General features: G+C 40.1%; 1 pseudogene; it reads right to left on the reverse strand.

The window, feature by feature from the left end:
* Positions 1-9,096: 9,096 nt before the first annotated feature.
* LOC145819946 (rust resistance kinase Lr10 pseudogene) lies at positions 9,097-43,832 on the reverse strand (annotated as a pseudogene).
* Positions 43,833-72,089: the final 28,257 nt, after the last annotated feature.

Consider the following 72,089-nt stretch of genomic DNA (forward strand, 5'->3'; position numbering starts at 1 on the left):
TCCGTTCTCTTTTTTTTTCTCAAATGACCATGGCACTAATAGCGTGGCCTGAGACTGCTAAATACAAAAATAGTTCCTCTCCTAGAACTAGGTTTGATAGTATATGTGGGGTTGTCAAATACCTCTTCAAGTCAGCCAGGGTAACTTCACATGCATCTGTCCACAGGAAATCTGTGGCCTTTTTCAATAGCTGGAAGAAAGGCTTACACTTATATGAACTCTGGCTGATGAATATGTTCAGCGCGGCCTTTTTGTCGGTCAAAACTTGGACTTCATTTGTCGTTGTCGGGCTCTTCAAATCAAGGATGGCGTTGATCTGATCAGGACTGGCTTCAATTGCTCTCATGGTTACCAGGTACTCTAATAACTTTCCTGACCCTACTCCAAAAGCATACTTGGAAGCATTTAGATGAAGTCGATATGCCTTCAAGATATTAAAAACCTCCTTCAGATTGGCTAGATGATTTGAGGGGTCCTTACTCTTCACGACCATGTCATCGATGTAAACTTCTACGGCCTTTCCAATAAGATGCTTGAACATCTTGGTCACTAGCCTTTGGTACGTTGCCCCTACATTCTTCAATCTGAAGGGCATCACTCTATAGCAATAAAGGCCTTTTGGAGTGATGAATGTCGTCTTCTCTTTATCTGGTGCATACATGGCGATCTAGTGATAGCCCCTGTTTGCGTCAAGGAAACTCATTCTTCCATGCCCAGTGGTGGCATCCATAATTTCGTCGATCTTTGGAAGGGTAAAATAGTCCTTCGGGTAAGCCTTATTTAGGCTCGTGAAGTCCACGCAAAGCCTCCATTTGTCATTCTTCTTTTTGACACCACTATGTTAGACAGCCAAGTCGGGTAGTTCACTTCTAGGATTGCCTGTTCCTCTAGAAACTTCTCTACTTCTTCTTCAACTGCTTGTACATGGACCAAGATTGGTCGCCCAACTCTCTGGATCACCAGTTTGGCCGACCTGTCTACATTGAGCTTGTGGTAGGTGAGCTTAGGGCTGATCCCCAGCATCTCATACGGTGTCCAGGCTAACACTTCTATGTTTTCTCTCAATAATGCTTCTAATTTTCTTTATTCTTCCTCAGCTAAGCCCGAGCCGAGGAGGAAGAATCTGTAATGCCCCAAATTTGAGGGCATCATAATAAGGTTTAAAACTTAAAATCAATTTTCTTAATTAAGAACTTCTAATTATTGTTGCCACCAAGTTTACCATCATCCATTAATTAACAAAACATAAATTACAAGTTCTTAAATTACAACTCCAAATCAAACTTAAAGTTTGATCTTAGTACATTTATGACAGAAAAACACAAATATAAAAAATAAAATAAAAATAAAATAAAATAAAAAACTAGAGAAAACTAGATAACTCAGGAAAGAGATTCATCGGACTCGGGCACACTTCAAGCTAATCAAGGCTGAACGTCGCCTTCTAAGACCTCGGTGTTTTCTTAAGTTTCTTCGATATTTAGCATAAAAGGCCAGGGCAACGGAAATGTCCATGAGCGACGAGCTCAATAAGATACTGCAACCCGAAAATACCCACCCCGATAATAATATTCACAAATAATGAATACTGTGTAGTAACAGAGTAACAAGCAGCATTTAATAAATAAGCATAACATAAATGCTAGTAGTTGAAATGACAGAAATAGATAATAAGAATAATGGCAAGTGGAAGCAGTAATTTATCATAAGGAAAATGCCAAACTTTTCTTTTGAATTCTCATAAGTTTAGTTTATCAGGTAAGTTTAAGTAACTTTCCACGGAGCACCATTTCTGTTCAACCACTAAGCAATGGCCACAGCCAATTCTGACTCCCTCTTGGTCAAATATCCAAATGTTACTTGCTGTAACTACCAATAATGCCCACGCACCAGCATTACGTACCCGAGTCATGACATCACAGTTTGCCCCAAGGGAACGGTCTATGTTGTGATGCCCGCACCACCAACCATATATCTTCTATACCAATAAGAGCCAAAATACCTTCTCATGCTTTGTTAGGGTTCGCAACTCACTCGCCCAAGTGTGATGACCCAACCCGTAATATACTTAATTACGCATATGGTTATGTGTTTGATATGAATTTGTATGTTTAATTATGTGATTTATGTGATTCTGAATTTATATCTATGGAGTGTAAAAAAAATCTATTGCAATTGGGGCTTTGAACTGAGAATTTATAGCCTTAGAAGTGCCAAAAATCAAAAGTGACTTTACATTTGTGTTTAGCATGATTTTTAGAGCCTGCGGTGAAATTTGACAAAAATTCGATTCGTAATGAATTAATCAAGTTTAATTAGCATAAACTTTAGATTAAGCCAACCACATCATGTATAAGATTTTATGTATAACTGATTAAGGAGATTTGGATTCGAATTGGTTGTTACTCTAATGTAATTTGGGATATGAGAATTTTGGAGTCTGATTCGTATTTGATTTTGATAATGATTTATTTTAGAATTAGAAATTAAGGGTCCAAATGGCTTAAGGAAGTGAAATTAATAAGTTGAATCAATTGATTTTAAATACGGACCCATTTGAGAGTTTAATTAATATTTGGTTCAGTTTAGTAAAATCAAGATTTGATTAATTGGGTCCAAATTGGAGTTAATTATGTTATAAGGTTTGAGAAATTATGATTATTATGAATTAAATCTATTTATGAGGTATCTAATTTGAATATGAAATTTATTGATGAGGATTTTGGGTTTGATTTGAAATTGAAGGCCTTAGAGATGTTAGAAACCAAAATTGATTGAACATTTGTGATCAACATAACTTTTAGAGTTTAATATGAAATTTTGTAAAAATCTGAATCAGAATGAATTAATTTGATTTAATTAAATATTATACATGTATATATATAAGTTTTAGTTGAGTCTAAGACTCAACAAAAGAAAGGAAAAGAAAAATCTGGAGAGAAGAGAGAGAAGCAAGAGAGAAAGAAGAAAAAGCTCAAAATTAAAGAAGAAACATGGAGAAATTGAAGGAATTGAAGTAGAATCCAAGAGATTGGCTCAAGGTATATAGAAATCAACTTAACTTCTTGGAATAAACCTATTATTTGTTTGAATTCAAGACTCAATATGAAGATTAAACACGTAATTGAGTTAGGGTTTTGAAGTATAAGTTTAAATGGGCTCTCTTCATGGAATTGAACTTTGATTCTTTGGATTTGTTTGATTTAAGAGTCAATTTCCTTAAATTTGCTTGACTTGAGTTTGATTGTGAGAAATTGAGCCCTAATCTTTAGTTTTTGAATGGTTTGAGATCATAAAATCATATACAAAATGAAAATCTATGTGAAATTGGAAGAAGTTTTGAAAAAGAACTAAAACAAGGATTTTGATATTTCTCGCTTGAAGATTCATTGTATTTTTGATGATCTGATTTAGAGAACAATCATAATCTTATGTTTTCTATTAGTTTCATATGTTTTTGAGTGAATTGAGTTGAAACCTAGCTTGGAAAATGAGAGAACAAGTGATAAAACCAACATATATTTTCGGCAGCAGCTTTTTGCCCAATTCTGCACATGCGGAGGGGTTTCTCGCACGTGCGGCCAATAGAGCCAACAACATTTTGCATTCTGAAATAATTGCACGTGCCGTTGCACGTTTAATTCTAGTCTCGCACGTGTTATTCTGGTCCCACACGTTTAACACTCACTACAAGAAATTGCACTTTTGCCGACCAAAAAATTAGTCGGTAAAAGTTCATTTTTAGTCGGCAAAAATTTTCCACGACTAAATTTTTTGGTCGCCACTTTGGTCGCCAATGGAGGGTCGGGAAAAGTAATTAGCGACAAAAAAAAATTTAGTCAGGAAAAGATTCTATTTGCTGACTAAATTTTTGGTCGCTAAATATATTTACCATGACTAAACCATTTTGTAGCTAAAACACATTAGTCGCCAAAAGTTATATTTTCCCAACTAAATATGTTAGTAATTAATTGTAACATTTCCCGATCAAAGATGTTAATCGCCAAAAGTAACATTCCCCGACCAAACCTATTAGTCGCCAAAAGTAATGTTTACCCGACTAAAACTTTAGTCAGCAATAAACCATTTTGGCGACCAAACTCTTTGGTCGCCAAAATTAATAATTTTACCGACTAATTATTTAGTTGCCAAATGTACCCTTTCACCTACCAATATTTTGGTCGTCAAATGTGAGTGGTGATACACCAACTAACAACTTTAGTCAGCAAAAGTATTACTTATATTTCCCGATAAATCACTTGGTCGCCAAAAGAGGAAAAACAAAACCAATTTTTGGTCGCCAATTCAATTCTTTTTGTTTATCAAAATATAATAATCCATCAAATCCATTCAATATAACCTGTAATTTGCAAGAATCATTTAAACCAACAAAATAAATTGAATCATGAACATCCAACAAAATACATAAATCATCCAATCATTAATCTGTTTAATTAAAGTCATCAACTATTATAAATTTTCATCCACAAGTAATTCTATACTACATAATCGTCTACTTAAAAATATAATGTAATCTATATAATCATCCAATTCACATCCATCTAGCATAAAAATTTAAAACATAACAAGTACTTGTTATTATGTTTTAAACTTTTAGCCATTTGCATCCATCAAAAAATATAACTAGTAATCTACCCAAATATTTTCCATACACATCTATCCAAGAATATATAATTCTTCAAAAAATGTAACAAGTGCCAACTGGTCTTATACAATTCAGCTTCGTGCATGAGTTCATCCATCTGTACAAAAGAAAAAGAAAAATAATGTCAGGTAATTTTTTTTTTTATCAAAATTATAAGCACATCAAATGATTATAAAATTGGACAAAAAATGAAAAAGATCCATAAAAAGTAAAAGTATACCATTTTGTAAATAAAACAATAGCATTCATATGTATATATCCAATCAATATTACAATTCTATCAATATCAATGCACCACACTCAGAAAAATTCCAATAGTAATATATGTATGACCCGTAGATTAAATGGTATTAAAAAAAAAGAAGAAGAAAATAAGCTCCACATTGATCCAGTACTCACAAGCTTCAAAAAGCTTTATCTATACACTTGCTACAACCAACAAAAGATTCTCCATATTTAAAAGAAAACTTCCCATAGTGAATATAACAATTCTAACAATTCAAACATCATCTCCATCACAAATGAGACTTAGTTTATTAATATGATAGAATTTGTTTGTATAACATTAATAAAAAAAAAAACAATATATTAGAAAGCATGACTTACCCCACCCTAAGAAGAAGGTCAAGTGATGGAGGATCAATTCCTTTTTGATTGATAACAAGTTGTTATCATTACCGGAGCAGACCTAAATAGCAAGTATAGGTCATGTTTAAAGACACTATAAAGCATTAGTGCACAGATGAAAATCTTAAAAAACCATAAAGAATAATGCCGCATTTCGAATTCAGTACCTTGTCCTTTAGCTTAATGATTTTCCTTACTCTCTCATTGACTGAACGCCTTTCTGCTGCAACCATTGTCTCTCTCTGCTCTGCACTAAAGTAGAAAAATCCTGCATTTATTTCACTGAGAGAAAGAGATGTCAGTTTGATATACCCAAATAGACCATCCAACACATCAAGTAAACAATAGTTAAGTCTGTTTACTGATGAAAAATTTTCAATATCCATATCAACATCAATTTCAAAAAAAAAAAAATATCATTTTTTTTTTCAAATTTCAACCCCCTAACTTTTTCAAAATTGCATAAAATTTTGGATGGTAGGCAAGAATGCTTCCATCTAGATGACCAAAATCTTACAATTTATCACCATAACTTATAAATGGAGTCGAGATTACAAAATATCATGTGAACTAAACAACTTGTACATTATCTCATCTTTCTACCTTCATAAAATTTGCATCATAACAAGAAAATTTAAGATTCCTCATGGCTAAATGAGTTGATGCAATGAAATCATAAATTTACAAGATCCAAATAAACATTTATTCTTCAAGATATTTATGTACATACAGTGAATAAAACGGACAAACACATACATACAAAAATATTTACTCTTTCCGCTTTCCTAGCAACACATTTTATCAGTACTTACCTTTTCTCATACTCCAGTGATACATTACATGTCAAGATATAGCAATTCTCAGCTATTCGCTTCATGTCAGGATGTCTTGAACCATGATCCAGGACAAGACCCTCAACCTAGAAAACAGTATGCGCAACATGAGAAACTAAGGGCGACGAATATAAAAATCATATTAATATACAAATCATACAACAAAACTTGCCATTGGATGTAAACCAACAAAAAATAAAATTGACCTACCAAACAGGTGTCTACATCAAACTTATGGCGCATATGCATGATCTCAACCATAAACAGATCAATAGCTTCCTCAGGCTTCTGAATGCAAAGTACCTATCAAATCCAAGGTGTGGTGGAAAATTGCAAAAAAGATGAGATAAAGGTATCAAAATATTGTATATTAATAATGCAAAGTCTAGTCAGTGGGAACTGATAGCTACCGAAAATTAACAATGTGAATAAATAAACTGCACAAAAACTCTTCCAAAATGCTCCTTATATCAAAGAACAGTTTTTCTATCAACATGTGAAGTAACAGCACCAGGAGCACTTGCCGCATTTACAACTATGTTAGTCAGTGGATCTGCCAGTGCTTCATATAACTGAAAAAGAGAGTACAACATGGAATCACCGGGCAGATGTTGCACCATGTCTAGGTCCTCCTCTATGAAAGATATCATCGGGCCCTAGTGTCCTTCTATCCGGGGCTTCTTCTGTTGGACTTGGAAGACATGTTGCAGATGCCTTACCCTTTGTGTCTCTCCTCGAATCTCGTTTGCATTGACCTTCGTATGGATCACGTTGATAACCCAAGGTCCATCCACTTATAGCGCCAGGGGGGGTGCTGCTGTTGCCAACGCCTGGGCTAGCTTCGCCTATTCCTATCTTGTCTTTGCTTTGTCTATCAAGTCTTTTAGGTGTCCCTGCCTGACCAAGTCCTCTAGGTGTTTCTTTAGAGCCCGACACCCTTGAGTCATGTGTCCATTCTCATCATGGTAGGCACAATTCTTTCTAGGGTTCTTTTCCATGTACTCCTCTGAGGTCTTCTGCGGTGCCCTAAAGTAGGGCTGTTTCCTGATCTTCTCCAAGATCCTATAGATCGGGATCTTTAAAACTATGCTCATGGCCTACATAGCCCTCAATCCATGTTTCGGCTTGTCAATGCCGTTATTTCTTCGACTGCGCTTTGATGAGTTATTTCTCTTCTCTTGCTTCACTACACTCGCCTTCTTTGTTTTCTTGTCTTCCTCCGCCCTTGCATACTTCTTGATCCTTGAGGTCCTCCATGCTTTTCGGGAGGGTCTTTGCAAGGGATTGCCGAAGACGGCAATCATTCTCCAAGCTGTTCTTGAAAGACACGATTGCAAGTTCCTGGTGTCGGTATCTGGTTGTAAACCTCATAGTATCTCTTTGCGTAAGCTCTAAGGCTTTCACCATTGTCAATCTTCAGGGCCAACAGGGAGTCGACCCTGAGTGGCTACAATCTGCTCGTAACCAACCTGGCCACAAACATCTCGGCCAGTCCTTCCTAATTCTTAATGCATCCCTTTGGCAGTTTGAGGAACCAATCTAATGCTATTTCCCCAAATGTCAAGGGGAATACTTTGCATAATAACTGCTCATTTCCACTCCACAGAGACATTGCATTTAAATATAAACTAACATGGAAGTTTGGGTCTGACTTACCATTGTAGATCTGGAACCTCGGGATACTAAATCTCTTTGGTGCCTCGAACACATCCAACTCTACTGAGAAAGGCATTCTCGACTGAGCGGTGGATGTGACCTCGGCGCCCTATCTCTTCCTCTGCAGGTAGTTTTGCAAGTCTTCTTTCGTCTGCCTAAAAGCTTGACTATTGGTTGATTTTAGTCTCTTTGGCGCGCTACTTCCTGTGTTAGGATGTGATCTCTTGGACTTCTCCACATCTATTATGTCGTCAAAATAGTGGCCTTGCCCATTGACCTGCCGAGATCCTTTGATCTGGGCTCCCTTGGTCCTGAAGGTTCTATTAGACTTTTTCCACCATGATTCTGTCCGTCTAGCATTCTATGATCGCCGATGTGAGTTCCCAAGTCTCTTTTCGTGTTGCAGGATAGTTGGTACTGCAACCTGTCCTGTTTTCTCGGTGTCGACATTTACTGCTGGGGTCGGCGTTTCCAATAAGGGCAACGCTAGTTGCATTACCTTGCTCTACATCATGAAATTTACCATTGTTTGTAGGTCCGTCAGTTTGTTGGCTAGGTCCTTCACCTCGTTATCTCTTCTCAGGCACCTTTCTTTCCATATCTGGAAGTCACTCTCATTGTAATATTCTTCTCAATTGCCTCTTCTCAGGCCATTACGACCCTTCACGGCATTGTTCACTTCAGGATTTACTTCTTGCACTTCTTCGTCATTGTTTCCTCCTCCATCATTTGGTTCCACGTACTCCTCTTCCTGACTGTGTATGTCATCATTGACTCTCGCCTCCTGTCCGACATTGGCCATCTATTCTTTACTAAGTTCCCACAGACGATGCCAAATAGTGGGTGTTAATTTCCTACCTCACAACCAAACAGGGAACTTAGCTAGAGAGCACGCGCCATAATAGATTAAACCAAGCACCTGCTAACAAGAAGACTAGAATACCACGGTGGCTCGTCCACCCGGAGGCACTCCGACGATCAAGTCAATCACTTATATCTCAAAGATATCTAATCAAGTATTCAGTGCACAAGTAAAAACTTACCTTAGACCTACAGTTGTGCCTTACTTTTATAGCCAATAGTGCCCTTGTCTACTAGCAGTCTCACTTCATAAGACTCAAGCACAATGCTTATCTTAGACTCTTAGTTAGATATGGATGAACTCAAAAGCTTCATCTTTATCCGAACTAAGCACATCACATATCTAGGACTCTTGTTCCATATCTAAATATCTCAGGATTCCGGTATTACTACACCATACATTGGCAATACCATAATCACCTCGGCAATCTAGCTCGTCCGCATGGCACGACCCTAAAAATATGTCCCCACAGGAGGTATATGAAGAAATTTAATACTTCCTTGGAGCATCTCTATGCCTTTGTTCATGGCAGGATGGTTAATAGGTTTCATTTGTATGCACCATAAAGTTACTACTATCATCTTCTTTACCATCTCCTTCTCCTCCTTCATCGTCTCTCCCATTTCTACGTGCTTTCTATTTGTGAATTGGTCATAAACCCATGAAGGGAAATAAATTTGGCTTGAATTAGCTGATGCATTCCAATTCCTCCTCTTGCCTGCTATTTCCATCAACAACATTCCAAAACTATAAACGTCAGCTTTATATGACACACCTCCAATGTTTTTGTAGAATAACTTGGGGCCATGTAACCCATGGTTCCTCTTGCTGCAGTGAGAGGCACAATACTATCAACTGTTGGATACAATTTTGCTAGCCCAAAGTCCGAAACTTTTGGAGTGAAATTCTCATCAAGGAGAATGTTGTGAGGCTTTATATCAAAATGCAGGATTTGCATATCACGACCTCGATGCAAATATTCAATCCCCCGTGCCACTCCAAGAGAGATTTCCGGGGTTACTAGTGTACCTACTCAATTTACAGATAGCATAAGCTATATCAGGACGAGTACAATTCATTAGGTACATTAGGCTTCCAATAATTTGGGAGTATTTTAACTGAGACACTGCATCACCTTTATTTTTTGATAAAGATTAACGTCTACAGGTGTTCTAGCTAAATTCATATTATCCTTGATAAATTTATCAAGAATTTTCTCAATATAATGTGATTGAGATAATGCATATCCGTCAGATGTTTTAGTAATTTTCATTCCTAATATAACATCTGCGACCCCCATATCTTTCATATCAAATCTTTTGTTAAGCATTTGCTTAGTTGATTTGATCATGTTTTGACTGCTTTTAATGATAAGCATGTCATCCACATAAAGACAAACTATGACATGTCCTTGGTCAGTGTTTTTAACATAGACGCATTTGTCACATTCGTTTATCTTAAACTCATTAGTAAGCATTGCATGATCAAATTTTTCATGCCATTGCTTAGGTGCTTGATTTAATCCATAAAGGGATTTTACAAGTCAACAAACTTTCTTTTCTTGCCCTGATACTACAAACCCTTCGGGTTGCTCCATATAGATCTCTTCATTTAGATCACCGTTTAAGAAAGCTGTCTTAACATCCATTTAATGTATTTCTAAGTTAAACAACGCTGCTATAGAAATAAGCATGCGAATGGATGTTATTCTTGTCACAGGAGAATATGTGTCAAAATAGTCCAGACCTTCCTTTTGTCTGTAACCTTTAACTACAAGTCTTGCTTTATACTTGTCAATTGAACCATCTGCTTTCATTTTTCTCTTAATATCCATTTATATCCAAGAGGTTTAGTGTAACGCCCTCAAAAAAAAAAAAACATTAAACCCATGAATATAGACATGCATTGATATGTAAAAGTTCCACATTCTTCCATTTATCAGAGTTTCATTACAAAAAGTATTACATGTTAACGACAAAAGCAAATGCCCTAAAGGCTTACAGCTTTCCAAGTTAACACTTGGTTACAACAAAAGAGTACTAACTCATTTACACATTAAGCCCTTGGCTTGAATTTACATGTAATACATCAAAAATAAGACGACAAAAGTGTGTCCGCCTCTAGCCTCCCAAGCTACGTCCTTGGAGGTGGCATGCTACCTGTACCTGAAAATGATATTCCCATATAGGGTGAGCCACAGCCCAGTAGAAACATACTAAACAAAATATGAACAATGACTAAAAGATTAGCAGTTGATAGATGGTCAACACTGATACTTTCCCTTATCACACTTTACATTTTTTTTATGACATACAAGTCCATGTTACAATTCATTTTCCAATTCCTTTCAATTCTCAAATTACAACCATGGCTCAGAACCTGGCCAAACAATTCATATGAGACAGTAACTCATATCACACACTTCCCGTTTCACATTAGATAAGCATACTAGCTATATCACACAACAACAGATAAGCATACAAGCTATATCATCACTTCCACAGATATGCATACGAGCACTATCACAATTCCAATGACAAGCATATGAGCTCTGTCAATACATCACTAGATAAGCATATGAGCTCTATCTACGGAGTCCATCCCCTATCTCCTCCCAACAACATCCGGTTTAGAGGTCCATCCCCTATTTTCCCCTAAACCGTGGAGTACATCCCCTATCTCCTCCAACACAACACAATGCATATAAACAACAATTATACACATCATCACACAATACATAAATTTAATGTATTCTTTCAATCGTCAATCTCAATGACACATTCCAGTGATTAGTTATAGTTTGCCTAATCATCATGCATTGTCTACAACAATCACGACTATCCTCCACCGATAGCCCAAAGCAGTTATTTCTATACAGAAAATAAATGCAACAATGGATATATAATCAACATTTCAACTAGGTGAGTGATAAATAATCCAACTACACCCTTTAACCCCTTTCCTTTTCAATTTCCACATTCTCAATTCAATTCCTCATTCCCAACAATTTGTTATACAAATTAATCAATCAATGTAATTAGGTTATTTTCCATAATTAACATTCCAACCCTTAGGTCCCATTTTCTTCAATGATTCAACATTTGTTCCATTTCTCTATACCAAACGTGCATTTAGGTTTATTATAGATAAAACCCCAACTTTTGTAAAATAACACAAAAGCCCCAAACTTTCACAAAATTACCAAAACAACGCCAACATCTCAAAATACTAAAATTTAAAGACAAAATCCATAGAGAGGAGTAGGATATCCCTACCTCAAATCCGGAGCCCCAAGGGAGAAGATGACAAAACCCAACGTGCTCCAAATCCCGAAGTTTTCAGATTAAAATGTAGCCCTCGACGATCAACAACTTTTTTGTAAAAGCCAAAGATGAGCAAATCACTCCTACTAGATCAAAACCTAGAGAGAAGGTAGAGTTCTAGAGTGAGAGGCTCAACAATGGTGTTTTTGGGAAAGTAGGAGAGAGAAGAGAAAGTGAAAAAGTGATTTGAAAAGTCAAAACTCGGAACTTAAACCCAAACGCCCTGCTCGAGCGTCACTCACAGAATCCCGCTCGAGCGTTAACAATCCCGCTCGAGCGGCGGATACACACTCCCATAACTTTTACAGAACCAGGTCTCCGCTCGAGCGTCAAACCTCCCGCTCGAGCGTCACACACAACAACTCGCTCGAGCGTCAAAGTTCCCGCTCGAGCGTACAACTCTGCAGAGGAGATACTGGAAGATGGAAAACTACGCTCGAGCGTCAAGAACCCCGCTCGAGCGTCAAGAACCCCGCTCGAGCGGACAGACAATAACGAAGGGCCCGCTCGAGCGTCAAAATCCTCGCTCTAGCGTGAAGGCCAAAATCTGGGCAACTACTCTTGGTTTCTAAGTTCAACCAACCTATAACAAACTCGCCCAATACATCCTATAACCCAAATACAAAGTAAGAAAGGATGTACACCAGGTAATAACCAACTACTATCATCCACGGACACATGTCCGGATCACTGTACAACAAGGGTAAACCCGGGATCGCTATAACCTCCCCCCCTTAAAGAATTTCGTTCCCGAAATTAAGCACAAGTTTTCAAAAACAGGTTTTCCTCCATTTTAAACAATGTTACATTTTAACATTCAACAATTCGACCCATTACCGGTCATCCCATCCCTTCAACAAGAGGCATTTCACAATATGTAAATAACATATGTACTTTCAACATGCATCAACATTACGCATTTCCGTTCCAATTTCAACAATATATTCAACATATATATAATGTTACATTCAACTTCCATATGAGGCAAGTTCCAAAACATACTTCCAATAAACCAAAACATTTTCAATGTTTCACAACTTAAGACATATATAAAAGCTCTTAAGTTCAACAATAGTTCAAAATCTAAATACAAGATTACATATCAACAAACAAGTCCGGATATCTCTCACGGACTTCCAACTCACGTTCCCAAGTGGCTTCCTCCACTCCGTGATGTTTCCACAAGACTTTCACCAAAGGAATGGTCTTGCCACGCAGGACCTGATCCCGCCTATCCAAGACCCGAACCGGTCTCTCCTCATACGAGGCATCCTCATCTACCTCTAAATCGGTCCAATCCAATACATGTGATGGATCTGGCTCATACTTCCGAAGCATACTCACATGAAACACGTTATGCACTCCGGACAACTGCGGCTATAAGGCTAACCGATAAGCAACCTCGCTAACCCTCTCAAGGATCTCAAAAGGCCCAATGAACCGAGGGGATAACTTCCCACTCTTCCCAAACCTCATCAAACCTCGCCTAGGTGATACCTTCAGAAAGACATGATCACCTACCTCAAACGCCAAAGGCCTCCTCCTATGGTCAGCATAAGATTTCTGACGACTCTGGGCTGTAACAAGCCTCCTGCGGATAAGCTCAACTTTCTCCGTCGTCTCCCTAACCAACTCCGAACCCAACAAAGGTGCATCACCCACCTCGGCCCAACACACTGGAGACCTACATGGTCGGCCATACAAGGCCTCAAACGGTGCCATACCGATACTAGACTGAAAACTGTTGTTGTAGGCAAACTCTACCAAGGATAAGTGCCTCTCCCACGTCCCACTGAAGTCCAGGACACAACCCCGAAGCATATCCTCGAGGATCTGAATAGTACGCTCAGACTGCCCGTCAGTCTGAGGATGATAAGCCGTACTAAAGGTCAACTTAGTGCCCAAGGCACTCTGCAAACTCTGCCACAACCTGGCGGTAAAACGAGGATCTCTATCTGAGACGATCGTCACTGGGACCCCGTGCAATCTCACTATGTCCCGAATATACAAGTCGGCAAGATGATCTACCGAATCTCTCACGCGCATAGGAATAAAGTGCGCCAACTTAGTCAACCGGTCTACAACCACCCAAATAGCATCACTACCCCGCTGAGTCCTCGGAAGACCCACGACGAAGTCCATAGTGACATGCTCCCACTTCCACTCGGCAATAGGCAGAGGTTGCAACAAACCCGCTGGCCTCTGATGCTCGGCCTTCACTTGCTGGCAAGTAAGGCACCTCGATACAAAAACAGCCACATCTCTCTTCATACCCCGCCACCAAAACTGGCGACCCAAATCCCGATACATCTTAGTGCCTCCCGGATATACCGCAAGACGTGAATGGTGAAACTCTCGGAGTACTTCCTCTCGGCAAGACTCCGGTACAAACAAACGGTCTCGGTATCTCACACTCTGGTCGGGATACACCGTCAAACCTTTCTCAACCTTCCCACTAGAGATCTTCTCTCGGAGGGACTCTACCTCAAGGTCACCTCTCTGCGCCTCTAACACTCTAGTCACAAGTGTAGGCTGTGCAACAACAGAAAACAAGGCCGCAGCCTCAACAGATTCGCCCAGTAGCAAATCAAACTCACCAAGTGCTCCCAACATCTCCCATTCCCGGATGGCTATACAAGCTACATCACTAATGGACTTCCTACTAAGGGCATCGGCCACAACATTGGCCTTTCCCGGGTGATAGTGCAACTCAAAATCGTAGTCCTCAATGAACTCCATCCATCTCCTCTGCCTCAAATTCAAGTCTCTCTGTGTAAACAGATACTTCAAACTCTTGTGGTCCGAGAACACCTCGAACTTCTCACCATAAAGGTAGTGCCTCCAGATTTTCAAGGCAAAGATCACTGCCACTAACTCTAGGTCGTCTGTAGGGTAATTCTTCTCGTGAATTTTCAACTGACGTGAGCCATAAGCTACCACTTTCCCTTTTTGCATCAACACACAACCCAAACCCTCTCGCGAGGCATCACAATAAACCGCATAACCCAACCCTCTCTCTGGAATAATCAAAACCCGAGCGGCGGTCAATCTAACCTTCAATTCCTGGAATGACTTTTCACAAGTCTCACTCCATACAAACTTGACCCCTTTCCGCGTCAACCTAGTCAACGGCGAAGCTAGCCTGGAGAAATCCTTCACAAACCGACGGTAATACCCAGCTAATCCCAGAAAACTGTGGATCTCAAACACATTCTTCGGCTGTGCCCAATCTTGCACTGCCTCTACCTTGGATGCATCAACAGACACCCCTTCCCTGGATACCACGTGGCCTAAGAATTTCACCTCTCCTAGCCAAAACTCACACTTCCCAAACTTGGCATACAGCCTATGGGCTCTAAGTAACTCAAGCACCACTCTCAAGTGTGCCTCGTGCTCCTCCTCAGAAGGCGAATAAACAAGAATGTCGTCCACGAAAACGACCACAAATCGGTCCAAAAATTCTCGGAAGATCCGGTTCATCAAGTCCATAAAGACTGCCGGTGCGTTGGTAAGCCCAAATGGCATCACCAAAAACTCATAATGCCATACCGTGTACGGAACGCCGTCTTAGGAATATCCTCCTCCCTGACCCTCAACTGGTGGTAACCCGATCTCAGGTCTATCTTAGAGAAACAACGAGAACCCTTCAACTGGTCAAACAAATCATCTATACGGGGCATAGGGTACTTATTCTTGACCGTAGCCCGATTCAACTTCCGGTAGTCTATACACAATCTCAAGGCACCATCTTTCTTTTTAGCAAAGAGGGCCGGTGCTCCCCACGGTGAAACACTAGGGCGAACAAAACCCTTATCTAACAATTCTTGGAGCTGAACTTTCAACTCAACCAACTCTGCTGGAGCAAAACAGTAAGGTGCCATAGAAATCGGCGCCGTGCCGGGCACTAAATCAATAGAGAACTCTATCTCTCGGTGAGGTGGCAAACTAACAAGGTCTTCGGGAAAGACATCCGAATACTCACAAACCACCCTCGGCAATACAACATGGGTCTCATCACACTCACCACTCTCAAAGCTAGCAAGTAGACCACTAAGCTCACTTCGCCCTCGCGAATCATACCCCGGTGGCAAAACACTACCAACCCGGTCTCTCAAGAAATGGAACCACTCCCCGCTCAAGGTACATAACGTGACCCTCTGGCGGTAGCAGTCGATAACAGCCCGGTATGACGATAGCCAGTCCATACCCAAAATAACATCAAAGCCCTTCATGGGCATGACAACAAACGGAAAAGGAAGCCTATGGTCGGCGACCTCTATATCACAACCTCTAACACCTTGTTTCAAGATCAACTCACCCCCAAGAGGTGACACTACACAAATAGGAGATGCTAACTGTGCCAACTCCAATTCCAAAACAGATGCAAATGCAGCAGATACAAAAGAATGAGATGCACCCGTATCAATCAACACACTAGCAACCGAGTTGCAAAACAGAAAAGTACCTCTCATTACTGATGGAGCCGGTACTAAATCCTGCACGGTAACAGCATACACGCGCCCTGTAGGCCCCTGATCTACCTGCTCACCTCTAGGAGCATACGACTGCTGCACTGACTGGGACGACGAAGCCCCCGGATTGGCCCTCGAGGCCTGCACAGACTGAGCTGGCTGAAAACCCTGCGTCTCTCTAGAACCAGACGCTCCCGAAGTAGCACTCAACTGCGGGCAATACCTCTTCAGGTGCCCAGGCTGACCACACTGATAACAAGACAAAGGCTGGCCTCTGCCCTGACCCTGGCCCTGAGGTCTAGCTGATGAAGAAGCAGCTCGCTGACCCCCTCTCTTTTGCGGGCAAACTGAAGACTTGTGACCCAGCTGGCCACACGTAAAACAAGTCAAGCCTCCCTGACTACCTCTCCCAGAACCTGCACTCGGCACTGGAAAGGTCGATCTAGCCAAACCGCCCTGAGACTGCTGAGGGTTAGGACCCCTTTGTCTCCTACCATCACCCTGACCATCTTGGCCCCTCTTGGAGCCTCTCTGCCCCTCATCCTCCTCCTGCATCATGAGCTCCATATGAGCTGCAGCATTCACTAAATGTCTATACTCTCGGATGTAAGACCCACCAACCCTCAACTTGAGGCCCCGCCTCAACTTCCGCTCAAACTCATAGCAACGGCGTTCTTCGGACGCCACCAACTCAGGTGCAAACCTGGACAAACTAGTGAAAGTGGCCTCGAACTCTGCCACAGACATACCCTGCTGATTAAGCCGGCTAAACTGATCCCTCAGCTTCTCCCTAGCCACTGTAGATAAAAACCTCTCTTGGAAAGCATTTACGAACGCCTCCCATGTACCACCAACACGAGCCTTCTCGTACTTCCACCATTGACCCGCATCTCCCTTCAGCTGGAAGGATGCCAAGGTCACTTTCAATGCTCCGTCCTCGATGCCAAGCATCTCGAACGTCTTACTCATCTGCTCTAACCACTCGTCAGCCTTCAGTGGCTCCTTTGGATCCCCAACAAACTCCTCCGGGTTAGACCGGAAAAACTCTCTCTTCAAGAAAGAAGGCCCTACCTCAGCTGCCTGATTCCCAGCTCTGAGAATACCCAAAGCTCCCACTATCTCTCGTGCCAAGGCACTCATAGCCTGCTGGCCCGCTGGTTCGGCCACGTTGGCCTGACCAACACCCTCCTGCACTGCCGGAACCTCCTCCGGTAACGGTATTTCCTGCCTCGCAGGTCTACCACGCCTAGCACCTCTTCCTCGTCCTAACATCCTAATAAAGGTAATACAGAACGTTAGCACATTCATAAATGTGTCGAAGCTAAACACTCACGTCCTAGTGCACGGACAACAGTAATTCACTCCACGTAAGCACATAAACACATAGACACTTACGAATTTCATCTCCGGATAATGATAGTCCCGAGGCGTTACTAGAGTTCCAGTTAGAAACAGCATTGATCAAGTGCTTTTCCAACAAAACTCCCAGAAACCCAAGGATCCAATCAACATCCTAGAAACTACATTCCATACCCACATAGTCACATAAGCATGTTATCAATTAAGCACATAGCATATGACACTACATCTAAGTCTCTATCAAGCGAGACAAACCCATTGTGATCCTAATCACTTCCCACGTACCCAAAGTATTCGAACCCGGTACGCTCTGATACCAAGTTGTAACGCCCTCAAAAAAAAAACATTAAACCCATCAATATAGACATGCATTGATATGTAAAAGTTCCACATTCTTCCATTTATCAGAGTTTCATTACAAAAAGTATTACATGTTAACGACAAAAGCAAATGCCCTAAAGGCTTACAGCTTTCCAAGTTAACACTTGGTTACAACAAAAGAGTACTAACTCATTTACACATTAAGCCCTTGGCTTGAATTTACATGTAATACATCAAAAATAAGACGACAAAAGTGTGTCCGCCTCTAGCCTCCCAAGCTACGTCCTTGGAGGTGGCATGCTACCTGTACCTGAAAATGATATTCCCATATAGGGTGAGCCACAGCCCAGTAGAAACATACTAAACCAAATATGAACAATGACTAAAAGATTAGCAGTTGATAGATGGTCAACACTGATACTTTCCCTTATCACACTTTACATTTTTTTTATGACATACAAGTCCATGTTACAATTCATTTTCCAATTCCTTTCAATTCTCAAATTACAACCATGGCTCAGAACCTGGCCAAACAATTCATATGAGACAGTAACTCATATCACACACTTCCCGTTTCACATTAGATAAGCATACTAGCTATATCACACAACAACAGATAAGCATACAAGCTATATCATCACTTTCACAGATATGCATATGAGCACTATCACACTTCCAATGACAAGCATATGAGCTCTGTCAATACATCACTAGATAAGCATATGAGCTCTATCTACGGAGTCCATCCCCTATCTCCTCCCAACAACATCCGGTTTAGAGGTCCATCCCCTATTTTCCCTTAAACCGTGGAGTACATCCCCTATCTCCTCCAACACAACACAATGCATATAAACAACAATTATACACATCATCACACAATACATAAATTTAATGTATTCTTTCAATTGTCAATCTCAATGACACATTCCAGTGATTAGTTACAGTTTGCCTAATCATCATGCATTGTCTACAACAATCACGACTATCCTCCACCGATAGCCCAAAGTAGTTATTTCTATACAGAAAATAAATGCAACAATGGATATATAATCAACATTTCAACTAGGTGAGTGATAAATAATCCAACTACACCCTTTAACCCCTTTCCTTATCAATTTCCACATTCTCAATTCAATTCCTCATTCCCAACAATTTGTTATACAAATTAATCAATCAATGTAATTAGGTTATTTTCCATAATTAACATTCCAACCCTTAGGTCCCATTTTCTTCAATGATTCAACATTTGTTCCATTTCTCTATACCAAACGTACATTTAGGTTTATTATAGATAAAACCCCAACTTTTGTAAAATAACACAAAAGCCCCAAACTTTCACAAAATTACCAAACCAACCCAACATCTCAAAATACTAAAATTTAAAGACAAAATCCATAGAGAGGAGTAGGATATCCCTACCTCAAATTCGGAGCCCCAAGGGAGAAGATGACAAAACCCAACGTGCTCCAAATCCCGAAGTTTTCAGATTAAAATGTAGCCCTCGACGATCAACAACTTTTTTGTAAAAGCCAAAGATGAGCAAATCACTCCTACTAGATCAAAACCTAGAGAGAAGGTAGAGTTCTAGAGTGAGAGGCTCAACAATGGTGTTTTTGGGAAAGTAGGAGAGAGAAGAGAAAGTGAAAAATTGATTTGAAAAGTCAAAACTCGGAACTTAAACCCAATCGCCCCGCTCGAGCGTCACTCACAGAATCCCGCTCGAGCGTCAACAATCCCGCTCGAGCGGCGGATACACACTCCCAGAACTTTTACAGAACCAGGTCTCCGCTCGAGCGTCAAACCTCCCGCTCGAGCGTACAACTCTGCAGAGGAGATACTGGAAGATGGAAAACTACGCTCGAGCGTCAAGAACCTCGCTCGAGTGGACAGACAACAACGAAGGGCCCGCTCGAGAGTCAAAATCCCCGCTCGAGCGTGAAGGCCAAAATCTGGGCAACTACTCTTGGTTTCTAAGTTCAACCAACCTGTAACAAACTCGCCCAACACATCCTATAACCCAAATAGAAAGTAAGAAAGGATGTACACCAGGTAATAACCAACTACTATCATCCACGGACACATGTCCGGATCACTGTACAACAAGGGTAAACCCGGGATCGCTATATTTAGAACCTGGTGGAAGATCCACCAATTCCCAAGTATGATTTTGCATAATGGATTCAATTTCATTATTAACAGCCTCTTTCCACAAAGGTGCTTCAGGTCCTGTCATTGCTGCCTTAAAGTTTTGAGGTTCATTTTCTAATAGGTATGTCAGAAAATCTGGACCAAAGGATTTTGAAGTTCTCGCTTTCTTACTTCGTCTTGGTTCATCATCAGTTAAATCCTGTTGGTCGAGACTATTACTGGTCACTTGTGTTTGATTGTCATTAGTCTCTTGACTTTGTGTACAATCATAAATTCTTTTCTTTGAACTTAATTCATGTCCTTTCTTGTAAGGAAAGACATGTTCAAAAAACACAGCATTCCTTGACTCTATAATAGTGTTCATATTTATATCTGGTATTTCTGATTTATAAGTCAGAAACCGATATGCACTACTATTCTGAGCATAACCAATAAACACACAGTCTACTGTTTTTGGTCCAATCTTAATCTTTTTAGGAACAAGAACTTCAACTTTTGCCAAACACCCCCACACTTTTAAGTATTTGTAGGAAGGTGGTCGACCTTTCCACAATTCATAAAGAGTGCTGTTGGTTTTCTTGTGGGGTATTCTATTAAGAACATAATTAGCAGACAAAATTGCTTCCCCCCACAAGTTCTGTGGTAAGCCTGAACTTAGTAACATGGGTGCTGTAGTTTGGTGAATAATGCAATGTTGTGCACAAAATTCACCACCCCTATTACTTCTGATATAAATCAATGAATTTCAAAACAAATTCGAGAAAAACCAAAATAATTATGACTACTCAAGTCAGAATTAATGTTTTGATAAAATCATATCCTCATAAAAAATTTTGCCTAAGAATCAAACAATTCAAAAACCCATTTGATTGTATACATTCTTGCAACTCAATAACAAATAAATGTCACTGTCATAAAAATATTTGTGACAGAAGAAAATTAAATTATCTCCACTAATACAAGAGATACACCCCCACATTAATAAAATGGTTCATGGTTTAATAAATTCTACTACGCAAGTAAAATAATTATTAATGACATCTCATGTCACATAATTCAAAATAAACTAAAAATCAACATAAAAGATTCTTAAATTTACTTTCCAATTAAATGGAACGATATAACTACATACATTTTCATGTTTAAATTTCTCTGGTGTTTAAACACCCATTCAAAATTGATTGGAAAAACTCAAATTAATCAGCATATCAATTTAACATTCCATATCACAAGAAATTTTTGTTAAGAAATAACTTGAGTTGGCATCATACATGCTTATCAAACGCATTAACTAAAAATAATGAATTAACAAAATAAAATAATCATGCATGATCCCAAAATTTGCATCATGAAATAAAAAGATTCTCAACTCATATATAAAAGTCAATGCGTGTTGAATTTTAAACTCCAAAATGACAAAACATACCTTCATTTAATAAGTTTGATTTGTACATAAATAAACTAATTAAATATGCATTAAAAAGTCCTTGTGAATATATATATATATATATATTATTCCGACTCATATGCAGAAACTATTCACGACTACAGATCCACAAAAAAAAAATGATTCAAAAAACCAATAAAGAAACTAAACTTGCCACAAAGGTTTCTTTGTAATAAAAAAGAAATTTGTTTGTAAATTAATATTTTACTCCAGAAACAAATTCTCCTATGTATTACGATAAAGTCAAAAGAACTATGATTAATAAAATTAATTTTCTAGTTACTAAAACCAGAAAATAAATTATAACATAAAATAATTTTATTTTCCTTTTTATTTAAACTAGTAAAATAAAATACCGAAATAATATCTGATTACAAAAAATCAGATAAACAAACCACAAAATAATTTTCTAGTTACTAAAACCAGAAAATAAATTATAACACAATCATTTTATTTTTCTTGTTACTAAAACTAGAAAATATTGTAATTTTATTTTCCTTGTTACTGAAGCTAGAAAATAAAATACCACAAAACTATCTGATTACAAAAATCAGAAAAAACACAAAATAATTTTCTAGTTACCAAAACCAAAAAATAAATTAAAACACAAAATAATTTTATTTTCTTTGTTACTAAAACTAGAAAATAATATAATGTTATTTTCCTTGTTACTAAAACTAGAAAAATAAAATACCAAAATAATTTTCTGTAACACCAAATAATATTCTGCAATTGTTAATGACACCAGTATATTACTACTAGTTGTCAAAGAAAAAAGACAGTATATTACTACTATCTGTCAAATAGCATAAATCACTATTTGTTTTTCCAACCAGAATATTACTTTGAAAACACAGAAAATTAAATACAATGAAGATACCAAAAACAAAATAAGTATCTGTCTTAAGATTTTTGGACAATCTTCACTGTATTTCAAAGACTTAATTCTATTGTGTACAAAACAACAACTAGAATTTAAAGAAATAAAGAAAATGAGAGAATTTGTTTGATTACAAAAATCAAACTCGAAATAATAAATAAATAAATAAATAAAAACAGATTTTATTTTGTTACAAAAACAAAATTAAAATCTGATTTAAATAAATAACAATAACACAAAAATTAATTAAATAACTTACTTGATTTAATTTCTTCGAATTATAATATGATCAAGTCCAGTGTTTGACACTGTGTCCTTAAGACAGATTCGTCCTCTCCACGGTGCTTTCAGAATGTGGACGTCTATCTCCGAAGATAAAATGATCTACTACAAACAATAGCAGCACTACAAATTGTTTGCCTTACGAACACACTAAGTGTTTATACTCTCTCTGACAAAAAAATAATGCAGCAAAATGAAGAGGATGTTTGCAGAATTATGAAGGACGAAAATTAGAGTTACAAAATCCAAATGAGGGCTGTCCTATTTATAGATGTAATAGTGGCTGTAGGTTTTGAATTGAACAGGTATGAAACCTGTTGGTTTTGAATTCAAACAGATTTGAATCTGTTGGATTACAGTAAATCTAAACCAATTTAATTCTGGTTTAAAAACGGGAAGGGCCCTGTTTGGATGTACAATAAAACCAAACTAGTTTAATTTTGAATTCTGGATTTTATTTTACCAAAAATTGTAACGCCCTCAAAATAACAACATTAAACCCATCGGATAAGACATGCATTTACATATAAACTAACCACATTCTTTTATTCATTAGAGTTCCATTACATAAGTATTACATGTTAACATCAAAACAAAATGCCCTACGGGCTTACAGTTTTCCAAGTTAAAACTTGGTTACAACAAAAGAGTACTAACTCGTTTACATAATAAGCCCTTGGCTTGAAGTTACATGTAACACATCAAAAGTTAGGCGACAAAAGTATGTCCGCCTCTAGCCTCCAGCTATGTTCTTGGAGGTGGCATGCTTCCTGCACCTGAAAATGATATTCCCATATAGGGTGAGCCACAGCCCAGTAGAAATATACTAAACCAACCATGAACAATGACTAAAAGATTAGCAATTGATAGATGGCCAACACTGATACAATCACATAAATCATATATTTATGTCAAACGACTTACAAGTCCCAATTACTTTTTTATTTCCCCTTTTTCAACAGATAGGCATATAACCACTACCCACATGCTCAACAGATATGTATAACAACAATATCCACATTCTCAGATAAGCAAATAAGTTATATCCACATTCTATAACAGATATGTATAACAACAATATCCACAGATAAGCATAAAAGCTATATCCACACATAACAAAGATAAGCATATAAGCTTTATCTTCACTTCTTTAGACAAGCATATGAGCTGTATCTACGGAGTTCATCCCCTATCTTCTCCCAACACTATCCGGTTTAGAGGTACATCCCCTATCTTCCCCTAAACCGCGAAGTACATCCTCTATCTCCTCCTCTACACATAACGTATATAAACACATTGGTTCTATATACAATCACCCAATACATACAGTTAATGTATTCTATCAATCGTCAAGTTCCATGACACATTTCATTGATTAGTTTCAGTTTGCCTAATCATCATGCATTGTCTACAACAATCACGACTATCCTCCACCGATAGCCTAAGCAGTTATTTCTAAACAGAAAATAAATGCACAAATGGATATTCAATCAACATTTCATTTCCTCATTTCTCACCATTAATTATCCCAATCAATCAATAATGTAATTAGGTCGTTATCCATAATTACCATTTCATCCCTTAGGTCCCATTTTCATCAATGATTTAACATTCATTCAAGTTCTCTATGCCAAACATGCATCCAGGTTTATTATGAATAAAACCCCAACTTTTGTAAAATTACACAAAAGCCCCAAACTTTCACAAAATTACCAAACCAAGCCCAACATCTCAAAATACCAAAATTTAAAGACAAAATCCATAGAGAGGAGTAGGATATCCCTACCTTGAAGTTTTAGCCAAAAAGGAGATGAAGACTCGAAGATCAACGTGCTCCAAATCCAAACCTTTTCAGATTAAATCGAAGCTCTCATCACCCTCTATCTTTTTAACAAAGGCCCTAGGCTAGATTCACACTCTAGGGAGATCAAATCTTAGAGAGAGTGCAAGTGTAGAGAGAGAGAGGCTCGGATTTAGGGTTTGATCAAAAAAAGAAGTGAAAAACTGAAGCTCAAAACCGCTACTGTCCGCTGATATAAAACACTCTTGCTCGAGCGAAGACTTGGTCGCTCGAGCGACCAGACACAGAAAACTCTCGCTCGAGCCAAGAAATTCTTGGTCGAGCGAAGAAAAACCCAGACCGCTCGAGCGAAGGAAGCTCGCTCGAGCCAAGAAAGGCAACTCTCAGGTCCAGAACCAGATGCAACCGCTCGCTCGAGCGAGCCACTCTGGCTCGACCCACCAAACACGAACCCCACTCTCGCTCGAGCGACCAACTCCTCGCTCGAGCGAAGGTCCAAAATTCTGGGCAGCAACACTAGGCTCCCGAACACAACCAACCTGTAACAAACCTGCCTAACACATCCTATAACTCAAATATGAAGAAAAAGGAATGTAAACACGATAATAACCAACTACCAACATCCACGGACACATGTCCGGATCACTGTACAACAAGGGTAAACCCGGGATCGCTATAACCTCCCCCCCTTAAAGAATTTCGCCCCCGAAATTAAGCACAAGTTTTCAAAAATAGGTTTTCCTCCATTTTAAACAATGTTACACTTGAACATTCAACAATTCGACCCATTACCGGTCATCCCATCCCTTTAACAAGAGACATATCACAATATGTAAACAACATATGTATTTTCAACATGCATCAACATTATACACTATCTTTCCAATTTCAACAATATATTCAACATATACAATGTTACATTCAACTCCCATATGAGGCAAGTTCCCAAAACATACTTCCAATAAACCAAACATTTTCAATGTTTCACAACTTAAGACATATATAAAAGCTCTTAAGTTCAACAAAATGCAAAATGTAAATACAAGATCACATATCAACAAGCAAGTCCGGATATTTCTCACGGACTCCCAACTCACGTTCCCAAGTGGCTTCCTCCACTCCGTGATGTTTCCACAAGACTTTCACCAAAGGAATGGTCTTGCCACGCAGGACCTGATCCCGCCTATCCAAGACCCGAACCGGTCTCTCCTCATACGAGGCATCCTCATCTACCTCTAAATCGGTCCAATCCAACACATGTGATGGATCTGGCTCATACTTCCGAAGCATACTCACATGAAACACGTCATGCACTCCGGACAACTGTGGCGGTAAGGCTAACCGAGAAGCAACCTCACCAATCCTCTCAAGGATCTCAAAAGGACCAATAAACCGAGGGGATAACTTCCCACTCTTCCCAAACCTCATCAGACCTCGCCTAGGTGATATCTTCAGAAAGACATGATCACCTACCTCAAACGCCAAAGGCCTCCTCCTACGGTCAGCATAAGATTTCTGCCGACTCTGGGCTGTAACAAGCCTCCTACGGATAAGCTCAACTTTCTCCGTCGTCTCCCTAACCAACTCCGGACCCAACAAAGGTGTATCACCCACCTCGGCCCAACAAACTGGAGACCTACACGGTCGGCCATACAAGGCCTCAAACGGTGCCATACCGATGCTAGACTGAAAACTGTTGTTATAGGCAAACTCTACCAAAGGTAAGTGCCTCTCCCACGTCCCACTGAAGTCAAGGACACAACCCCGAAGCATATCCTCGAGGATCTGAATAGTACGTTCGGACTGCCCGTCAGTCTGAGGATGATAGGCCGTACTAAAGGTCAACTTAGTGCCCAAGGCACTCTGCAAACTCTGCCACAACCTAGCAGTAAAACGAGGATCTCTATCTGAGACAATCGTCACTGGGACCCCGTGCAATCTCACTACGTCCCGAACATACAAGTCGGCAAGATGATCTACCGAATCTCTCACGCGCATAGGAATAAAGTGCGCCGACTTAGTCAACCGGTCTACAACCACCCAAATAGCATCACTACCCCGCTGAGTCCTCGGAAGACCTACAACGAAGTCCATAGTGACATGCTCCCACTTCCACTCGGCAATAGGCAAGGGTTGCAACAAACCCGCTGGCCTCTGATGCTCGGCCTTCACTTGCTGGCAAGTAAGGCACCTCGATACAAAAACAGCCACATCTCTCTTCATACCTCGCCACCAAAATTGGCGACCCAAATCCTGATACATCTTAGTACCTCCCGGATGCACCGCAAGGCGCGAATGATGAAACTCTCGGAGTACTTCCTCTCGGCAAGACTCCGGTACAAACAAACGGTTTCGGTATCTCACACTCAGGTCGGGATACACCGTCAAACCCTTCTCAACCTTCCCACTGGAGATCTTCTCTCGGAGGGATTCTACCTCAAGGTCACCTCTCTGTGCCTCTAACACTCTAATCACAAGTGTAGGTTGCGCAACAACAGAAAACAAGGCCGCAGCCTCAACAGATTCGCCCAGTAGCAAATCAAACTCGCCAAGTGTTCCCAACATCTCCCATTCCCGGATGGCTATACAAGCTACGTCACTAATGGATTTCCTACTAAGGGCATCGGCCACAACATTGGCCTTTCCCGGATGATAATGCAACTCAAAATCATAATCCTCGATGAACTCCATCCATCTCCTCTGCCTCAGATTCAAGTCTCTCTGTGTAAACAGATACTTCAAACTCTTGTGGTCCGAGAACACCTCGAACTTCTCACCATAAAGGTAGTGCCTCCAGATTTTCAAGGCAAAGATCACAGCCGCTAACTCTAGGTCGTGTGTGGGGTAATTCTTCTCGTGTATTTTCAACTGACGTGAGCCATAAGCTACCGCTTTCCCCTCTTGCATCAACACACAACCCAAACCCTCTCGTGAGGCATCACAATAAACCGCATATCCCAACCCTCTCTCCGGAATAATCAACACCGGAGCGGTGGTCAATCTAACTTTCAACTCTTGGAACGACTTTTCACAAGTCTCACTCCACACAAACTTGACTCCCTTCCGAGTCAGTCTAGTCAACGGTGACGCTAACCTGGAGAAATCTTTCACAAACCGACGGTAATACCCAGCTAATCCCAGAAAACTGCGGATCTCAAACACACTCTTAGGCTGTGCCCAATCTTGCACTGCCTCAACCTTGGATGTATCAACAGACACCCCTTCCCCGGATACCACGTGGCCTAAGAATATGACTTCCCTCAGCCAGAACTCACACTTCCCAAACTTGGCATACAGCCTATGGGCTTTAAGCAACTCAAGCACCACTCTCAAGTGTTCCTCGTGCTCCTCCTCAGAAGGCGAATAGATAAGGATGTCGTCCACGAAGACAACCACAAATCGGTCTAAGAACTCCCGAAAAATCCGGTTCATCAAGTCCATAAAGACTGCCGGTGCATTGGTAAGCCCAAATGGCATCACCAGAAACTCGTAATGGCCATACCGCGTACGGAATGCCGTCTTCGGAATATCCTCTTCCCTGACCCTCAACTGGTGGTAACCCGATCTCAAGTCTATTTTAGAGAAACAACGGGAACCGTTCAACTGGTCAAACAAATCATCTATACGGGGCATAGGATACTTATTCTTAACCGTAGCCCGATTCAACTTCCAGTAGTCAATACACAATCTCAAGGCGCCATCTTTCTTTTTAACAAAGAGGGCCGGTGCTCCCCATGGTGAAACACTAGGGCGAACAAAGCCCTTATCTAGCAATTCCTGGAGCTGAACTTTCAACTCAACCAACTCTGCTGGAGCAAAACGGTAAGGTGCCATAGAAATCGGCGCCGCGCCGGGCACTAAATCAATAGAGAACTCTATCTCTCGGTGAGGTGGTAAACTAACAAGATCTTCGGGAAAGACATCCGAATACTCACAAACCACCCTCGGCAACACAAGCTGGGTCTCACCACTCTCACCACTCTCAAAGCTGGCAAGTAGACTACTAAGCTCACTTTGCCCTCGCGAATCATACCCCGGTGGCAAAACACTACCAACCCGGTCTCCCAAGAAATGGAACCACTCCCCGCTCAAGGTACATAACGTGACCCTCTGGCGGTAGCAATCAATAACAGCCCGGTATGACGATAGCCAGTCCATACCCAAAATAACATCAAAGCCCTTCATGGGCATGACAACAAACGGAAATGGAAGCCTATAGTCGGCGACCTCTATATCACATCCTTTAGCACCCTGTTTCAGGATCAACTCACCACCCAAAGGCGATACCACACAAATAGGAGATGCTAACTGTGCTAACTCCAATTCCAAAACAGATGCAAATGCAGCAGATACAAAAGAATGAGATGCACCCGTGTCTATCAACACACTAGCAACTGAGTTGCAAAACAGAAAAGTACCTCTCACTACTGATGGAGCCGGTACTAAATCCTGCGTGGTAACAGCATACACGCGCCCCGTAGGCCCCTGGTCTACCTGCTCACCTCTCGGAGCAAAAGACTGCTGCACAGACTGGGATGACGAAACTCCCGGATTGGCCCTCGAGGCCTGCACAGACTGAGCTGGCTGAAAACCCTGCGTCTGCCTAGAACCAGACGCTCCCGAAGTGGCACTCAACTGTGGGCAAAACCTCTTCAGGTGCCCAGGCTGTCCACACTGATAACAAGTCAAGGGCTGCCCCCTGCCCAAACTCTGACTCTGCGGTCTAGCTGAAGAAGAAGCAGCTTTCTGACCCCCACCCTTCTGTGGGCAAACTGAAACCTTGTGACCCAACTGGCCACACTTGTAACAAGTGAATTCCCCCTGACCACCTCTCCCCGAGCCTACACTCGGCACTGGAAAGGTCGATCTAGAGACTGCACCCTGAGACTGCTGAGGGTTATAACCCTTCTGTCTCCTGCCATCACTCTGACTATCCTGGCTCCTCTTGGAGCCCCTCTGTTCTTCCTCCTCCTCCTGCATCATAATCTCCATATGAGCAGCAGCATCAACTAGGTGTCTATACTCTCGGATGTAAGACCCACCAACTCTCAACTTGAGGCCCCGCCTCAACTTCCGCTCAAACTCATAGCAATGGCGTTCCTCAGACGCCACCAGTTCCGGTGCAAACCTGGACAGACTGGTAAAAGTAGCCTCAAACTCGGCCACTGACAAGCCCTGCTGTTTAAGCCGGCTAAACTGATCCCTTAGCTTCTCCCTAGCTGCTGCAGACAAAAACCTCTCCTGAAAAGCATTCAGAAACGCCTCCCAAGCACCGCCCACACGAGCCTTCTCGTACTTCCACCATTGACCCGCATCTCCCTTCAGCTGGAAGGATGCCAAGGTCACTTTCAGTGCTCCGTCCTCAATGCCAAGCATCTCGAACGTCTTACTCATTTGTTCTAACCACTCATCAGCCTTCAGTGGCTCCTTCGGATCCCCGACAAACTCATCCGGATTAGACCGGAAAAACTCCCTCTTCAAGAAAGAAGGCCCTGTCTCAGCTGCCTGATTCCCAGCTCTAAGAATACCCAAAGCTCCTGCTATCTCTCTGGCCAAGGCACCCATAGCCTGCTGACCTACTGGCTCAGCCACATTGGCCTGCCCAACTCCCTCCTGCACTGCCGGAATCTCACCCGGTAATGGTACTTCCTGCCTCGCAGGTCTACCACGCCTAGCTCCTCTTCCTCGTCCTGACATCCTAATAAAGGCAACACAGAACGTTAGCACATTCATAAATGTGCCGAAACTAAACACTCACGTCCTAATGCATGGACAACTGTAATTCACTCCACATAAGCACATAAACACATAAGCACTTACGAATTTCATTTCCGGATAATGATAGTCCCGAGGCGTTACTAGAGTTCCGGTTAGAAACAGCATTGATCAAGTGCTTTTCCAACAAGACTCCCAGAAACCCAAGGATCCAATCAACATCCTAGAAATTAAATCCCATACCCACATAGTCACATAAGCATGTTATCACTTAAGCACATAGCATATGATACTACATCTAAGTCTCTATCAAGCGAGACAAACCCATTGTGATACTAATCACTTCCCACGTACCCAAAGTATTTGAACCCGATACGCTCTGATACCAAGTTGTAACGCCCTCAAAATAACAACATTAAACCCATCGGATAAGACATGCATTTACATATAAACTAACCACATTCTTTTATTCATTAGAGTTCCATTACATAAGTATTACATGTTAACATCAAAACAAAATGCCCTACGGGCTTACAGCTTTCCAAGTTAAAACTTGGTTACAACAAAAGAGTACTAACTCGTTTACACATTAAGCCCTTGGCTTGAAGTTACATGTAACACATCAAAAGTTAGGCGACAAAAGTATGTCCGCCTCTAGCCTCCAGCTATGTCCTTGGAGGTGGCATGCTTCCTGCACCTGAAAATGATATTCCCATATAGGGTGAGCCACAGCCCAGTAGAAATATACTAAACCAACCATGAACAATGACTAAAAGATTAGCAATTGATAGATGGCCAACACTGATACAATCACATAAATCATATATTTATGTCAAACGACTTACAAGTCCCAATTACTTTTTTATTTCCCCTTTTTCAACAGATAGGCATATAAGCACTACCCACATGCTCAACAGATATGTATAACAACAATATCCACATTCTCAGATAAGCAAATAAGCTATATCCAAATTCTACAACAGATATGTATAACAACAATATCCACAGATAAGCATAAAAGCTATATCCACACATCACAAAGATAAGCATATAAGCTCTATCTTCACTTCTTTAGACAAGCATATGAGCTGTATCTACGGAGTTCATCCCCTATCTTCTCCCAACACTATCTGGTTTAGAGGTACATCCCCTATCTTCCCCTAAACCGCGGAGTACATCCCCTATCTCCTCCTCTACACATAACGTATATAAACACATTGGTTCTATATACAATCACCCAATACATACAGTTAATGTATTCTATCAATCGTCAAGTTCCATGACACATTTCATTGATTAGTTTCAGTTTGCCTAATCATCATGCATTGTCTACAACAATCACGACTATCCTCCACCGATAGCCCAAGCAGTTATTTCTAAACAGAAAATAAATGCACAAATGGATATTCAATCAACATTTCATTTCCTCATTTCTCACCATTAATTATCCCAATTAATCAATAATGTAATTAGGTCGTTATCCATAATTACCATTTCAACCCTTAGGTCCCATTTTCATCAATGATTTAACATTCATTCAATTTCTCTATGCCAAACATGCATCCAGGTTTATTATGAATAAAACCCCAACTTTTGTAAAATTACACAAAAGCCCCAAACTTTCACAAAATTACCAAACCAAGCCCAACATCTCAAAATACCAAAATTTAAAGACAAAATCCATAGAGAGGAGTAGGATATCCCTACCTTGAAGTTTTAGCCAAAAAGGAGATGAAGACTCGAAGATCAACGTGCTCCAAATCCAAACTTTTTCAGATTAAATCGAAGCTCTCATCACCCTCTATCTTTTTAACAAAGGCCCTAGGCTAGATTCACACTCTAGGGAGATCAAATCTTAGAGAGAGTGCAAGTGTAGAGAGAGAGAGGCTCGGATTTAGGGTTTGATCAAAAAAAGAAGTGAAAAACTGAAGCTCAAAACCGCTACTGTCCGCTGATATAAAACACTCTCGCTCGAGCGAAGACTTGGTCGCTCGAGCGACCAGATACAGAAAACTCTCGCTCGAGCCAAGAAATTCTCGGTCGAGCGAAGAAAAACCCAGACCGCTCGAGCGAAGGAAGCTCGCTCGAGCCAAGAAAGGCAACTCTCAGGTCCAGAACCAGGTGCAACCGCTCGCTCGAGCGAGCCACTCTGGCTCGACCCACCAAACACGAACCCCACTCTCGCTCGAGCGACCAACTCCTCGCTCGAGCGAAGGTCCAAAATTCTGGGCAGCAACACTAGGCTCCCGAACACAACCAACCTGTAACAAACCTGCCTAACACATCCTATAACTCAAATATGAAGAAAAAGGAATGTAAACACGATAATAACCAACTACCAACATCCGCGGACATATGTCCGGATCACTGTAGAACAAGGGTAAACCCGGGATCGCTATAAAAATAAAATTAAATTCAAATGTTTTTGGCCCAAAAAGATTAGTATTGGGCCAAACAAGCCCAACCTCACACCACGCGCCCAAGCCTAACCCGCCCGACCGGACGGACGGCGGCGGCGCGTATGTGGTGATTTTTGAGTCCAATGAGTCTAGCCCATTTTGCCCATAACCTCTCCCTCTAAAACACTTGGGTACCCCTTGGGGCACACCCCAAGTACCAAACCCAAGCCTTATAAACCCATTCAAAACTTCCCACCAAATCAATGTGGGACAAGCCATTTTACAACCTTAAGGAATTTCCACCAAAACTCCATTTCCATGGAGCACACTTTGGTTTCAATTTCCCATTCACTCGGTAATGGTTTTGAGCAACCAAATATACCACGTGAATCACAATGCGGCATAGAACGCGTTACCACTTTGACCCATGAAAATCGACGCACGGGGCCCACCTAAAAAATAGACCAAACTTAGGAAAAAATTCTGGTTTTATCCAGAATTTTATAACCATTTCCAACACATGGCACACATCAAGTCTTGCTAGGATTGTCCTATGAAGGTAGACAAAGAACCGTCATCACCTAATTTGCAAGAAATTATGTTCAAATTTTCTTTTCTAATGCTGCATTTCATTTTATACTATTTTCTTTTGTATCAAGGGCCATTTCCTTTGAATTATATAACTTTTCATAGTGTTCACTAAATAGAATAAATACAAAATATAACAGGTCGTACCTATGATAACCAGCAAGAGGAAGATTTGAGCTATAAGAAAAATGAACATAGATTCAGCATTGTGACTAAGAAGAAAAAATAAAGTGATAAGAAGAGCAAATAAGCCTAGCAAAGCATACAATAAGTTCCATAAATCATTCTATCTAGTGATTGAAGGCATCTTAGAAAGCAATGAGAAATGCAATAGTTTTCCAATCACTTTGAACATCTTATATTGGAACCATTGACCTGACAATGTGACCAACCTAAAGTTTTTGTTTTTTCATACAAATATTTGAGTAGGATTTCTAACAAAACATAGGCTTATTGCATCCAACAGCAAAGAAAGCACATTCCAAGAGGAAGTATGCCAATATTTAGAGTAGAACTTGGCAAGATATCAATTCAAGACCCCTTGCAAAATGTTTTCTCCACCACTTAAGGGCCTACTTGGTACAAATTTGCTAAGTGAAAAGTGAATTTTTTTTTTTAGTCAGGAAAAGTTTGTTGTTAGTTGTTAGTTATTAGATTAGTACCTATGGAAGTTAATCTTCCCATTGTTGTAAAGTGCCAAGTGCATGCCTCCTAATTCAACTCTCCCTTAGGGAGAGTTAAGCCCATGACCTCCCCCCTTGGGATTAAACTCTTATGAGAGTCATGGTGGCCAACTTGTTAAAAATTGATAATAAAAAATCAGAAACTAAAAACATCTATCCTCTTTCTTCCAGCTAATTAGTTTTTTCAATTTATTTGAGCTATTTATACCTCATAAGCCATGGGTAAAAGCTATACGAAATACTTTGACAAATTTTTAAATTAAAAAAAAAAATTATAAGCATCACCAATTCGAGGTATTTAAAAAATAAAAAATAAAATTGGTGGAACCGATAAACTAATCCAATCTGATCCAAACTGTTAGTTTGGTTTGATTGTTATTAGTTTTAATACAGACTCCAGTTTTGAAAATGGTTAAACCTTTGAAATTGGTTCAATTCTTAGTTCTAAGGTTTTGGTTACAATTCTAAATCAAATTGAATCATGTTATATATATTTTTTATTATATAATACTTTTGTATGTAAAAGTAAGAATATAGAAGTTATAGCGATTCTGGTTTTGACTCGTTATCTATTGCATTCTAGACTCGGGTTGGTATGGTTTAGAATGATTATTCATATCTTGTTTCCCCCATATTTTGGTTTTCGGGTTGTAGTTGTGCGTTTGGAACAGGTTGGTTGCTTGTTTTTCCAAACTTTTGTTGCCCAGATTTTGGCTCCTCCGCTCGAGCGGGCATTCTTGCGCTCGAGCGGGCTTCACAAATTTTACTCCTCTGCTCAAGTGGCCATTCTTGCACTCAAGTGGGATTTGTCAACTTTCAGCATTTTTGCAGTTCTGCAAATACTAGGAAAATGCATTGGACGCTTGAGCGTCCAGTCTCACGCATGAGCGGGGTCCTTCGTCTACAAAACTTATGAAAATACATATCCTACGCTCGAGCGGAACCTTGTGTTTGACGCTCGAGCGTCACTTTCCATGCTCAAGTGAATTGCGTGTATAACAGTCCGTGAAAATGACATTTTGAATCACTTTTTCTACTCTCTCTCTCTCTCTTTAAAACTTTCCAAAAACCTAGATATACACATTCTTTCTAAGATTTCATCTAGATCCGTTGGGATTTCCACCCTAGTGCCTTTGAGAAAAAGGTAGAATGCATCAAGATCTTCATTTTGATCCGATTAAAAGTGGGTTTCATCGTTCTTGGAGTCTCACTCTTGCTTGGCTCATCTTCTTCCTTTGAGGTAGGGATTTTTCTAAACTCTCATATGGTTTTTAGCTTAGTTAATTGTTATTGTGTAACAATGGTGGAATTTGGGAGTAGTTTATCAAATCTAGGGTTTTGGAGTGAAGTGAAAAAGAGGGGTTTTTGGTGAATATGGAATAAATAAGTTTGGAGGCTGAAAATATGTTCATGTTGTGTTGGATTTTGGTACTTGGGGGTTGATATTTGGGAAAAGGGAGTTTTTGCCCTAATTGAATCAAATTGCTATTTTGTATAAATAATTGAAATTTACATTGAAAATGTGAAATTGGATGATTTTCGATATAAATGGTGGAATTGAATATGTATTACTTCACACCTTTGGATGTGTGGAATAAACTATTAGTTTGAGATTGAATATCTGTTTAGATATAATTGTATTGGGCTATCGGTGGAAGATAGCTTTGATGGTTGTAGAAATGGCATGTGGATTAGGCGAATTAAAACTAATCTTTTGATGATTGTCATTGAATATGGCCATGTCTATATACATTGTACATGCATGATTATTTGGGAGTGAAAAGAGGATGTACTCTATTGTTTGATTTTGTGTTTATATACATTGCATATGTATGAATGATTGTTTGGGAGGAGAAAAATGATGAACTCCATTATAATTAAGTTGGCCGGAGTGTCCAGGGTGAAAGTCCCAAAATTATACATGGGTGCCTAGCCCGCGGATGAAATATCCGTAAAATGGCAATTGTGGTGCTTGTATAGCCTACGTTTACAAGGGTAATAGCGATCCCGGTTTTCTTTTTTTTTTCTTGTTATATACAGACTTAGGTTCCGTGGAGCTGGTTGTTGAGAGTATGTTGTTTGCACCCTTTAATCCTTATTTTGAGTATTGGGTTGTGTTGGGAAGATTTGGAGCATGTTGGTTGAGCTTAGGAACCAAGTCTAGTTGCCCAGATTTTGGCTTGTCCGCTCGAGCGGGGGTTTGGACGCTCGAGCGGGGAATACACCCATCCAATATGTCTTGTGTAGTGTTGGCCGCTTGAGCGGGGGATTGGACGCTCGAGCGGGAAGTCGTGAGTGACGCTCGAGCGGGGAGTTGGGCGCTCAAGCGGGGACCTGTCTGCAAAAACTTCTGGGAGTGTGCATTCGCCGCTCGAGCGGGAGTTTGGCCGCTCGAACGGGAGTCTGTGAGTGGCGCTCGAGCGGGGGTTTCCACGCTCGAGCGGGGCGACTGGTATAAAAATCCGAGGCCCAACTTTCTGGATCATTTTTCATCTCCTTTTTTATTTTAAAACCCTAGAACCGTCTTCTCCCTCTCCCTACACACCTTCTCTCTTAGGTTTGATCTACTTAGAGTGTATTTCTACCCTAAGTCCTTTGTTAAAAAGATAGAGTGGGTCGAGGGCTTCCGTTTAATCTGAACAATCTTGGGTTTGGAGCACTTTGGTTTTCGTCATCTTCTCCATTCGAGTTCTTCGCTTCAAGGAAGGGATTTCCTACTCCATTCTATAAGTTTTGTTCTAAGTTTTGGTATATTGATATGTTGGGGTTACTTTGATAATTTTGGGAAAAACCCTTGTATTAATTAATTAATATGTATAATTAACTTAAGGGAATTGGGGAAATTGGTTAAATTCATGGAATTGGGGAATTCATTGATTAAATGGTGTAGTTGGTTAATTTAAATCACTCACCTATTGAATTGTTGATATATTTATTTTCAAGTTTAGAAATAACTGTTTTGGGCTATCGGTGGAGGATAGTCGTAATTGTTGTAGACACTACATGTGGATTAGGGATAACTGAAACTAATCATTGTTTAAGTCATCAATTTTGACTGTTGAATTAATACAGACATTATGTGTATTGATTGTGTGTTGTATATGTTGTGTGTTTACATACATTGTTTTGTGTGGGAGGAGATAGGGAATGTACTCCACGGTTTAGGGGAAGATAGGGGATGGACCTCTAAACCGGATTTTGTTTGGGAGGAGATAGGGGATGGACTCCATTAGCATCACTTTTATGTGTGCTTATCTATATTGAAGTGTTTTATTGATACAGCACTAAAATGTGTATCAAACTGGAAGTATGAAGTGTTTTGATTTGAGCCTGAGTCTCAATTGTTTGTTGACATTGGAGGAATGTGAATATGATATATATATATATATATAGTTCACTGTTGTAAGTTTGGCCAGGTTCTGAGCCATATTGATAATGTTGGAAAGTAAAACGTGTTTTAGACATTAGTGTCATAAGACTGTATAATGATGTAATTGATTATCTTGGTTGACCATCTATTGAATGCTGTAGCTTTATTCAATGCTTATATTTGGTTTAGTATTTTTCTACTGGGCTGTGGCTCACCTTATATGGGAACATCATTTTCAGGTTCAGGTGATAATCTACCTCCAAGGACTTAGCTTGGAAGGACTTGGAAGACTATTTTCAGTTATTTGTTTTTATTTGTTAGTACATGTAAACACTCAAGCCTAGGGCTTAATTTGTATTTGAGTTAGAACTCATACTTTTGTGTCCAAGTGTTGGTTTGGAAAGATGTAAGCCTGTAGGGCATTTAAATTGATGTTACATGTAATGCTTTGAGTTAGTAAGACTCTAATGAATGTTATAATGAATTGTTTCCTTTTTAACATTGCATGTTGATGATATATCTATATTTAATGGGTTTATTTTTTAGGGCGTTACAACTTGGTATCAGAGCGTACCGGGTTTGAATACTTTGGGTACGTGGGAAGTGATTAGTATCACATTGGGTTCGTCTCATTTGATAGAGACTTAGTGTAATGTTATATGCTTATGTGATAACATGTTTATGTGATTATGTGGGTATGGCATGTAGTTTCTTGGATGTTGAGTGGACCCTTGAGTTTCTAGTAGTCTTGTTGGAAAGGCACTTGATCATTGCTGCTTCCAACCGGAACTATAGTAACGCATTGGGACTATCATTATCCAGGAATGAAATTCGTAAGTGCTTATGTGATTATGTGCTTACGTAGAATGAATTATTGTTGTCCCATGCATTAGGACGTGAGTGTTTAGCTTCGGCACATTTATTAATGTGCTAACATCTTTGTTTCCTTTATTAGGATGTCAGGACAAGGACGAGGACGCGGTAGGCGTGGTAGGCCGGTTAGGCAGGAGGTGCCTGTGCCAGAGGAGATTCCAGCAGTCCAGGAGGGAATTGGCCAGGCCAATGTGGCCGAGCCAGTAGGCCAGCAGGCTATGGGCGCTTTAGCCCGAGAGATAGCAGGGGCATTCAGGGAGTCAGTAGGCATTCTCAGAGCTGAGAATCAAGCTCGGGATGTTGCTGCAGATGCAGGACCTTCCTTTCTGAAGAGGGAGTTCTTCCGGTCTAATCCGGATGAATTTGTGGGTGATCCTAAAGAGCCGCTTAAGGCAGATGAATGGCTCGAACAGACAACGAAGACGTTTGAGATGCTTGGCATCGAAGACGAGGGGTTGAAAGTGACCTTGGCATCTTTCCAGTTGAAGGGGGATGCGGGTCAGTGGTGGAAGTTTACTAAGGGTCGTATAGGAGGTACATGGGAGGCTTTTGTTAATGTTTTCCAGGAAAAGTTCTTATCTCCAGCAGTTAGGGAGAAGCTGAGAGACCAGTTCTGCCAGCTTAAACAGGCGAGCTCTTCAGTAGCTGAGTTTGAGGCTGCATTTACTAGTTTGTCCAGGTTTGCACCTGAGTTGGTGGCGTCTGAGGAACGCCGTTGTATCGAGTTTGAGAAGAAGTTGAGGCGTGGCCTCAAGCTGAGAGTTGGGGAAGCTATGATTCAAGATTATGGGCATATGGTTGATGCTGCAGCCCACATGGAAATCATGATGCAGGAGGAGGAGGAAGGACAGAAGGGCTCCAAGAGGAGTCAGGATGGTCAGAGTGATGGTAGGAGACAGAAAGGTTTTAATCCTCAGCAGTCTCAGGGTAGCTTTTCTAGATCGACTTTTCCTGTGCCAAGTGCTAGTTCGGGGAAAGGCAGTCAGGGAGACATTACCTGTTTCAAGTGTGGCCAGCTGGGCCACAAGTCTCCAGTTTGTCCTCAAAGGGGAGGAGTGCAGAGAGCAGCATCATCTGCGGCTCGATCTCAGAGCCAGAGCCAGGGTAGAGGCTAGCCACTCTCGTGTTATCAGTGTGGTCAGCCGGGGCATATGAAGAGGTATTGCCCGCAGTTGGGTAGCACACCTGGTGCATCTGGTTTGAGGCCGATTCAGGGTCAGCAGCCAGCTCAGTCGGGTCAGGCCTCGAGGGCCAATCAGGGGGCTTCATCGTCTCAATCGGTGCAGCAATCTTATGCTCCTAGGGGTGAGCAGGTTGATCAGAGGTCGTCTGGGCGCGTGTATGCTGTTACCGCGCAGGATCTTGTGCCGGCACCATCAGTTGTGAGAGGTACCTTCTTGTTTTGCAACTCGGTTGCTAATGTTTTGATTGATACGGGTGCATCTCATTCCTTTGTGTCTGCTGCATTTGCATCTATTTTGGAGTTGGAGTTAGCACAGTTAGCATCTCCTATTTGTGTAGTGTCACCTCTTGGGGGTGAATTAATTTTGAAACAAGGTGTTAGGGGTTGTGATATAGAGGTTGATTATCATAGAATCCCATTTTCCTTTGTAGTTATGCCTATTAGGGGTTTTGATGTTATTTTGGGTATGGACTGGTTATCGTCATACCGGGCAGTTATTGATTGCTACCGCCAGAGGGTCACTTGTTGTACCGTGAGCGGAGAGTATTTTCATTTTCTGGGGGACCGGGTTGGTAATGTGTTGCCACCGGGGTATGTTCCGCGAGGACGAAGTGAGCTTAGTGGTCTACTTGCTAACCTTTCGATTAGTGAGGATGATGAGAATCAGATTGTGTTGCCAAGGGTAGTTTGTGAGTACTCGGACGTCTTTCCCGAGGATCTTGTTGGTTTGCCACCGCATCGAGAGATTGAATTCTCTATTGACCTAGTGCCCGGCACGGCGCCGATTTCTATGGCACCTTATCGTTTTGCCCCAGCCGAGTTAGTTGAGTTGAAGATTCAGCTCCAGGAGTTACTAGACAAGGGATATATATGTCCTAGTGTTTCGCCGTGGGGAGCACCGACCCTCTTTGTTAAAAAGAAAGGTGGTGCTTTGAGACTTTGTATAGATTACCGGAAATTGAATCGGGCTACGGTTAAGAATAAGTACCCTATGCCTCGTATAGATGATCTGTTCGATCAGTTGAAAGGTTCCCGTTGTTTCTCGAAGATAGACTTGAGATCGGGTTATCATCAGTTAAGAGTTAGGGAGGAGGATATTCCGAAGAACGCATTCCGTACGCGGTATGGCCACTATGAGTTTTTGGTGATGCCATTTGGGCTCACCAATGCACCGGCAGTATTTATGGATTTGATGAATCGGATATTCCGGGAATTTTTAGATCGTTTTGTAGTCGTCTTCGTGGACGACATCCTTATCTATTCACCTTCAGAGGAAGAGCACGAGGAACACTTGAGAGTGGTGCTTGAGTTACTTAGAGCCCATAAGCTTTATGCTAAGTTTAGGAAGTGTGAGTTCTGGCTAGAGGAGGTCAAGTTCTTAGGCCATGTAGTTTCTGGGGAAGGAGTGTCGGTTGATACATCCAAGACTGAGGCAGTGCAAGATTGGACACAGCCTAAGAGTGTGTTTGAGATCCGCAGTTTTCTAGGGTTAGCTGGGTATTATCGTCGGTTTGTGAAAGATTTCTCCAGATTAGCTTCGCCTTTGACTAGATTGACTCGGAAGAGAGTCAAATTTGTATGGAGTGAGACTTGTGAAAAGTCGTTCCAGGAGTTGAAAGTTAGACTGACCACCGCTCCAGTATTGATTATTCCAGAAAGAGGGTTGGGTTATGCAGTCTATTGTGACGCCTCACGAGAGGGTTTGGGTTGTGTGTTAATGCAAGAAGGGAAAGTAGTTGCCTATGGCTCACGTCAGTTGAAAATTCACGAGCAGAATTACCCTACGCATGATCTAGAGTTAGCAGCTGTGATATTTGCCTTGAAGATTTGGAGGCATTATCTTTATGGTGAGAGATTCGAGGTATTCTCGGATCATAAGAGTCTGAAATATTTGTTTACACAGAAAGACTTGAACTTGAGGCAGAGGAGGTGGATGGAGTTCATAGAGGATTATGACTTTGAGTTGCATTATCATCCGGGAAAGGCCAATGTGGTGGCCGATGCCCTTAGCAGGAAACCTGTTGGTGACATAGCTAGTATAGCCATCCGAGAATGGGAGATGTTGGATGCACTTGGGGAGTTTAATTTACTTCTGGGCGAATCCGTTGAGGCTGCGGCCTTGTTTTCTGTTGTTGTACAGCCTACACTCGTGACTCGAGTGTTAGAGGCTCAGAGGAGTGACCTTGAGGTAGAAACCCTCCGTGAGAAGATTTCCGGTGGGAAGGTTGAGAAGGGTTTGACGGTGTATCCCGACCTGAGTGTGAGATACCGAGACCGTCTGTTCGTGCCAGAGTCTTGTCGAGAGGAGGTACTCCGAGAGTTTCATCATTCACGCCTTGCGGTGCATCCAGGAGGCACTAAGATGTATCAGGATTTGGGTTGCCAGCTCTGGTGGCGGGGTATGAAGAGGGATGTGGCAGTTTTCGTATCTAAGTGCCTTATTTGTCAGCAAGTGAAGGCTGAACATCAGAGGCCATCGGGTTTGTTACAACCCTTGCCTATTGCCGAGTGGAAGTGGGAGCATGTCACTATGGACTTCGTTGTAGGTCTTCCGAGGACTCAGCGGGGTAGTGATGCTATTTGGGTGGTTGTAGACCGGTTGACTAAGTCGGCACACTTCATTCCTATGCGCGTGAGAGATTCGATAGATCATCTTGCCGACTTGTATATTCGGGACATAGTGAGATTGCACGGGGTCCCAGTGACGATCGTCTCAGATAGAGACCCTCGTTTTACTGCTAGGTTATGGCAGAGTTTGCAGAGTGCCTTGGGCACTAAATTGACCTTTAGTACGGCTTATCATCCTCAGACTGACGGGCAGTCCGAGCGTACTATCCAAATCCTTGAAGATATGCTTCGGGGTTGTGTTCTTGACTTTAGTGGGTCATGGGAGAGACACTTGCCTTTGGTGGAGTTTGCCTACAACAATAGTTTCCAGTCTAGTATCGGTATGGCACCGTTTGAGGCCTTGTACGGCCGATCGTGTAGGTCTCCAGTCTGCTGGGCCGAGGTGGGCGATGCACCTTTGTTGGGTCCGGAATTGGTAAAGGAAACGACAGAGAAAGTTGAGCTTATCCGTAGGAGGCTTGTTACAGCCCAGAGTCGTCAGAAATCATATGCCGACCGTAGGAGGAGACCTTTGGTGTTTGAGGTGGGTGATCATATCTTTCTGAAGATATCACCTAGGCGGGGATTGATGAGGTTTGGGAAGAGCGGGAAGTTGTCCCCTCGGTTCATTGGTCCTTTTGAGATCCTTGAGAGGATCGGCGAGGCTGCTTATCGTTTAGCTTTACCACCGCAGTTGTCTGGGGTACATGATGTGTTTCATGTGAGTATGCTTCGGAAGTATGAGCCAGATCCATCACATGTGTTGGATTGGACCGATTTAGTAGTTGACGAGGATGCCTCGTATGAGGAGAGACCGATTAGGGTCTTGGATAAGCGGGACCAAGTTTTGCGAGGCAAAACCATCCCTTTGGTAAAATTTCTTTGGAAGCATCACGGAGTGGAGGAAGCCACTTGGGAACGTGAGTTGGAAGTCCGCAAGAAATATCCGGATCTGTTTATAGATGCTTGAGCATATGTTGTTTATTTGTAATATTAGACCTTAAGTGTATTGAATATAACTTAGGTTGTGAAACATGGTTTATGTTTTTGATTGATAGAAGCATTTTGAAACTTGCCTTATAATGGAAGTTTAATGGAATATTGTGTATGTAGAAAATGTTGTTGAATTGAAAGGGAATGCATATTGATAATACAAATTGAAATATATGTGGTTTTATATATTGCGTGATGCCTTTTGATAAGAGATGGAATGACCGGTGTTGGGTCAGATTGTTTAAATATCGTAATGTCATATTGTTGGAAATTAAGGAAAACCTGTTTTGTTTGAAAACTTATGCTTAATTTCGGGGACGAAATTCTTTAAGGGGGGGAGGTTATAGCGATCCCGGTTTTCTTTTTTTTTTCTTGTTATATACAGACTTAGGTTCCGTGGAGCTGGTTGTTGAGAGTATGTTGTTTGCACCCTTTAATCCTTATTTTGAGTCTTGGGTTGTGTTGGGAAGATTTGGAGCAGGTAGCTTGTGAATACGCTGATGTTTTTCCTGAGGAAGTGCCAGGATTACTACCACATCATGATATAGATTTTGGTATCGAGTTACAAGCGGGTACTGCACCAATATCCCTGACGCCCCACCCTAGGGCTCCTACGAAACTTCGGGAATTGAAAATGCAACTGTAAGAATTACTGGAAAAATGATTTATTCGACCAAGTACCTCACCGTGGGGAGCACCAGTTCTATTTGCAAAGAAAAAGAACGAAACACGAAGATTGTGCATAGATTATCGACAACTCAATCGGGTGACGATCAAGAACCAATATCCACTTCCACAGATTGATGACCTATTTGACCAGTTTCGAGGTTCTAAGTGTTATTCAAAGATTGATCTTAGATCTAGCTATTACCAATTGCGGGTCGCAGATGATGATATAGCATAAACTACTTTCTGAACCCGATATGGCCACTACAAATTTGTGGTAATGCCCTTTGGATTAACCAATGCACCAGTCGTGTTCATGAGTTTGATGAATAAGATTTTCACTTTGTACTTGGACCAGTTCATGGTGGTGTTTATTGATGACATTCTAGTCTATTCATCATCTAAAGAAGAACACGAGCAACACTTGAGAGTGGTCCGCCTAGTTTTAAGAGACAACCAGCTGCACACGAAAGCAAGTAAATGCGAGTTCTGGTTGAAGGAAGTCAAATTTTTGGGACAGGTTGTGTCTGAGCACGGGATTGCAGTAGACCCGGCCAAGGTAGAAGCAGTATTAAATTGGAAGCAACCAACCTCAATATTCGAAGTTCGTAGTTTCTTAGGGTTGGCCGGCTATTACCGACGGTTTATTCAAGACTTTTCCAAGCAGGGCAAGCCGATGACTCGACTAACACAAAAAGGGGTAAAATACGATTGGAATGAAGCATGTGAACGATCCTTTCAAGAAGTCAAAAGAAGATTGACTACTGCCCCAATACTCATTATTCCGGAGCGAGACATAGGATATACTGTATATTGCGACGCATCTAAGGATGAGTTAGGCTGTGTGTTAATGCAAAAGGGGAAGGTGGTGGCTTACGACTACAAGAAACTAAAACCACATGAAAGGAATTATCCGACACACGATCTAGAGTTAGCAGCGATGGTTTTTGCGTTAAAGCAATGGCGTCATTATTTGTATGGTGAACAATTTGAGATTTTCACAGACCATAAGAGCTTGAAGTATTTGTTCACACAAAGGACTTGAACATGAGACAAAGATGGTGGCTAGAATATCTCGATGATTACCATTTTACTCTATCTTACCATCCTAGCAAAGCTAACGTGGTGGCGGATGCCTTGAGTTGCAAGAATCGGGGAATTATTACTAGCTTGGCACTCAAGGAATGGGATATGGTCGAAACACTTAATGAGTTCAGAGTACATATGAAAGCTCAAGACAAGAAGGTATACCTTGGTGCTCAAATCGTTACGCCCAAATTATTGAATGAGGTAATAGAGTCACAGAAGTATGATCAGGAGGCAGTGTGCATAAAAGCGCGAATAGCATTTGGCGATCCTATACCTAATTAGACGATTCACTCAGATGGAAGTTTGAGACATCAGGGTAGAGTGTTTGCACAACAAGATGAGTCACTTAGAGAAAAAGTTCTGAAAGAGTTCCATCATTCAGTGTTCGCAGTGCGCCTAGGAGGGACGAAAATGTACCAAGACTTAAAATGCCAATACTGGTGGAACGGAATAAAGAAAGATGTGGCTCAATTCATAGATAGATGCCTTACGTGTCAGCAAGTAAAGGTAGAACGCCAACAACCTAGAGGGATGCTTCAGTCCTTGTCGATATCATAATGGAAATGGGAGCATGTAACAATGGACTTTGTCACTGGACTACCCAGGTCACCTAGAGGACATGATGCTATATGGGTTATAGTTGATCGTTTGACGAAAACTACACACTTTTTTCCATATAAAGTCTCAGACACTTTGATATCGCTGAGTCATCTCTACATTAAAGAAATTGTCCGATTACACGGAATTCCTATATCAATTGTGTCAGACCGGGACCCGCGTTTCACCTCCCGATTCTGGGGAAGCTTACAAGAAGCGTTAGGGACCGAATTATGTTTTAGTACTGCCTTTTATCCTTAAACTGACAGACAGTCGGAATGTACCATTTAGATTTTAAAGGACATGTTAAGAGCTTGTGTGATGGATTTCAAAGGGAATTGGGAGTGACACCTACCGTTGGTGGAGTTCACATACAACAACAGTTTCCAGGCCAGCATTGGCATGGCTCCATTTGAAGCACTGTACAGTCGACCATGCAAATCACCAGTTTGTTGGACTGAAGTTAGAAAAGCGAGTCTACTAGGCCCAGAGATCGTGCAAGAAACTACAGAAAAGGTGAAACTTATTCGACAAAGATTAGTGGCAGCTCAAGATCGTCAGAAGAGTTATGTAGATAAAAGGAGAAGACCACTAATTGTCATTGTCGGTGATCATGTTTTCTTGAAAATTCAGCCTCGCCAAGGGATCATCCATTTTGGAAAGAAAGGAAAATTATCACCTTGATATATCGAACCCTTCGAGATACTTCAAAAAATTGGAGAGGTTGCATACAAATTGGCTTTACCCCCGCAGTTGGCTGGAGTACATGATGTTTTCTGCGTATCTATGTTGTGGAAGTACATAATGCACCCTTCTCACATCATCAACTGGGAAGAAATCCAACTCAATGAAGACGTTACCTTTGAGGAGAGACCAATAGTAATTATAGACAGACAAAAAAAGAACTTGCGAGGAAAGACAATTCAACTTCTTAAGATACTCTTTCGTCACCATGGTATTGAAGAGTTCACCTAGGAACGTGAAGACGCAATGCGGGCAAATTATCCACAACTATTTGAGATGTGAGGTATGATTTAATTTCGAGGACGAAAGTAGAGACCCTAATGTTTGGTAACTACACTTGAAACCCTAAGCCTTATGTTAATAGCATTTCCGCACCTAGTTCCATAAAAGTCTGCATAATAGCCCAATAAAGAATAATTTTAAATCTTAGAACACCATTTTATAATTGGAAATACCCTAACACTTGGCTTTTATTTATTTTACCTCCTAGTTTCTAGATTAATTCATACATTTTATTTTTTTTAGCCTAGTTGCATATTTACAAATTCTTTGAATCTTTATCATTTATTTGAGCAAATAAATAGCTATAAATATTTTTAAATAAATAGTTTTAATATTTATTTGAGCAAATTAGTAGCAAATTAGTGGAAAAATATCTAGATATTTATAAGTTTTCTTAGTCATTAAGCTAGAAGGGTAGAATGGTCTTTTTAACCCAAATTCATGGCCTATAAATTGAGAGCATTGTCTCAATTTCCACTCTCATGCTTTAGCAGCCCAGGGAAAGGGTCAGAGAGGGAGTGTGATTAGGGGAAGTAGAGAAGAAGGAAGAGAAAAGAGAGAGAGAGAGAGAGAGAGAGAGAGAGAGACAGAGAGAGAGACAGAGAAAGACAGAGAGAGAGAAAAGAAGAAAAGGTGACTCAAGAAGGTAAGAACACATCTCTCTCTTGTCTTCTCCAATTCTTTCACCCATCTCATCCTATTGTTTAGATGCCCTCTTGTGTTGCATATTAATGTTAAATAGGGTTTTTGGTGCGTATGAAAGTGTGGGTATGAGCTAGTGACATTGTCTTGCAAATTTGTCAAATTATGCACTGCTGCAACTTCTCTAATTTAAAAGAAATATCAAATCTATTTATTTCTCAAATCTGAAATTAATGTAGGATATGTGGTGTCTTTAGAGGCTGTGATATTTTTATTAGCCCTCATTGTGTGTTTTTAGGGCTTGGATATTTTGTTTAAAAAACTGGTCCTGAGTCTCTGAAAAACAGTCCACTTCTTACAATTTTATAAAATTTCAGAAACATCATCTCATGTTGGTTCTTCTGTCAAAATTTAGAATTCTGAGTCCTCTTTCCAATGGAGTTTATTTGGGTGAAAATCATCGGTTAGATTGCGAGGAAAGCTAGTTTTCCCAAAGGGTGACAAATCTAGACAAGTTTTCGAATATAGCTTGGTGATGAATTTCTGGAGGTGCTGTGAAAATTCTGAGAATTGGAACTGAAACCAGACAGGTTGATTATTGTTTCTATGAAATTTCAACCCCTAATTTGACCTAGAAGTATTTTTCCCAAAGCATTCTTGTTAGCCCTGCAAAACTGAACAATGCTAGAAATGGTGTTTTATTGTGTTAATTGTCTCTAGGTATTTCAAAGCATGCCTATTGTTATTTCCTTTCCTTACCATACTTATGTATGACTATCATGGGCTATATTTCCTCTCTTATGTTTGTCTCATGCTCATTTATATTACCGAATTACCGAATGTGACTAACTTGTTTAGCAAAAGATCTAATAAACGGGAAATGGAAAGGGGTTAGTAATGGTTGACGTTCACCCTTGTGTTTCAAAATGATTTATGTAATATACATGTGAATGGGATGAATTGTGGTGGGATTAATACCAAATAAGCTAAGCCTTGCGCAAACGGTCTAAGCGAGCCCCTAGCCCCTCTCTCCTTGTGACCACCTGTAGACACCCTATTTTTGTCCGCCCTTAAGACTTGGGCGCTTTACTCCAAGCATCCGATGATGAAAGTTACACTGTGTAATCTTTTGAATTCTCAACAAAGAAATTTGGATTCAAGCTCTAATCCCAAACCTTACACCCCATTTCGGCCAAACTATTTTAGACCTTAAAACCCTCCTTTCACAATATTTTTTGCCAAATGTTTCTACGATGTTCCTCGGCTCGCATTTCATTTAAAATATTGCACTTTTCGGTAAATCGAGTAAGGACAAAGTAGAAATAAATGGAAGGGAGGTGAACTCTTTGAAAAATCTTTGAAAACATCTTAGTTATAGATTTGGAGTTGAGGGAAATAGGAGGGGATGGAAGAAAACTAGTTGGGAAGGAGTTGAGCATCAAACTGTTGAGAAAGAATAAGAAGCCTTCAATAAAATAGGCATATCTCTTTGCACAATTAAAAATTAAATGTGAGTCCACCGCCATTGGAAAGTAGACTTCCGGGGCTTCAATTTAGACTCAAGAATCACTTAAAACCAAGTCTGGATGAGAGAGATATGCTCGTTTGAAGTCGGGCTTGAAATGCAGACTTTTAGACTCGGCTGGGTCCATTTAGAACCGACTGTGCCTCATTGAGGCCCGGCCAGGCCTCAATGAAAAATTTTCATGGGTTCCTTTTTAGGCCCGGCCGTGTGTTTTAAGGCCCGGCAGGGGCTCAGTGGTGCCAAACAGACAGCTGGTGGGAATTGAACAAATATCTTTGTTTGAAGATATTTTGGACCAAATTGCCTCAAATTCTATAAACAGAGACTCTTCCTTTAGAATTCAAGGTCCAAAAGCTTTGAAGAGCTAAAAAGACCTCCTTCCATCATCCTTGCTTCCTTTAACCTTCAAACCTTTTTTTAACTATACATACACCATTGGAACTTGTTCTTGAAACTTTTTGGTAGAATTTCAAACCATATTTCGTTAAACTTGAGGGTGCTTTGGAATCAAGTTTGTTTAACCAATGCTTTCTCTCTTCAAGAGAGGTATAAGCTTTTCACCTTTTTCCTTGCTTTCATTCCCATCTTTTTCTTGTGTTTATACACTGTTTTGGATCCATTCCAAGTGCTGAAACTTGGGGTTAAAGGGTTATCAAAGGTAGAGAGGTTTAACAACCTTTCTTCCACCTTATCCCATAGCTCATACCCGTTGTTTTCCCACTCTTTCTTTGGTTTACATGCTGTTTTTCAGAGTTTAAAAAGGCTGAAAACCATGGTTTAAAGATCTCAAAAGTGGAGGGGTTAGCCACCTCTCCTTGATTTTGCTTACTAGCTTTATATCTCTTGCTTTTGTCTATCTTTTTGTGCTCTTTAAACACACTTTTAGCCACTGTTTTTGGGTTGTTTTGGGACTGTTCTTGGACTGTTTTTGGGGCTGAAATATGTGATTTAAAATTGCAAAAAGTGGAGGGGTTAGCCACCCCTCCTTAGGCTTTGTTCCATAGCTTTTCCTTTACTCTTTTTACTTACTTTCTCTTGCTTTTAGCTACTTTTTTTCACATATTAGGGGTTGTTTTAAGGCTATTTTAATTTATTTAAATAGCTTATGCTTTGATTAGTTTGCTTGTTGTCTCATATGTTCATATACATAACTCATTGCATGTTTGTTCTAGCTTTTCTTTAAGTAATTTCCTTGTTTAAGAGCCTCATTTTAATAATTAGCTCGCCACTCCTTTCTTTCATTTGAGAGTTGTTTCAAATAGTTGATGGTTATTCAACACATGAACTAGAGTTTCGCGCTTAATGGCTTAATCTCTACGGAGATTCATTGTCAACGGGGTAATCTCTCTTTCACATTGAGAATTACTTCCCTTTTGATGTTTTTCTCCTTTTAGAGGACTAAATCATCACTTCGGACAAATGGACTAAAGAATGGAAATGACTAAAAGAATTGGTTTAAAGCAACCAACACACTTAAAGAAAACGAGTCATATTGCTTAGGCTTGGTTGGACGTTATGCCGAGTCCATCGTGTCAAGGGTTGTCATACGTCAATTCATAATGTTTTGATGAACCTTGAAGCGTCTCTATCTCCCTCTTTCAGCTTACCGCATGATAGAAGGGAGGGGTGGTTATTGATTCATTGCATTCATTAATTTTGTCCAAAATCATGCCCTAACACATCAAGGAATCAATTTGCTTATTAATGAATTCGGAAATGACTTTACCCTTCTCTTGAGGCTTTCCATGACAGAGAAGGGTAAGAGGGACAAACAGAGTCCAAAACACTCTATCTGCACTGTTTTCACTTCAGAGCATAAAATAGAATTTTGCGTTTGGTCAGTAGTATGTTTTTGCAGAAGCAGAGGGCAGTGGCTGAAGGTGAAATAGAATGGTTTGGGGAGACAGAGTAGTTTCTGGACACTACGCATGCAAGCATTGTGCATCCTTGTGCATCCTTGTTTGTTTGATGATTAATTATCAATTATTATTGTTGTAATTAATTATTGATTGTCGTAATTATTAGATGGTTAGTTTATTTTGTTGTAATAAATTAGCTAGTTGGTTAATTATAGCTTAGCAGTTAGTTACTTATTCATTCATTCGAATTTGTAATAATTACCTTAATTCGGACTTTCAGACATTGATTCACACCCTCTTGCACAAGGGCAAATATGTAATAAATTGTATGTCTTCCAACACCACGTCTTTCTCCCTTTTACTTATTTGCTTACAATGGTTAGTATAGAACATCATTTTTCAACTTAGCATTCTTATGCTTTACATTCATTGTCTTGCATGCACCCAAGGTTCAGCTCATCATACTAACCGAATGTTTAAATTCATTGCTTGAATACGTGATTCATCACATGTCTTGAATGGAATCATATGCCATGTTCATAGCCGAGCCTATTAAAATTATATAAACATGTGCGTTGCATTTAGTCATATTGCATTGTTTAGGAACATGCATATTTTCTAATTATTTTGCTTTGATTGGCTTGCCTTGGAGTACTAGGTGAGCGTTTATTGTTTTAGCTTCTTGCATCGAATGTTTATGTTACCATGTCAAAGCATACTTCCATGAGGCTAATTGCTTAAATGATATAATTGTTTGAATGCCCGTGGATGAAGGCTAGTTGCTTGAATGGGATAGTTTGATTAATGTCCGTTTTAAAGCCCACTTTTCAAGTGGTAAATTCATAAACTCTTTTCAAAATCAAACATTAAATCAAATGTTCCAATTCTTGCAAATTAGTTTATACTTGTGTGCATCACATAGTAATAATAGCTAATAAATCAAAACAAGAGCATATAACGTAAATAAAAATCACATCATGATTAGTAAAGGTCGATCTTTGATCGGGCAAGTGGGGTGCTCAATTCATGACCTTTCCCTTTCGTACCTAAGTTTCTGAGCCGAAACACTTTGGTGATGACGGACTAATGGCCTTTGGCAAAAGTCTCGGGTTTCCTAAATCTTCCAAAAATATTTAGGTGGCGACTCTGTAATCTGGCAAAGCAATCCATTTTTGGCATTTGATTCAAACATTGATTTTTCAAAAAGATTTGCCGGATTTTGACTCTTTTTCTACTTTCATTATTTCACATTGCACTTGTGAAATCAGATTCAGAACCACAAGTGGAGTCCGAACTGTAGGGCTATTCGCCTTCCGAAAGGAGCGCGGAAAGTCGAGCTACACCACCCTTCACCATCGTCTCCCCCTTTTAACTGCCACGACCAAACACCACGACTTATCTGACTTTGCGACCAGCCACAGTCCTCACCACTTGTAATCATCGCAACCTTCAATTCACGTCTTCGACTAACATTTGAATCTCTTTTACTGCTCTACCTGAACTTCGCCATGACCTATCTCTTCCACTGTGACCACCGTGAACCACTCCTCTCCGTCGTGCGACCTTCCATCGTAACCTAATCGCCTCTACTACATGACCCAACTACATCCACCATGAACTAGAGAAATATAGAAAGAGAGAGAAGATAAAGAAAAAGAATATAAGGATGAGGAGTGGGAGTGGGAGTTTGGGTGGGATAGAAAGGGGGTTGGAAACGGTGCCAATGACAATGGATAGTGTCGCTAGCGAGAGAGGTAGTAGTGGTGGCTTGTTGACATGGGGGTGAATGAGGGGTGGATTAAGAAATTAGGGTTAGGGTGTTGAGGATGTATTGGTCATTTTAGATAAGGATAAGATAAGATTGTAATAAAAAATAAAAAATAAATAAATAAATAAAGAAGAAGAAGAAGATTGTAAGGAGATAAAATGGTATTGTAAGTAGACGTACCCAATTATTTAAAGCACCATCGAAGTTAATCTTAACACAACCCAGCCTAGGAGGTCGCCATCTAGAAATCACATATCGTGTGCACTCTACTATAACATGAATAACATAACATTCCATAACAAATACTATAAGTCATAAAAAAAATTCACCAAAATGATTTGGAACATTTCTCAATACAAATGATTCGTAATAGTTGGATTATCATTCATAATATAACCAAAACATATATAACAAAACCACAATAATTTGTAATTTTCAATTTATTTGTACACACCATAAATTTATCATTCAAAACTTTTAGAGGAAATATCATTTTGTCCCCAAAACTATCACTCAAAAATCAATTTAACTCCCATTCTTTTAATAATTTCAATTTTATACCTGAACTATTTGATTTTGGATCAATTTTACCACACCGTTTGTTGTCGTTTATAATCAAAAGGAACTTACTAACGTGGCACTGAAATTTTGTTTGAAACTTCATTTTACCACTCACCATCTAAAAAATATCAATTAAACCCTATTTAGGAGTCTAATTGATATTTTGGGTATAGTTTGAGGGTAAAATGAAATTTCAAATAAAATTTGGGTGCCACATCAGCAATTTATGTTTGATTATAAGCTACAAAATTGATGCAAAATCGAATAGTTGAAGTATAAAATTCATATTATTAAAAAAACAAAGGTGAGATCGATTTTCAAATGACAAATCAAAGAGTACAATGATATTTTGTGTAACTTTTACCTCAAAGTGACATAACATACCACAAACATTAGTAACTTTAACAATAAAGAAACATAATTTTTCATGATGTGCCCCTTTCAGCAATGCACATTATAGATTTCTCCAAATATGTAACACATCATTAAAATTAAAAATCAACAATTTATAATTATTGTGTTAATTTGAACTTTAACATATCCTTTTAACTGTTTTTGAATTTGCGATTCTTTTACAATCATTCATCACCAAATGCATATCTCCATTTCATCCATTTAACTAAAGAGGATTTGAATCCTATTTTATTTAGCACTTTGTTTCAACCCAAAACGTTTTGGTATGTTTGGTTGTGATCTTTGAATTAATGTGTTGGTTATTGAATTAGTGGTGGTGTGGTGGTAGTGCCTATGATAGTAATGATGGTGGTGGTGGTGATAATGATAGTAGTAATTTTGTGATATTAATAAGATTTTAGTACATAAAAACATTTTTTATTTGAAAGGTAGAAAATATTTTTTGCTCAAATTGATTTATTTTTTGTTGATTACAAATTTTTTTTATTATTATTGATTTTCCTTTTCAATCAAATCAATCACAAAAAATATAAAAAAAACATACAATTTTTACCAAAACAAACAGAACGTAAATTTTCGATTTCATGACATTTAAATTCAATATTTCTTCAAGCTAGAACTTTATTATCATATTTTTATTTTTTATTTTTTATGAACAAAAGGAATCTTTATTGATGAAATAGAAACTCGTGCAATACAAGAGTTAAACATCAATAAAGGCGGGTGAAAAAAAGTCATAGCCAAACTCCATGAACCCAACTAGGTTGGCACTGCAAAATCAACACAATCATATGTTAACACACCACTGAGTTTGTGAGAAACCAATCAAAGCAACAAAAGAAAAGAAAACACCAAAAGGGCACTTACACAAACACAACCTTAAGATAGCAGTCACACCTACATCATCCCTTCAAGCAGAGTCTGACTTGTTTTAAATTGTAGACAAAGTCGTGCACTGAGTACTGTAGCTTTCATAGACTACCCTTGGAAGAAAAAGCCACTCTTTTTTTTATAACACATATTATATTAATAAATAACATTATATAAACAACTGAAATGTTTTAGACCTCTAAACCAAGAGCTCTAATATCTCTAATGTACGTGTGGGTCTCACATGATGAGATGTTTGGCCTTCTGTTTTTATTATTATTATTATTATTATTATTATTATTATTATTATTATTATTATTATTATTATTATTATTATTTATTTATTTATTTTCTAGCTCATTAGAGCTAGTTTAGTGCTCCAAATTTAAAGCTACCAATCACTGTTGTAAGAGCAACGATACAACCCTCTAATTTTGGAGCTCTAATTGAGTTCTAATGATGCGGCACGGAATAAAAAATAAAACCAAGGCCAGAACATTACATCACAATGGAATCCACTCCCATTAGAGCTCATTTGTTAGAGCTCCCAATCATTTTTCTAAAAAGCAACTCTTGATTTCACAATTTCCCCTGAATCAACAAAGTCAGGTTGACCACCAATAAATATAGTATCATTTCTCAACCTCCATATGGAGCACATCAACACAAGAGGTACAATCTTCCAAACACGAAGCTCCTTTTTAAGGTTTACCTTGCCCACCACAACAGAAGCCCCTCCACAGACCCAGGGATTGCCCAACTCAACTCCCACCACTGTAAGATCCCAAACCAAACCCTCCAAATCGTTGGACAATGTAATAGAACATGATTGACGGGCTACAACTCCAATCTATAGAATACAAGAGGGTACCAACGTTATGTCTTAAGTCAACCTCTCCAAGCTAGCCACCCAAAAAAATTAAAATTGAGAGGAGCCACATTCTTAGAAAATAGTTGCAGAGGTTGGAGTTGCCACGGCTCCCCTTCCCTTGTCAAATGACAAAGGCAGCACCATAATAAAAATGGCGGTGCTGAGGCATCTTCTTCCTCAGGAACTGGACCTTGGCAAGTAGCACCTTAACAAGTTTCTTTGGACTTCGCTCATGGCACATCTAGTCCAAGCGAGTTGGATCTGGTTTGATCCTTTGATTGGCCCATTTCTCTTGGGTTTTGACCCTTATCCGTTTAATGATACTAATTTGCCTAATAAAGTCGCCCCCCATGATTAGGGTAACCATTTAAATTCTATCGCTCTACATTTGCCCGTGCGCACGTGGAAAGACTGTCCTTTTTCTACACGTGTATGACATCACCTTGTAGGTCTGGGGTCGCGTCGCTTCGACAAGAAAGTTGCGCCAACTTTTGTAAATAGGACTCGTGATAGTGGTTGGCTCTTTATAAATTGGACTCTTGGGACCCATTTGATCCCCACTTTTCATCCAACTCCTTTTCTCCCTAAGTTTTTCTCTTTCATATCCCCTTTTTTTTTTTCAGCAAAGCATCCTTTTCTTTTTCAACTACATCCATTGCTAACAGACCTCTATCCAACAGACTTGTCCCACCCCAGACTGAATTGAGGAGGGCCCCTTGTAAATGCGGAAGCCTTTGTTCCTGTTGCACCTGTTCTTGAGAAGCCTTTGCTCCCGTTCTCTAAGGTTCCTCTAGAGGAGGAAAACATGGTGAACCCCGCCTCAGTACTATGCTTTTGTGTTGAGCGTGGAGATTTCTCTCATTCTTACATCTATTACTGTAATGGTCTCATTGGGTCGATGATATCATCATCAACCCTACTTTTAAACAGTGTTTAATGGCAGTACAGCTCTTCAATCCTATCATTGTCTCTCGTGACCTCTCTATACGCAAACTTTAGACCAACACTAATGTAATAGTGTCATGCTGGAGTCCTGAGACCCATACCTTTACATACTTAGCATTTACAAGACCAGTTCTGAATCCGTCGTTGACCCTCACCAACTTGTAGTTTCCACTACTATTTGTCTCAGATACTTCATAAGGTCCTTCTCACTTTGGTGCAAACTTAGGAATTGGTTTCCCCGTCATGACTGCATTCACTGTGTTCCAGACCAAGTCCCTTTCCTTAAATTCTCTACTTTGAACTGCCTGGTTGTAGCCACAGACTATAAACTGGTGGTACTTTTCCATAACCCGTAAGGCTTTGTCCCTTCTTTCTTCGGCTGCCTATAGGCCAATTTCTCTTGAATCTGGGACCAAATGTGCTCTCATAGCCATTCTTGCTGAGGGCACTACTAGTTCAATTGGTAGTACTACTTCTGATCCATACATGAAAGAGAATGGAGTTGTTTGCATCGGCTTCCTCTTCGACATTTTGTATGCTAGAGTGCTATAGGAATCTGTTCAAACTAAGTTCCCCAACTTTCCCTAGCTTGATCCATTAACTTACTCAGGATTCGTATCAGGGTGTTATTGGTTGCTTCGGTCTACCCATTCCCTTGGGGATAGTAAGGAGTGGACTTATGATGCTTGATATGGTAAGTACCAGCAGCCTTCCCATATTCCAATTCACAAAGGGAGTTCCAATAGTAGAAAATATTACTCTTTGTATGCCAAATCTGCATATGATATTTTTTTCAAATGAAATTGATGACTCCCGCTCCATCTACTCTTCTCATTGGTATGATCTCTACCCACTTACTACTGATTTCAGTGGCCGCTAATATCCATCGATAACCCTTGGACTATTATGCAATTGGTCCGATTAGGTCAAACCCCTAAGTATGAAATGGATACAACGTCTTAACATTGTGCAACTCAACTACAGATGCATGCACTAGTTTCCAAATTTCTGGCAAGACTGGCATTTTTTGACATAGATTTTTGAATCTTCTTCCACCGTCGACCAGTAGTAGTTGAGGTGAAGAAAGTGTTCGTACAATCGTTGGTCTCCCTGATGGTCCACTTTATGAGCTTCCCTTAGGGGTGAGCAGCGGATATACCGATCCACCCAAACTGACCAAACCGAACCAATCTGCCGCATTTTGGACGGATGCATGATGACGAGCGGACGGTTATGGATTGATTGTTTCCAATCCGCCTAGTTTTGGACGGATGGCAGATTTGAGGTTCATTTGGCCACAACCAAACCTCCAAACCGCGAGCACCCCTAGTAATTTGTAAGACTTTGTGTTTTCAATTTGTTTGAATATTCTGTTTGTGTTTTCAATTGAAAAGGAGTTTAAATATTATGTTGAATATATTCTGTTGAAAAAGAGTTTTCAAGTTGAATATATTTTTTGAAATGAAAAAAATAAATGTATTATTTATTTATATTTTTTTGTTTTTAAATCTAACACTAAAAATAATAAATAAAAAAGATGATATATGCTGGTTGATTTTTGTTTTCAAAAATAGATATAGATGTAACAATATAGAGGCATACAATCTCTACTATTGCTTTGTTCATGGTTTTGGTGGTTCGAATTGTTTTTATTTTTAAAAACCACATATTGTAATACTTTATGTGGATGAGGCATGCTATGATTGTAATATGTGGATGAGGCATGTAGTGATTGTAATATTCTAAAGTATCAAACTTTCTTTCTTTGGATGATGCAGGCAGTGATTGTAATACTTTTTTAAGTTATTGATTGTAATACTTTTTTTTTCTTTGAAGAAGTGCACAAGTTGAATTATGTTGAAAATTTATAAAATTTTAAACCGCCAAATCAATTCGCATCCATCCATCAATCCGCTCAATCCACATCCGCCGAATTGGCACACTAATGCGGATTGATTTTCTCTAATCTTACAATCCTTCCGTGGCTACAACCGATCTGCAACCACCCCTAGCTTCCCTTAATACTTTGTTTGCTTCGTCTTTAGACGTCTTTGGACAAACATGTCAGTGGTGCCCCATTTAAACTTCTTCGGTACAACTTCCCTTGGTCAAGGAAGAAGCGGAGCGCCTACCTCTTGACTTTGATAACATCCAGGGAGTGTTTAGGGAGTACACTCTTCTCTAGCCAATCAATGTATGGTTGTCTCCATTACTGCTCAGGAAATAGGCTTCTTCTTCCTTTGGATAAGCTTGACAGTTCACACATTGCTTCTGTAAGTCGGCGTTCTCTTTTTCTATTTCTTGCCAGTAATAGCCTTACCTCTGTATGTGTCAGTACAAGATGATATCTCTATTTCCATATGCCTTAGCATAGATCTACTTAATTCTATAAATTACCTCTTACTTGCCGACACATCTTGCCAGTAAGTTGTTCAGCCCTCGAAAATACAACTCTCCTTTGAAGAGTAGGAAAAGTGCTAGTTCTGCTGGGCTTTTGCCTCTTTTGCATATTCTCAACTACTGCATTATGTCTTCTTTCCACCTTTTAGAATTTCACTCTGTATATCCCTCCGCCATTACTGGAGGTGTTGTTCTTTTCTCGATAATAATGGTTATTCTATCCTTAGGAATATCGACCTTTGCCCCCAATGCAGCCAGGGCATCGGCAAAATTGTTCTGCATTCGAGGTTGTGTTGAATTTGAACATCATCAAATTGAGTCAACAACTTTTGGACTATGCTTTGGTACAGTGCTAAGAACGGCGCTTTCAGAGCGAAGTCACCAAATGCTTGTTTGACGACTAATTTGGAGTTTTCCCAAGTCTTCAGTTTTCAGAGGCCCTGTTTCTGTATGGCAATTAGCCCTAACATTAGCGCCTCACACTCAACCTCATTATTTGAACATTCAAAATCAAGTTTGTAGGACAAGTGTATCTCCTTCCCACCTTGGCAAGTTAGCATGATTCTCGCACCACCTTTGCCAGCCCCAAATGCCCCGTCAAACTTTAACTCCCAGTAAGCTTCAGTTTCTGCTGCCAAGGCATAAACCTTGCCAGGTAAAACTACCTTAGCGAGTTCATGTTCGCCAGATGGGAACTACACTAGTAGGTCTAGGAGTGCCTAGCTCTTGATGGCTTTTAGGGTGATGCACACAATGTCATATTCTGCTAATGCGAACAGCCATCTTGTCATTCTCCCTGTCACTGCTAGCTTGCTCAGCAAGTACTAGACGGGGTCACTCATGGTCACATCCTAGATCAGGTGTGCCAAAAAATAACGTCGTAGCCTTTGTGCTATGAAAATCAAAGCCAATCAGTGTCTTTCAATTGGAGCGTAGCGTAATTCTACGTCGTTTATTATTCTATTGATGTAGTAGACGGGCTTTTCAGCACCATCAATATTTTGGACAAGTAGGGCGCTGATGAACCTAGGTGGGGAGGTGGGATGCAATAGAAGGAGCTTCCCAGGTTGTGGCACGATCGTGGTGTGCGGAGAAGTAAGTGCTTTCTTTATTGCCTCAAAAGCTTGATTGTGTTTTGGGAACCACTCGAACTTATGATTTCCTTTCAATAACACTCTGAAGGGAAAAACGATTTTGGCAGGAGTCGAGATGAACCACCTTAAATAAGACACTTTGCCTGGGAATTTCTTCAGGGCCTTTTGGAAGTAAAGCGGAGGCATTTCCATGATTCACCTTATTTTATCTCTGTCTGCCTCCCTCGCTAATGAACCAAGAAGCCGCGGAATTTTCCTGCAGAAGCTCTGAATGCACACTTGAGAGGATTCATCTTCAGAAATAACTTTTGGCAGTGCTAAAGAATTTTTCTAAGTCAATGAGGTGTCTATTGGCCTTGCTAGACTTCACCACTAAGCCATCTACATAAACCTCTACTTCGCGATGCAACATGTCATGAAACACTACAGTCATTGCTCACTGGTAGGTTGCCCCTGCGTTCTTCAAACCGAAGAAAGTCCCTGTATAGAAAAAAAATTCCAAGGGGTGTCCTAAAAGCTGTCTTCTCAGCATCTTCTTTGGCCATCTTGATTTGATTGTGACCGCTGAACACATCCATAAAAGAAAACATTTGGTGTAACGCTGTAGAGTCAACAATGGTTTCTACATAAGGCAGAGGAAACTCATCCTTTGGGTATGCTATATTCAGGTCACAAAACTCGATGCAAATTCTTATCTAGCCATTCTTTTTCTTTACAGGCACGATGTTCGCTAGCCATGTCTGGTACAATATGGCTCAATGAACTTGGCATTCTGCAATTTCTCTACTTCTTTGATTTTTTTTTCCTTCAAGATCAGAGTGATACTTCCTAGCATGCAACTTTATTGGCTCAAAGTTAGGAAATGTGCCGAGGTGATGCATGACAAGGAATGGGTCAAGTCCTGGCATCTCATCATACGTCCAAGCGAAGACATCACTATAACATTTTAAGAGAGATATCAGTCCCGCTTTAGCCGCAAGAACCATCATGCCACTGATGAACACAAGTCTACTCTATTTTAGCGAGTCTCTAAGGTTGACCTCACTGAGTATTTCTTGTTATGGCTTAGGCCCATCTTGTATGTATTAGGCACCTTAACCATCCATTCATCTGTAGCGTCGCCAAACTTACTACCCTCGAGGCCATCCTCCATCAAAAATAATAGACTATCTTGCCGCCCTCACAGACTTAAACGATTTTAGCTGAAGGGCTAGAAGACTTGGTGCTCCTTTTGTGTTTGCTACTTGTGGATTCTGCCTCCTCGTCTCGAATGCCCTTCCACCTCAGAAACTTTATCCCAACGACTTTACCAGTCTTAGGGGCTTCTTTAGTCGACAGTTCAATGAAAAATATTGCATCAAAGTACTGTGCCTTCTCTACTCCAAACGGCTTTTCTAAGGCATTTATAGTCACAGTTTTCTTACCGAGCATTGTTTTTACACATTGATGGTAACTTAATGGAACAATCGCATACCAATGTATCCAAGCCTTACCCAATGTCATATGGTAGTTTGTCTCTGCCTCAGTTACATGGAACTTTGTTGCGATGCGGCTTTCTCTCACTGCCAAATCTACCATGACGTGCCCTTTAGTAACTTTCTTCTTCCCACCAAAATCTATAATAGTGATAGGCTGACAGACCATCTGAGGTTCTGGCATTCCTGCCTTTGCGAAGGTGTAGGTGGTCATAATGTTGATTGATGCACCTCCATCAAGGAAGGTGCGCTTAAACTCTACATCATTCACATAAGTTGTGACGAACAAAGGGTGATTATGTGGGTATGGATACACACAGTTGGCCTATGAGAATGTGATAGAGCTATGGTCTTCTTGAACCAGTCAAGGTGTACACTCTTTGGCCTCAATGCTCTAGGTGTGGTATACTTCAGAGATATTCATGAGAGCTTTAGTTCCTTACAACCTAGCTCAATCCCAGTTGCCAAAGAAGTTACGGAGTTTAACAAAGTTTTGTAAGGAGTGTGCATAGTATCCTCCGTGGCCATTATTGCTACAAGTTCTACCTCATGAAGTTGCCCCACCGCTATCTCGTCTAGCTCATCATAATAAGACGCCATGTGCACTTGATCGCACATAGGCACAAGGTATCCAATCATGCTTACATTATTCCATTTTTTGCTTATGATCGGGATAAAGGTCCTATCTTACGTACGATTGCCCTCATCCTTAAATTTCAACTCGTTCGCCGCGACTTGCCTTTTAGAGATATTTTTCAAAGTCCAACAATCCCCCATCTGGTGTGTGATGGCCCGATGGTAAACACAGTAGTCTCGGCTCTCCCTCTCTTTTTTGCTTGGCAAGGTATCAATTAGTGATAAAACAAGTTCTCCATCAACTACCCATTCCTTGACCAAAGATTTAACGTTCTCAATACTGCAAGGGTAAGAAATTTTTTTCTTCATAACTCTTCCTTTTTTGAGACGTAGACGTCTCTCCTCGCGAGCGACTCCCTCCCAGCGAGGTTACCGTCAAAACTCTGCTACTGCAGGAGTACCGATGACCTTCACAAGGCCTGGGTAGTGGGCCTGTGCCACTGAGATTTCTGGCCGCCTCAATTAGAGCTAAGAAGGTAGGTAGTCCATGGTTTACTAGGAACAACTTATAGTCGCATAAGGCTTCTTACACACAGATGCTGACTTAGTGGACCTTGTCCCCTAGCTCATGGCAGTCGATTGCCTTGTCCTGGAATCGTTTGACATAATCCAAGATGTCTTCACCCTCTTTCTCAGTATCTTGGCAAAGTGTGAGTGTGGTAACCTTCTCTTAGACTTGGAAGAAGTTGGTGTGGAACTTGTTCATCATCTCTTCCTAATTCTTGATCGAGTTAGGCACTAGGTTCACATACCAACTGTAAGCCCTTTCAGTGAGTGACTTGGAAAACTCTCGCAGGCGTAAAGAATGGTTGGTGCCATGGATACCAAGGGTTTCGATGAACCGTACCACAAGCTCCGTCATATTGCCTTCCTTTCTATCAAACTTCACAAATTTAGGTGCTGTATATCCGACCAGATAGGGCATAACCAGAATCTCATGCGGGTATAGAGGCTTAACATCTAGGTCTAGTGACAACGGTAATTGCTTCTTGCTACGCTCTTGTTCGAGCATAGCTTAGACATCGACTATGGTAACAAAGTAATTGGGCTGATAAGGGCCAGTTTGTCCTTGAGTAGCTAAACTAGTGGCATCGCCAGAGAGTTTGGCGCCTGGATCAAAGCCTGGTTCTCAGGGCATAACCAGAATCTCATGCGGGTATAGAGGCATAACCAGAAACTCAAGGGCATAACCAGAATCTCAGGCGGGTATAGAGGCTTAACATCTAGGTCTAGTGACAACGGTAATTGCTTCTTGCTACGCTCTTGTTCGAGCATAGCTTAGACATCGGCTATGGTAACAAAGTAATTGGGCTGATAAGGGCCAGTTTGTCCTTGAGTAGCTAAACTAGTGGCATCACCAGAGAGTTTGGCGCCTGGATCAAAGCCTGGTTCTCAGGGCACTGGTTTACCGCTGGGTTAGGAAATGCTACAGACGGAGGGACTTGCACTAGAGGAGCTTGCGCTAGTTTGGCCACCATGCCCAAAATGGCCTCAGTGAGGGTCTGTAAGGCGACTAGAATCTCTCTCTATGTGTCTTGTAGAGACTAGACTACTTCAATGACGATGCTGTGGTCATGGTCTTCGACATGTCCTGCTCTTCCGTTGGAAGACCCTTGCTACTGAAGCTATTGATGAACCTCATTTTCTGACATTCTTTCCGGTGTAGTATATAAACCACTGCGACTATTAACCATCGACAAAGCTGCCTCCCCAGTGGAGTCACTAGAATGTAGGGAGTCCAAAATGAACAGTAATAAGAATATCACTTGAAAAGGCAAAACTATGTTAATGAGTCAATAATTTGGGTTAGTCGGAGAGTGAGTAACCAGGTAAGGGTGGAGCAAATAGTTGAAATAAAGGAAAATGGCAGTGCAATCAAATGGACAGCGTATCCTCCCAATCCCCAAAATGTCCTCCTTGAACCTTGGGAATTAGGCCCTATTTATAGGCTTTTCCTTGATACCAGAATACACTTGTAGCTTGCTTTGCGTGCTCCTTTTGGATACGATAGCCCTACAGTTCGAACTCCCATGGTTCTGAATCTAATCCCACAAGTGCAATGTGAAATAGATAACCACAAAAGAGACCAAATCCGGCAAATCTTTTGGAAAATCAATTTTGAATAAAAAATGCCAAAAATAGACTACTTTGCTAGATTACAAAGTCGCCACCTAAATATTTTTGAAAAATTTAGGAAACCCATGACTCGTGCCAAAGGCCACGTGTCTATCATCACCAAGATTGTCTCGGCTCCGGAACTTAGGTACAAGAGGGGAAGGTCATAAAGTGAGCCTGATCAAAGATTGGCCTCTACTAATCATGATGTGATTTTTATTTACATTATATGCTCTTGTTCCGATTATTAAGTTAATTTACTATGTGATGCACACAAGTATAGACTAATTTTGGAAAAGTTGGAATACTTGATTTCATGTTTGTCTAAAAATTATTTTTGATACTCGTCACTTGAAAAGGTTAGTTCGTACATTAATCAATTTATCCCAATTTTAGCAATTAGCCTCCATCTACCGGCATTCAAACAGATATCACTTAAGCACTTAGCTTCATGGAATCATGCTTAACATGGCAACAATCACATATATGAAACATGCTAAAGCAATAAAATGCTCATCTAGTACTCCAAGGAAAGTCAAACAAAGCAAACTAATTAGAAAACATGTATGCTCCTAAACAATTCAATGTGACTAATGCAACGCACACATTTATGCATTTTTTATAGGCTCAGCTATGAGCATGGTGTATGATCCAATTCAAGACATGTGATAAGTCATGTTTTCAAGCAATGAAACTGAAATTGACATTGGTTAGTATGATGAGCCAAACCCAAATGTACATGAAATGAGTGTATGCAAACATGAGAATGTTAAGTAAATATGATGCTCTATGCTACCATCATAAGCAGGTAAATAAAAGGGAAAAAGAAATAGAGGTTGGAAGACATATACCATTATTAGATGTTTTGCCCTTGCACAAGAGGGTCCGAATGAATGTCCGAATGTCCGAATTAAACTAACTATTACAAAACCAAATGAATGAATAAATAACTAACTAGCTAAGTTATTACAACAAAGGCTAATAATGAGTAATAAACAACTACCTAATGAACCATTACTACAACAACACTAATTACAATGATAACTAATTAATTACACCAACGATTACAATAATGAATTAAAGCAATGCATGCACATCAAAGAAGATAGGTTCCAGAAGCCACTTTGTCTACCTACTTGGGAATCTGCCATGTTTCACCTTCAGCCACTGCCCTCTGTTTCTGCAAAAACACATTGTTTACCAAACATTGGAGCTCGGCCGGCCCATCATGAGGCCCGACCGGGTCCAAGAACAACTGGACGTGCCCTAATTTCATGCAAAACACTATTTTTGTGCTCTAAAGTGAAAACAGTGCAGACAAAGTGTTTCTGAACTCTGTTTGTCCCTTCTACTCTTCTCTATCATGGAGAGGTTCAAGAGAAGAACGAAGTTGGTTCCAAAACCATCAATAAGCAGCTTAATCGCTTGATGATTTTGGAGCCAATCGGACAAAATCAATAAATTCTATGAATAACCACTCCTCCCTGCTATCATGAAGTGAACTCAAAGAGGGAGACAGAGCCACTTCAAGATTCATTAAAACATCATGAATTAATGTGTGACGACTCTTGACACGATGGATTTGGCATAACATCTGGCCGAACCCAAGCAATCTAACTCATTTTTTTTACGTCGGTTTCATTGATTTTAAGTCCGTTTTATTTAGTCCTTTCCATTCTTAATCAATTTGTCCAAGGTGATGGTTAAGTCCACTAAACAAGAAGGAACGTCAAACGAGAAACGATTCTCAGTATGAAAGAGAGCCTATGCCTTGACGATGAATCTCCATAGAGATTAAGCCATTGAGCATAGGACTTTTTCCCATGCCTTGAACAACCATTAATCTTTTGAAATAACTCTCAAACAAAAGAAAAAAAAGAAAAGAGGGAGGTTGCAGAAATGATTGCAAGATCAATTATTAGAATGAGACTCTTCAACATGAAAATTAAACCAAGGAAAGCTATCAAAGCATTGGTAACACAACACAACAAGCTAGGCATAAAGACTTACAACACAACAAGCTATATGTTCAAAGCATGCACTAATTAAATAAATTACAACAGCCCTAAAACAACCCCTAATATGCTAAAAACAGTGGCTAAAAACCTATGCTAAGGAGCACAAAAAGGTAGATAATAGCAAAAAGATACTAAACTAGTAAACTAGAATAAGGAGATGTGGCTAAACCCTCCCCCCCCCCCCCATTTTGGGACTTCGAACCATGTTTTTAGCCCTTTTTTGAACTCTGAAAATCAGTTTAAAAGTCAAAGAAAAGAATTGTAAAAAAACAAAGGGTTGAGCTATGAAAGTAGGTACAAGTAAGGGTGTTAATCCTCACCACCTTTAGTAGCTTATTCAAACCCAAGTTTTAACACTTGACATGGATTCAACACATCTCAAGAACGCAAGAAATAGCTAGAGATGAAATGAAACGAAAGCAAGAAACAAAAGTTACAAGCTTATACCTCTTAAATGGAGTAAGCTTTGATTGTTAAGCAAACTCAATCCTAACACACTCTCAAGGTTGAATTATGATTCTCAAGGTTCAACCAAGACCCCAAGGTTAAGGTTTAAGGGTGTGTATGGTGTATAACTAGGACTCAAAGATGGCAAGCTTGCTCAAAGATGGCTTGCACATGAAGAAGGAGCTCTCAAGTGAGTGTATAGGCTCTTCGGAAATTGTTTAGCTCTCAAAACAGAGATATAACCTCGTATTTATAGAATTTGAGCAAAATAGGTCGAAAATATCTTCAAAAATAGATAGCTGGTGGGCTCCCACCCAAAATAGTGTTTATCGCTACCAAGGCACGGCTATCTCTCAATGAGGCACGACCGGGCCGGGCCCCAAGGTACTCTCCTGTTTCTCTACTTCCAGCTTAGTTTAGGGTGGCACAATGTTCAAAAAGGGACCTCTAAAGGATAAACAAGGTAAATATGAAGGTGTTGGGACTATTTCAAAGCCCGACCTGGGAGTCCTTTGTTGATCATTCGAATCACACACAATGTAACTTCATTATCAAGCATGCAAGAAAAAGCGCCCGAGTCTTACGGATAGTCAAAAATGGGGTGTCTACAATACTAAGTGGCCAAACAGTGCAGCGACACGTGTCGCAGGATATTCCATCCTAGACCACCAAGCCTTAGTAGACATGTGTTCCTTGACATGTACTACCTGCTTGGCACAAAACCTTAGCTGGTGTCACTATTCTATCCGTTTGGCACGAGCCTCAACATATACCTTTTTGGTACGAACCTCAGTAGGTGCCCTAGTTGCCGTGACACCTACCTTCTTAGTTCAGTTTCCCAAAACATGTAGTCTCAAGAATTATGACCTGCTATCAGCCATAGTAGTGTTTACCTTAGCGACGACTCCACCTTAGCCACCTAACAACAAACTTCTCAGCTTCACAACGCTCAGGCTACACCTAGGGATATGCCTCATACAAAGCCCAATGAGGCTTTCTTGGTCCTACCTGTGCAACCAAGGCAAGTCCTTAACCTAGGTATATGGAAAGGGAGTCTTTTACTTTTGAGCTACCCTACTCCCATCTTCATGTGGTCACTGTGGTATACTGTTATCCTTGATACGTGCTATCAACTCTAACTAGTAAGCATTGGAGCTTGCTATCAACGCCAAGCTATAGGTGCTTTCGGACCTGCTATCAACCCTTAATTATTAGTGCCTTGGTGCTTGCTATCAACGCTAAGTGTCTGTACATTATCTTGTATGGAAGAGGCCTATCACGAAGGTTATTGTGCCTTAGAAAGTAGTTGCAGAGGTTAGAGTTGCCACCACTTCGCTTCCCTTGGCAAGTGGCAGCACTAAGGAGGGGTCTGCCTCAACAACTGGACCTTGGAAAGTAGCACGTCAGCAAGTTTCCTTGGACTTCGCTCATGGCCCATCTAGTCTAAGTGGGTCAAATGACCTATTTCTCTTGGGTTTTGACCCTTTGTCATGACCAAACCCGCCCCTATAGGTTTAGCGTCGTAACCGGCTAGTAATCCTCGGATTACCAAAGGCCTCTGTGCAGAATAGCATATAATTAAGGGGCTAGTAGAAGTAGATATATAAAACATACATAGTCCATTGAGCTGTGCAGATATACATGGGACAGATAATTTAAAACTTAATATACACACATGTGACGTCATAATTACATTAGTCGTACGTCACCCTCATATACAGATAAAACAAAAGTGGGACTTAGCCCAGTATACAGGTAACCAGAAACTTGTTCAGATTTAAAAAAAAACAAAAACAAAAACAAATTCTTAAACTTGGTTCACAAAACTCGACCACTTGACTCATTCTGAAACCTCCTCCGGAAGCACAAAGGTTGGCGGCCGACAAAACAGAATCCAAGCAGTCTTCACTGAACCTCCTCTGCATACTTTAATTTAAGTCTCTTATCGTCACACCAAATCACATCAGCTTTTTGTATTGCGATACTAGCTGCTATTGAACAATTGACTGAACAAACCTGAATCTTGACATTGTCGCTTTCCTTCTTTTCATTGGAATAAAAACATCCTTTATAACTCCGAACTTATTGAATAGAGTGAACAAACCTTTTGGATCCATCTTTTCTGGTATATCATCAACAAAAATGGTAACTAAACCAACACCCATTGATGCACTGTGCTGCTTGCCCACCCATCTTTTTCTTAGCACAGGATTCCACCCTCCATCACCCTCTCTTTTCCTCTCTTTAATATCATATTAGATCACAAATTATTGGAATGTTTAACTAGTTAGGTTCGGAGAGTGTAACCTTATTCATTTATTTCTAAAGACAGACCTCACATCTCATTTATTTTGTAAGCACTGTCTCATTTGCGACTAGGGATGGACATAGGTTTATGATAGATATTTCAACTCAAAAACCGAGTTAGACTAGCATTTTAGGTTTGTTTAATTTTTTAGCTGGACTTGAGATTTAGATTTTTAGCCTACTCTACTAATGAAAAAATTCTATAATTTTAAATGTATTATTCATATAAGAGTATTAGAAAATTATTTTTTTATATAAAGTCTTTTAGAGTATTCCAGTCTTCCAAGAATTTTTATAGTTTGAAATATTGTTGATTGGCATGACCCATGAAGCTGAATCAGTTTTATTTGTTGCTATTCTTTAGGATTGCTGAATTAGTTTTATTTCTTAGGATTATGACCATTTTTTCAAGCTATTTTGTAGGCATTTAGTTGTTACGCTCAACATGTTACAGTTTTTTCTGCAATTCAGTTTTCATTATGTTGTATAAATAGACAGCTTGTTGCTTAATAAAAAAAAATTGCCTTCTGCAGTCTCAAAAATAGCTTCTCTCATTATCCTTAGTTTTTGGTTTCCTAAATATCCATCAAATTGGTATCAGAACAACAATCTCGAGGAACCTGTGAGAGAGCTCAAACATAATTTCTAGGCACTTATCATCTATCACTCCAAAAACCTATCCGGAATGAATTCAGAAAATTCATTCACTGCAATTGTACCTTTAGTGTTTGATGGAACAAATTATCAGATGTGGGCTGTTAGAATGGAAACCTATCTTGATGTTAATGATCTATGGGAAGCTGCTGAAAAAATATATGAAGTTCCACCTCTGCCAGACAATCCAACTCTTGTATACATCAAAAATCAAAAGGAGAGGAAGCAAAGAAAATCAAAAGCAAGAGCAACCTTGTTTGTAGCAGTCTCATCCACCATTTTTACTAGAATAATGACGCTAAAAACAGCCAAGGAAATTTGGGATTTTTTGAAGCAAGAATACGATGGAAATGAAAGGATAAAAGGGATGCAAGTGTTGAATTTGATCCGAGAATTTGAGATGCAAAAGATAAAAGAATCAGAAACAATCAAGGAATATTCTGACAGACTTTTTGGCATTGTCAACAAGGTATGACTCCTTGGTACTAATTTTTCTGATTCTAGAATTGTTCAAGAGGTCCTAGTCACAATTCCTGAAAAGTTTGAGGCTACAATTTCATCTTTGGAAAACTCAAAAGATCTGTCAAGCATCACCTTGGCAAAATTGTTGAACGCACTGCAGGCACAAGAACAAAGGAGGCTTATGAGGCAAGAAGGATTTGTGGAGGGTGCTTTTCAAGCCAAATCACATAACAAAAAAAAAAAAAAAAAAAAAAAAAAAAAAAAAAGGCAGAACAAAAACAACAAGCCTGGAGGTTATGCAAGCAACAACAAAAATAGCCAAAACAGCAACACTCAAGTCTTTCCACCTTGCCCTTACTGCAAAAAAACCAATCATTCATAGAATAAGTGTTGGTAGAGGCCAGATGCAAGATGCCACAAGTGTGGTCAGTTAGGGCACATGGAAAGGATATGCAAGACTCAACAACAACAAGGAGAAGCTAAGGCTATTGAGGATCAACCTCAAGAGGAGCAGTTGTTTGTGGTATCATGCTTGCCACCAACAACTCCACTGAAAGCTGGCTTGTAAATAGTGGTTGTACAAACCACATGACTTATTATCGAGAGCTCTTTAGATAGCTTGACAATCAACTATCTAAAGGATATGCAAGATGTCACAAGTGTGGTCAGTTAGGGCACATGGAAAGGATATGCAAGACTCAACAACAACAAGGAGAAGCTAAGCCTATTGAGGATCAACCTCAAGAGGAGTAGTTGTTTGTGGTATCATGCTTGCCACCAACAACTCCACTGAAAGCTGGCTTATAAATAGTGGTTGTACAAACCACATGACTTATGATCGAGAGCTCTTTAGATAGCTTGACAAGACTGCTATTTCTAAAGTCAGAATTGAAAATGAAGCACACATTGCAGTAAAAGGAAAAGGAACAGCAACAATTGAAGGCCACACAGGTCTGAAATTAATTTATGATGTTTTATATGTTCCTAAAATTAATGAAAACCTTTTGAGTATTATTCAGTTATTGGAAAAAGGCTATAAGTGATGTTTGAAGACAAAAATTGTGTGATTAAAGATACAAAAGGCATAGAGGTGTTCGAAGTTCAAATGAAATGCAAAAGCTTTGCCTTGGATTTGATGAAAGAGGAGCAGGCTGCTGTACATAAAGAAGATAGCAATACAGTTCTTTGGCCGCTCTACTTTTCATAAAGAAGAACAATCTAGTGAAAGGCTTGCCTGAATTAGAGGAGGAGCCTCCTAAATGTACTGCCTGTTAGTATGGGAAGCAAACCAGTCTTCCTTTTCCACAAAACAAGGCTTTGAGGGCTACACAGAGGCTATGATTAATACACACATATGTGGGAGGACCAATGGAAACACCATCATTGAATGGTAGTAAATATTATATTGCTTTCATTGATGATTACTCAAGAATGTGATGGATTTATTTTATGAAGCTTTAATTTGAGGTTGCTGACATATTCGGGAAGTTTAAAGCTTGGGTTGAAACTCAAAGCGGATGCAAAATGCAGGTGATCAGGTCTGATAATGGAATTGAATATAACTTTGAAAAATTTAACAGGTTTTGTGAAGATCCAGGCATCGAACATCAGTTGACAGCCCTTACACTCCTCAACAAAATGGTGTTGTGAAGAGGAAAAATCGAACAATTATGGAGATAACAAGGTGCTTGCTTCATGACAAAGGGCTGCCAAAGAAATGGCCGAGGCTGTAAATACAACAATTTTTCTACTAAACAGATTGTCAACAAAAGCTTTGCAGAAAAAGACTCCATTTGAAGCATGGTTTGGCTACAAACCAAAGTTGCTTAATTTGAAGACATTTGGTTGCGTATGTTTCTCTTACATCTCTCAAGTTAAGAGAGACAAGTTGGACAAGAAAGCAGAATCTGGAATTTTTGTAGGCTATAGCTCAATTTCAAAGGCCTACATGATCTACTTACCATAAAGCAACAAAGTAATTGTCACCAGGGATGTCCAATTTCTTGAGTTAGATAACTGGAGTTGGGAGAATGACAAGAAGCTTAAGGTTCAGAAGAAGAATGATGATGTGGATGATGAACCTGTTAGAGGAACCAGATCACTCTCTGACATTTATCAGAGGTGTAATGTTGCTGTAATGGAGCCTGCAAGGTATGAAGAAGCTACAACTGACCAAAAGTGGATAGCTGCAATGAAGGAGGAGCTTTAGCAAACATGGGAGTTAGTAGATAGACCTAAACACAAGAAAGCTATAGGAGTCAAGTGGGTTTACAAGACCAAGCTCAATCCTGAAGGTTTTGTAAACGAGTGCAAAGCAAGACTTGTTGTCAAGGGATATGCCCAGATGTTTGGGGTAGACTTTTCTGAAACTTTTGCCCCAGTTGCCAGGTTGGATACCATAAGGATGTTGCTCGCTCTTGCTGCACAAAAAGATTGAGTTATATATCAAATGGATGTCAAGTTAGCTTTTTTGAATGGATGCCTGGAGGAAGAAATTTTTGTGGAGCAACCTGAAGGGTTTGTTTTTCAAGGACAAGAGGAGAAGGTATATCGACTGAAA

This window comes from Camellia sinensis, chromosome 1 (genome assembly GCF_055761805.1).
Source record: "Camellia sinensis isolate YWXY chromosome 1, ASM5576180v1, whole genome shotgun sequence".
NCBI lineage: Eukaryota > Viridiplantae > Streptophyta > Magnoliopsida > Ericales > Theaceae > Camellia > Camellia sinensis.